Below are 59070 nucleotides of genomic sequence, written 5' to 3' on the forward strand. Positions count from 1 at the left end.
CTTGTTTGATCCCGTTCATATTTGGATGACAGATTTCTTTACATTTATATCCAATGATCTGTTAAAAATCACTATCACGGACACAAAATAAAACCATGATGTACTCTTGATTCTTCACCGCTATTTGAAATCCAACGAGGATTCTTGTTGGTATCTTATTTTGATTGCTTCTGATCTGCAACAGCTGGTGGGTCTGATGGTGTTATGATCCGTCCACTAGAGTCCTTGGCTTTCAGTATAGCGGGAAAAATGAAAAAGGGTTTCAGACCCTTTTCCCTGAGCGCTTTGAAGGATGACATCTGAGCTTTTCTTCGCTCCAAAACACGCTTTGACAGATCATCACTGATGAAGATCTTCCTCTCCCTTTCTTCTTTGCTCGACACGAAGCGGATCAACTCCCTTTTCACTCTTTCTTTATCCCTGTAGTGGTTGAATCCAACATGCACTGGCCTGGGTCTCTGATGTGCATCATGCCTGTTGCTACGATAGGTGGGCGTTCGGTGTACTCTTGAAGTGCATCTATCAATGTCGACATCAACTTTGGCGATCTGAAGAAACTGCTTCACTACTTGCGTGGTGTTATTCTCCTCCTTATCCCCTTCGGGTAGGTTGTAAATCACAATGTTATTTCTCCTAGATCTATTTTCTAGATCGTCAATTCGGTCCTCAGCCTTGGCTAAAGCCACCGACAGACTATCAACTTTGGCACTTACTTCGTCTATGTTGTGTTGCAGCACGCCATGAGTATCCGCGCACTGGGCAGTAAGTTGCTCAAAACGGGCGATTTGCCTAGCCTCGTACGCCTTAAACCACCGGGGAGCGTCATTGTCGATTTCCGTACCTTCGGCCACGCCGACCATATTTCCACTGTCAGTTTTCAACTTTTTCTTCACTGGGCTGTTGGAGACTGAACCAGAGTCCATGTTTGAACCAAGAGGATCCTAAATGATAGTCTGACTATATGATTATATGTTAATTACTTGAAATGGCGTAAATCAGGGCATGATATGAAATTTCCTCAGAGCACTGTCACAGCACGTGTCGCTCTACCCGCCGCCATATTGCTCCTCCAGAAATGTGCCTCTTTATCTTACTCTTTAATTTAGGTATCAACTAATGCCATGGATGTTCACCAATCACTAAGGTCTTTCAAATTTAGTAGATTTTATTTTTCATATTCACTGATTTTGCGAGATCTAAAACCATCATTTAAAATGTACATGTGGGACTGGGGTTGCTGAAATTCACTTAAATGCAAATTACAGTGGGTTGCTTTGAAATTTTTTCCTCAAATTTTTGCTAAAAGGTAAAAGATGAATACATTTAAATACTCCAGAAGTCATGTGACATTTTGTTGATTACAAAAGGGTGAAATGACCTGCGGAATTATCCGGACAAATGTAACGTTACTAACCATGCATTTGGGGTCTAGCTAATAAATCATCGGTCGAACTGCTAAAAATATTTGTGTGAACATTTGTCATGATGCAACAATTGAAATTAATGCAACACTTTGTTTTAAGTAACTTGAAATTTTGCACACTTTTTGTTTCAAGACATTGATTTTTTTGTCATGTCCTTTTTTCGTAACGTTACTAACCAGCCCTTTTAGTTGCCATAGCAATTCTAATATTTATTGGATTGTACTCATTCTTTTCTATATCATAGACCTAGGAAGGATGAACATGTTTTAAAATGATTTTGACTTGAAATGAATAAATGGTGATTTAGTAGTAAAAATAAATATCTAAATTTCTTTAAATGTAACGTTACTAACCGCGGAATTGCCCATATGAGTATGATGTGATAATCAAATTTTCATACTCACCACTGTGCCCTCAGTTATTCATTCTTTCTTCTTCAGTTCTCCATACATAATCTGATAGATATTGATTCAAACTAGTTACTGCCAAGTCAAGCATACCCAAGTACATTCCATGCAGTTTGCTCGGGTTTCTGGTTGCACCTTACAGGTTAGTTAGCCTTTAGCCAAGGCTTGGTGCTGTTTTACCCAAATGCACATAAAGCCATACACCAACACTGAACAGCACCACAATGAGTACCGAAATGTGTTGTCATAGCCATTTGTTGACATGGAAATTGATTCTAACCAACCTCACCTGGCCCAAATATCTGTGAACGCTATTGTTGCTAACCACGCTCACACCTGGTTCCAACCCAAGCTATAGCAAAAGATTGCGATATCATCACTTCAGTACTCTACTGTGTTCCTGGCATGGCTTGGTCCATGGATCACAGTTCAAAATGCATGGTGCAGTAGTTGATTTCAAGGCTTTGCAGAGGTAGTTAGTGAGCAGCCCAAGGCCTTGTCCAAAGACTACCTTCAGGTACTCATTATGTATAACATTCTTGGTATGATTGTAAGGAATAGAATTTTTTCCCAAAGCACTAATTCTTGAAGTCTGCTGCAGCCAAAACCTTAGAAAGGCTGCAAAAAAAAGGAAGTCTATACACCAGCGAGGGTCTAACGTGGATATTACTGGGAGAAAGGAATCATCTGTGTACAAGTGGCATGGTAACCCTGCACTCTGCTGAGATAATAGGGACATGCAATTCCAAGTGCTGATAAAAGTGCACTGAGCCATTATAATAAGACTGCTATTCTCAGCAATTATGCAGATATATTCTCCTTAGAACTTTGCAAAGCAAGGTGACTTTTTGTATTGTGGAAACTTTGAATAAACTTGAACTTGAAACTTATATTGGATTGAATAATTATGTTGATGGTACATCATGTATTATTTTGCAATAATTCATCATGTATTACAGTGTATTTTTATACCATCTCAGCAATTATGAAGATAATTTTTTCCCTATAACTTTGCAAAGCAAGGTGACTTATATTGGATTTGATATGTTGATGGTACATCATGTATTATTTTTGTCGTTTGTGGTAAGATATTTTGCATCTCTGAACCATGCACAAAGTACTGTATGCAAGAATCGCTGAAAAGATGCACAAAGTACTGTATGCAAGAATCTCTGAAAAGATTCAACTGGATAAACGTTCATTTTGTCACAATCTGTTGCAAAATACCAGTTCTTTATGAGACTTTTGCCTACTGGATCTGTAGGCTTCTTCAGATCGAACACCGTGAAAGGGTTGTTTTCCCACTAGCCGACGTAGCTGCTGCACACCCATTTGAGAGAGCTGGAGCAATACTCGCTTTCCTCAATATACGATCCCATTCTCTCAGATCAGCGTGCGCCAGCTACGTTGGCTAGTGGGAAGACAACTCTCTCACAGCGTTTGATCGAAAGAAGCCTATAGATCCAGTAGGCAAAAGACTCATCAAGAACAGGTATTGTGCAAGTGATTGTGACAAAATGAACATTTATCCAGTGTGCAAGTATGTATGAATTTACTATGTACAGCTCTGTGTCTTTAAAAATTTTCCTGTAGGCTTATAAATACATGATTAGTGTATACATACAATTGTATATGCAGGTTCCTTTTCAAAAGGTGCTAAATCCATTTTTCACTAGACATGGCTTTTCTTTTTACAGAAATGTGCTCTTTTTTGTAGTAGTCTTATATAATGTAAATGCAGAAATTTTCGGGGTGTATTAATTTTGTGCATATTTTGAGCTACCTCTTGCTAGCGCAAATTCTAAAACGGCGAAAATACTTCACAAATTTCTCTGCACAGTTTGAATGGCTTATTGCGCAGTGCGAATTCAAGAACCCACAAATATGTTTTTGAGCCACTCAGCTAAAAAATTTAATTGAGTGAAAATATTGATATTTACAGTAGTAAACTCTTGAAAGGATTGATATTCTTCTGAGAAAATTGAAAAAATTAGGCATTGATAAGTGACTTTTGCTCCAAAAGGTAATAAATCCAGCTGAATGCAATCAGAAATTTGCTTACATGCTTGACTGCACCTTGATCCCAGAGTAAGGCCAGAGGGACTAGTTGTTCTGCCTCTGTAGCTTTCCATATTACCTTGATTATACAGCTGTGAAATGTGTAATTTCTATTCATTAAATTCTTTGGAGAGATGAAGGAAACTGGAGAAGAATGTGTAAAAATAAATAATCCCAGAAAAATACACAAAGTCACAGAAACTACTCACTTTATGTTTTGTACCTGAACATGCTAAAAGTTTTGTTAAAAAAGATGCTAAATTAACCATATCAATCAATCAATGAATAAATGACTAAATAACTAAATAAATATATAAATAAGTGTATAAATGAATAGATCAATAGATTCTTTAAAAATCAGAGTAGACACACATATTTTGTGTGTTTATACATTTTTCCTTACCCTATTATGGAGTACTCCTATGGGATGTTAAAGACAGCCAATCCCTTTTGCATGCAAATTTTAGAAAAATTGGTGAGAACACTTGGGTATTGAAGAAAACGCTATTTGGAAACCTCCTATCAATTTTGAACCATAGAGGGTCTTTATTAAGTTAAATTGAATAATTTTTTTTGGTATTACGACAAAATTACAAATCTACTAGTCTAGTTTTACAGATGGAGTCAATGACTCTGTATGCCGTGTATTATTGTGGCAGAAATTATCATAACAATCATGTTTGATTATTAAGTAGACCCCCCCCCAAAAAAAAAAAAAAAGAAGCATTTGTAAGTACAGATACATGTAGCTGCCTGTCACTAAAATAATTCAGCAAAAAAAAAACATTAATTGAATTAAATTAAATATGTACTAGTATTGTCTCTATGTCAGCTGCCGACAGTCAGCATCAATACAGTGATGAATAATGACCCAGAAAAATCAAACAGAATTGATGTATGCAAAGAATTTCCCACGAAAACAAAAGCTGTTATCTAGCTAGTACTAGTAACTTTACCTCAAACTTGTTTAAACAATCAACTCTTGGCGACACAGGAAGATTCTTGCACTCTTTTTTGACTCATAGCTTTAGACTGCTGATAACAAAACCAACCTGTGTCGCTGCTTTGTTCATGCACACATATCGACACCATATATTCACGAGTACATTGTATCTGTTCTTGCCTATTCGGTCAGGTGTTGTATAATTCGGATGTTTAACTTGATATCTGTAGGCTCAATTCAAACTGATCTTATGATTACAGGGAATTTATTACACCTTCTAGAAAAGAAACTTCACTTCGAAATCAGCTGTGGATCGTATACTTTGCATGTTTAGTGAATATTATAATCTTGATAAAACTTGATGAACTTTGTTATTTGAAATCATTAGAATAGACTAAGATCACATATCAAACACAAAATGTTTGCCTATTTAGGGCATTGCCATTTTATCTCAGACAATTGTTAGATTAAAAAAAAAAGTGCTGTGAGATGTTGTTAAATGGTACAAGTCCAGAAGATGTTGCAAGAAGGACTTACGTTTGTCAATTGTTCAAATACCAATCTTACCTCAGATGATCACACTGGTCAGGACTTTTTGATGTCCCTGCTAATTCGTACTTGTGCATTGAAAGCGAGGAGTTGATCCAGGTTACCATGACACGTTTACCTGTCAACCATTAAACATGCGTGGTAAATAGTTTGAAATTCATTTGCACTCAAAAGTATGACATGTATTGTGAGAGGGCGTTGATAATGCTATACTCACTTGTATGCACAAATAAAGTACATGTATTATTTCCATGTATGGTTTCCTTAAATATCTGTATACACCGTGCATGAACACTTTTATTTCATTCTCATTTTTTAATCTCTTTTGATACTTTATATCATGTATATTAAGGTGGGGTTTTTTTCATAGTTTGTGTAAAAAGAAAAAAAAAGTGTACTATGCCGTACAGATGTTATACCTTGGATTTTGTGTTGTCTCTTTCTTCTTGTCTTGTGTAAGATTGATGCCAGGTGTCACAGAATTGCAGTTTACCAAAGTGTCTATCCGAAGCATAGCACATCGGGACAGAATTAGCCAGGCAATCAATGTTTCAACAGAATAATCACTCCTTTATTAATATAAAATTCAAAGAAAAAAAAAACACTTTGTGTAAATTCACAGATTACAAGAAAAAAAAAACTTATACAGTTAATTAATACACTTGTAGCAGCATCTTAGTTAAACGTTACAAATTATGTAGAAACCTTGGAGCTCCGATTTTATAGCGGATGTGTGTAGGCCTACATACTTGCATGCAGTCTACAACAACCTAATCCGGCTGACTAGTGGGCAAGCCCTGTCAACTAAACCTGTTCATGTGTTTTTAGCTGTTGTCCCGGGCGATGCTGCTAATAAACCATGAAAATATTTCAAATGATTATGAAAGATCTGTTGAGGTGTAAGTGATCCAAACATACATACATCAGTGAACGTTGCAGTGCATTATTTTTGTTACTGTTTCCAGGTTTGTGACAGCAAACTTTATGTAACCAAGTTACAAAATTATATCTGTGGGTAATTATAATTTGATTAGAAAGGTAGAATTAATAATAACTTATAATGTAGGAATGAAGTAGAATGTAATACCAGAAAATACTGTGATTGATAATAATTTCACAAAGACTCTTACCAGTACCACCAATGCTACGTGTGTAGTCAATGATGTTGCGTCTTTTCTTTATTTGAACACGCAGTCACTGTTCTTCAGGAATACGTGTTTGGTATACAACGTTAAAATTAAGAGTTTTGCGTGTATAGGTATATTGGTGTTGTGATAATCTCACAAGTCTGCCTCATCCACGTCAAGTTCTGCTTGTGATGACAGTCCCCTGTATTAATTTCTCTTTTGTTCATAATATGCAGATAATCTTGTTACATGTATGACATCAATACACAATAAGTGACTCTGAGTCAGAAATTATGCTGTTCCATCATTTTGGTTTTTAATTCATTTGATTTATTAAGCTTCTACACAAATTATATTGTGTTGTATTTGTAACATAAAGCATAAATAAAACATTTTATGAATACAGTATATCAACCCTATGGTAACGTTAAATGATCCAACATGAACATCTGTCTAAAGTATGTCACAATCATTGCGGAGCAATATTCATGGATTCCAAGCAGATGCTTATGGGGATAGGTTCAGAAAAAAAAAAAATGAATTGCACGGAAAAACAACAACAACAAGACTGCCATAGCAACAGCATCAAGTGGCTGCAGTTGCGAGAGAATAGAAAATGTTGAACTCAGATATCCCAACGTAAAGACATCTTTGAACGATAACTTGAAATATTACGTGATGTCACTGTACACTAATACGTCAATACGTTTTCTATAGTCGCACCATTTGACCATTCACCTTCAGCAAGCAACAACCATTGAGTTCTTGTTTTAATTTTACATTGCTCCATATACTTATAGTCTTTATGTGCTATTACCATAACGATATTGAGAAAAAATAGCGGAAGTCACAAATGCATCAAAAGAAGAGGAATGATATTAGCTTTCAAGATTTTAAATTCGTCCTACATTGGAAACCTCTACGGCTATAATGCAGTAATAAATCCCATGCATAGATATCTAAAGGCGTCTGAAAATTAGTTGAAACACAGGATGTACACCCTCCCTTGGATGTTTTTTAAGTAATTAATTAGCTTAAAAGGTTCTGTACTCTTCCTTTCTGCCTTTAATAAGCAACGGAGAAATTGTTGCTATGGTGATGTCACGAAATGGATCACGGGGGTGTTTCATAAAGCTTTTCGTAAAGTTACGAACGACTTACGAGCGACTGGTGATCAGTTCTTGCGTGCTGAATTATGGAAATTCTGATAAGTGATAGCACATCAGAACTGATCACCAGTCGCTCGTAATCATTACTCTAGCATTGCCAGGTACCCATTCATACACCTGGGTCCTGTTTCATCAAAAGATATAATTGATCATATACTTCCTTAACACACAGGCTGCCATAGACTCATGATAGAAATCAACTATATGATCAATTATAACTCTTCACAAAACAGGGCCCAGGGCTGAGAGGAAGTTAAATACATCTTGGGGGTGTTTCATAAAGCTGTTCGTAAAGTTACGAACGACTTATGAGCAACTGGTGATCAGTTCTAGTGCTGAATTATGGAAATTGTGATAGGTATAGCACATCAGAACTGATCACCAGTCGCTCGTAAGTTGTTCGTAACTTTACGAACAGCTTTATGAAACAGGGCCCTGGACTTCACACCGGTAATTGCATATCTGTAAAATACGATATATTCGCGGCATGAAAATTTCGCGAATTCGAGCCGAACAATGCGACGGCCTTTCTCGCGGTATGAAATTTCGCGAATTGCCACTGGCATCCAATGCTTATTGTGTAGGCAAAACTTCCCTCTGCAATCTAATTTCGCGAACGCTGGCACTCGCAGAATTCGCGAAATTAGAATGCACGCAAACATACCTCGTTTTACCGTGTAGTTTTGTTTTTTTTTTTTTTTTTTTTTTGTTTTTTTGTTTTTTTCCAAAGTGCATTAACTAAAAAGATATACAAACCTTAAAGAAACAAAATAGCAGCAATAACCTTACTTGCCCATATACCCAGAAATAGGGAAAAAAAAACGCATGTGGTAGGAAAGTAGGAAGGTATAAGCAACACAACAGGTTATTTTCAAATAGTAGTCAGGTATAAAGCAAAGAATATCCCACAAGGGCGGTTTGCATTACCTTGTTGTCTAATTCGATCATCTCCGTCACTGTTTTTGCATATTTTTTTTTTTTTGTTGTCTTGGTCGACACAGCTTTTATCGTCAAATTTATTTTCTGCCGTCGGATTATTCTTGAACATTTTTTACAAAGACTCCAAACCAGAGGAACATGGGCTTTATTCTCCTGGCAGCCATACTCCTGTCAGGTCAGTCTTGAGCGTTTAATGTCTGCATAATCATGTTGCGTGTCTGCGATCAAGTGGACTTTGATTATTATGTGACTGCACATCACAAAACCAACAAAAAGTCGCACGCTCTGATTTTGTGTGAGGACTGAAAATAGGCAAAATGGGTCAACCTAGCCAATCTTGAATTTTTCATAATCTTTTAAAAGGCAAGTTTTCTTTTACATTATGATAAAGTTGTAAAAGTTTTATAATGAACAGAAAATTGTGTTTTAGTCATTTTTGTAGAATAGTGGGATTTAAGGTGTGTTTTTTGGAGTCCCCTCTTTATTTCTTACAAACCTTGTACACACGCTTCACTTTCAACTCTAATAACTTTTGAAAGAATGATGAAAAGAGCACTTCACTTGCCGCTTCCAGAAAAAAACCCGTAAGGAATAATGACGCGTATGCCACTAAAAAGTCTAAAAATGCATGTTTTCTGGGGAAAAAATGGGTTGAATTTTTGTTAAATTTGTCTGCCCTGCATTCAAGCATAGGTCTACACCCTGTTCATATTCCCTATATACAAATGAGATATCACTAAAAACAAAAATAAAAAATGGTTTGTTTTGTTCTGTCTGATGATGGACTTACTTTAGATGGTTAAAACAAATGTATGTTTGTGTGTGCGTGTTGTGTGCAATAACTAAATAAACAAGCAAAGAAACGAAACAAAAGATCACTTTAATAATCACATGTATTATCAATTAATACTTGAATCCCCCATTCGTAAATTTAGGAGCCATTTGCGTAGACTCGTCGTCGTCTTGCCGCCAAACGCGATGCAGCATGACACACGGCTTGGAAAGAGGTTTCCTACGGTGGAAGAGGCCCAAACAGTGCCATCAACCATTGAGGTTGTGCGGGAATGAGAGTGTGCAGAATTTACCAAGTAGCGGTTAGTTCACTTTCCCCACATTGTTATTTCGTAACACCTACCAATTGATTATTCATTAAATTATATTCCTTTCGCATACATGTTACCGCGCATCACAAAACCAACAAGGAGTTTCTCGCCCTGATTTTACGGGAATACTGAAAAAAGTGAAAAAAAAAAATGAAATAATTTATGACTTTTCCCGGTAAATTATGGCAACTGATGACACTACATTTTGATCCTGCGGCAATTGCGTCGGTGTTATTTTCTCTAAGGACTTAGGTTTAGGGCGAGGATGTTGATAGCATTTGGGGTTTTATGATTGGTGCGAGGATTAGGATTAGGGTAATCATAAGGTTACATGTTTGGCTCACTATGTAGAAACATCATCGGAGAAATTGTCGCAGGAACAAATGTCAAAGCACGCTCATGCATTGATAAATGGACTCACTACTGGGAAAGGATAAATAGCGCCGCTGTTGAGTTGAGTTTTAAGAGTCATATAACTCTTTTTCTTTCCCTGACTTAGACTTTGAGTTATATGCGGGAGGGAAATAATTCTGTTGTAAAAGAAAGAAAAGGATTTTAATCATATTCATTCGGCAGCAGATTATTATAGTATACAATATATGTTGGCCTATAAGTAATTTGATGGTGTTGGTTTACTGTATGAATTTGCGTTTCAATATTAATTCCTCAATTTTCCATCATGGATATTGTTGGCACCTTTATGATTATAGTGTTGAGACGGTTAAACAGTAGATTTTTTTTCTTGTTGCTATACAACCATACCAAAGTATTTGATAAAATCATTCATAGAAAAGAATAATAAAAAAACGTCATTAATCTATGTAACAACACAGGCACATAACTCCACATCGACACGTTTGCATATACTTACACGAAAAAAAAACCCAAACAAACAAACATACAAATGGTAGAAAAAAACCACCCTTTACATTTTGTTCTCTTATGAAAACACTATGTGCACGGGAAGGGATGACGGATCGGAGCTTTCTCAAGGCCACGAGCACGGGTCGGAGTCTAACGGGTGAGTGGTACGCTGTGCTGCTGGCAGAGGATTCCTACATGGGAACTTCAGCAATTTCTACAAGACTCTCCAATAAACTCTTCAAGAGAACCCCTTAATGTTTATTTGAGATGTTTATGTGAGAACAGCACAAAGAGAGAGATAGAGAGAGATAAAAGTTCTTTTTGTTTCTCTTATATAGTTTGTATTTACCCCCAGAGGTAGACGACACCCTCTCAAAGATGGTAGTACCTCAGTGGTCAGGTGACTGGAGTTCAAAGTACAGAGTGTATAAATGTTTTTTTTAAGAAATGAAAAATGTATGCACGCAGTGATTTCGGTGTCGGAAGGTGAACAATCTCGAAACAAAGGAGAAACCGGGAGCATTTTTTGAGCGATTTTCTCCATAAGTTTTTACTATTTCCATTTTTCCCATTTTTTCATTTTCCATTCGATGGGAAATATCAAGGAGCTTCAAACACATTGTGTTTGAAGCTCCTTGGAAATATCTCTGATTATCAATGATACATCACCAGAAGGCTTAGGCAATGAAATATACAGTGACTTTTTTGTAAAGTGAAAATTCAGACTGTGGCTGCTTTGGACATGACGTGTCACATTAAACTTTAAGCTATAGATAATGTCACTTCAAAACACCTCTTTGTTTGTTGGTTGACAGATCAAAAATGTACAATGTCTTAATTAAGTCAATGCAAACTCTAAGCTCTATGGAATGATCTTCTGATTGGAAATAACGCGTTCACACAAAAACAAATTCACTCTCATAATTTGAGACATAGTTTTGCCAGAAGCAGAAGATAACATACATTTACGACGACTTGTTCACTATACCAACAGATTGCCTTCCTAATCCATGTATGAATGGCGGGACCTATTTTGAGACTGTAGGGGAAAACATCTGCAAGTGCCCGAGGTCATTCATCGGAGCCATGTGTGAAGTGGGTACGTTGACATTGATACATGCTAGTAGGGTGTATTTTTGTTTTATTCAACACGGTTATCAAATGTGTCTGTATTTAGCGATTATACACTCTTAAAACATCCGAGTCAGAACTGACCCGGAACTGGGTCCGTTGGGGTCACATACCGTTCCGGGTCAAAAATGACTTGGAATTTGGTCATGAAGACCCCGAATGGAGTCACCCTGACCCAATTCATGACTCTGAATGGGTCATATCTGACCTCATCCCTGGTCATTTCTGACCCGGAACGGTGTGTGACCCCAACGGACCCAGTTCCGGGTCAGTTCTGACTCAGATGTTTTAAGAGTGTATGTATCATATTATAAATGTATTTTTCTTTGTACTATATATATTCATAAGTTTGTGTTTATACAATCATGTATACAATATATATAGAACTAACTCCATTCCTTTTAAATTGAGATATTTGCGCTTAAAGCTGCTAAAAACAAAGAAAATGATAAAAAAATCAGGATATTTTTAATCCTGCCTTCTAGAATATTCCTTGTTATGTCACAAGTGAGGTTTTAGTGGAAAGGTTTGATTTTGCTCTATCTGATGATGGCCTTACTTTGAAATGTTTAAAGATGGCGCTTAGGTCATTTTGCGATAAAACTCTTTACAATCCTATACAGTTTATACAACATGTGTCTGTTTGTGTGTGTGTGTGTGTGTGTGTGTGTGTCTGTGTGTGTCTGTGTGTGTCTGTGCGTGTGTGCTGGTGGGCCTGTAAATACAATAAAGAGTGCATTACACTTTCATGTCAGTATTTTGAGAATGACCCTGTATGCCATAAAAGAAACGGAGTGCCTATAAGTAAAAGAGCTCCAAGTTATAAAAACGGTTTTATATGTTTTGCCATTTCAGCAATAAATGTACAGGGATCATTTAATCTTTTTGTGTGCCTGTTATTTTCTATTCTAATGCATTTTTGCTTGAATGTGGCGGCATTACCACGCGAAGTATGTATCTTGTTTTGCCATTTATATATTTATTTCCAGAACTCGTTTGCCCTGGAGATGACTCGTCCCCAGACTCCTGCTATCTCTACCGCCAGAACAGACAGACCTGGGATGTGGCACGGGATAGATGCGATGATCTGGGAGGATACTTGGTTGCCATAGAGACGCCAAGTGAGCTGTCCACTATCCGAGAGGAGGTTTTCATCTTGCACAACGTCACTACCGTCTACCCAACAACGTGGACAGGCCTGAATGACAGATTGATCGAAGGAGTGTACACATGGGAGCAAGTAGGTGGTAACTTACCCCTCTCGAGTAGAATGTGGATGCCAGGGCAGCCTTGGGCAGACTTTGCTGCCGATCAAGACTGTGTACTCTACAATGGAAATTTCCTGTTCGATTCTGCCTGCAATAAAAGAAGAAGCTACATTTGCGAATTCGGATATTGACTGAACAGTGTCAAGATCGACAGAATGAACTTTGTTTTTCCTATCAACAGTTTCTGCATTGAGACGAAAGTTTTAAGGTCATCACAATTTTGAAATATTATATTTTGATTGAAAGGTATTTATTAAATAACATCTCTTGCAGCCAGGATGCTGAATTGCGGATATTTTACAAAGATCATCATGAATACATTCAAATATACAAACATACATTAGAAATATTAACTATTGCACAATAAAATCAACCTTTACCATTAACCCCCCCCCCCAAAAAAAAAAAATACAATTATTCACATCTCTGTTCTTGTTTCCATAAATAATCTCTTTTGTTTAGTAAATAACCTTACTAAAAAATCAACTTTCTTTTCATCTACTCATCTTTTTTCTCCCTCCTTATAAACTTTACCATCATTATCATCACTTTCCCTCCTTCAACCTCTTCTTATTACCTGAAATTATCCTTATCATAATCATACATTATCATTTTTCATCACAAAAATTAAAATACTATTTACTCTCTATTACAAAAAATAAATCAATATACATTCATAAAAAATACTATTGCAATGAATTATACAAAACACTAGTTTCGTAGCAATAAAATTGTTCAAACTACCAAATTTCATATTTCACATGTCACAGAACAGAGAAACATAAAATATGGCAATTAAGCTGATCTAAAAAGTCTGCTCAAGACTAAACAATTCTGGCAAGTGAAAAAAAAAATGAGATGAAATCAGAAATAAATGAATGAATGGAGGGCCCATAATCAAACACATCATTAAAAAGAGAGAGAAAAAAAAACCCACCTTAACAATGGTGAATCAACATACGGTTTTTAACAAAGTTGGGTGTTTTATCGAAGAGAGAAAGTTTCGGCGTGCCTGCAACAGGCTGAACTTGAATGATAAAACACAGAGTGCATGGGCCTTATAACTTTCAGTAAAACATCAATCATATTCTTATTCGTGTGTGTGTGGATATGTATACACTGTACATGTACACGTACATTACACACGAGTGTGGCTGTATCCAGCAACTGTGGCCATGGCTACAATCACACTCGTGTGGTTGGATGGTAAAGACACACGCGTGTGGTTGTATACACTGCCATATAGATTATATATATATATATCATATATCAAGAGCCTTTGAGGACGAGTCCCGAGTATACTCGGGCAGGTGTCAATGGGAAATGCGTGTTGTAGCAAATCAAACCGTCCTCAGTGGGTTTATATAAAAGAAAACACTGGAAATGGATTCATTCGTTGCGACTTTTCACATCATTAATAAAATATCAAACGAAGCTCTCGTTATGCAGTGCGAGATTATGCAGAGTTACAAGACGATATTCTACTTTGATTGGATAGGACATGAAATGGAGGTCCCGTGTATGAAAGAGTAACAACTCATGCACGTAAAAGATCCCGCTTCATTCATTCATCGCAAAGAGCAGGGTGTTTAACCCGGTGAAGTGGTCCCACCTCATCACATCCAACTGGACCCCATGGAAGACCAGCTTAACGTAGCTGAATATGGGCTATCCAGCCATCTTCTCAGATGGAAAATGAACAAACAAATTTACGTCAGAAGAAAGGTTTTATTACTTGAACACAATTCTGTAGTATACATTATGTACTTCGTTTTTGTGTGTTTGTCATCTTTTCGGCAATCAAATACAACGCATGGATGTTAATAGGTATATCAAGTTTCAGGAATCTTGGATTTTATGTTGAACACTGACATGTCAATGACAAGACAGTTATAACAACAACCTTCTGATCTGTACGTGTAATTACGCAATATGCACAGTATCTGAAAGTTGTTATCGCACAAAGTTGCAGCCTCTGCTATCAGCTTATAAATTGCTTTATAGCCCCGTCCCTCTCCAATGGTCCTCCACTTAATATCTGATCGGCAGTCTCCATCGAATAGTTTGAAAAGAATGTGAAGTCTGTAGATTATGAAAAAAAAAAATCACACACACACACACACACACACACACACAAGAGCACAGCACTTGAACAAAATAAGCATGTACATGGTATAAGGATGTGCATTTAAAACACACACCTACCAATTCCCACATGATACCTGCCATGATTACGTTTATTTACTTCGTCATGTCACTACTTCTTTCACTGTAGGCCTACTTTATATTGCGTTCGTTATTCGTCTGTCAACCAGACAAGTATCAACTTAAAGTCAATCTATTTTTTCATATCTTGTAATGTTTTAGGTGATGTTTCATAATACAATATAATATGTTAAAATCGTTTCTCTTAACTGAAATAATGGAATTAGCATTTATTGAAAACGGTGTTGAAGCAGAACTCCTTGTACTTTAGTCATATACGGCACGGATTTAAAAGTTGTATTTGAGAAATCATATAGATATAGTAGGCTACAAGCTCTGTCCTACCATGAGAGAGAAAGAGAGAGAGAGAAAATGAGAAAAAACCCTGCATTTATATCACAAGTACTTTAAAATATGACCATTCTTCAAGCACAGTAAATATAGAGGTTCTTGCTTCAGTATATCTTATACCTCGCTTTTCGGGAGATTGTTAAAAAAATCAAATCTTTCTTGTGTTTGTCTGTGTGCTTCAGGTGTACTTAAAGTGCCAAATTGCCAGCGACTTACGGAAAGGGCTCTAGGCTTTATGATGAAATAACCTCCTTAAATGATTCTTTATTTCTCAATAAAATATATAATTCTTCTCTTGCACACGAAAACAACAGTGACTGTGGTTTGTTCATTTGACTTTGAATGTGTAAGCTTTTAATCAAAGGGACTGATATTGAGGCACTTGTGGCTTTATAAATATTTGATAGGAATCCTTTTAGATCAATGCATATTCGTTTTGACAGTATTTCATTAATAAAAGTCCATCTGGTATCAAGATCGCTCTCAAGGTGTCACTGTCAGGGAAAGCTGAAAAGCGGAATAATGTTACTCAATCGTCATGCCAATAAGGAATGTAATATACTTGCATAGATATAAATCGGTTGTAAGCTCTATCTTGTAAAGAGAGAGAAATAGGGAGGATGGAAAACTCTGGAGTTGTATTACAGGTACTTGAAGAAATGACCATTCTTCCAGAGATGGCAATTCTTCAAACACAGTACGTTGTATTATAAAATTGGAGCTTCTTGCTTCAGTATACTCTCTTGTAGGGAGGTGATGAATTAAAATAATGAACGAATTTCCTGAAGGTTACGCACGTAATAGGTGTGTGTGTGTGTGTGTGTGTGTGTGTGTGTGTGTGTGTGTGTGTGTAATACACGAAGGGGACCGTCACTGTGATGTATGTTCATTTGACATTGAATGCTTAAACCTTCAATCAAAAAGATGGGTGTCGAGGCACGATTTGGCTTGTAAATATTTATAAGCAATCATATTATCCTTTTTAAATGATTTATATTCATTTTGACTGTATTCCATTAAGCAAAGTCCATCTAGTATCAGGACCACTCTCAAAATTTCAATGTCAGGCAAGAGCATAGTAAAAATGAACGAATTTCCTGAAGGTTACGCACGTAATAGGTGTGTGTGTGTGTGTGTGTGTGTGTGTGTGTGTGTGTGTGTGTGTGTGTGTGTGTAATACACGAAGGGGACCGTCACTGTGATGTCTGTTCATTTGACATTGAATGCTTAAACCTTCAATCAAAAAGATGAGATCGAGGCACGATTTGGCTTGTAAATATTTATAAGCAATCATATTATCCTTTTTAAATGATTTATATTCATTTTGACAGTATTCCATTAAGCAAAGTCCATCTAGCATCAGGACCACTCTCAAAATTTCAATGTCAGGCAAGAGCATAGTACTACTACTACTAGAGCGTTTATACCCCAAGGACGAGGTTTATGTATTGATTATCAATTATAAATTATTATATTAATCATTCAGGAGATGGCGTGTTAGGGGCCTACACCTTTTGCATACAACAACTTTTGCAACTTCTTGTCTTTTTTCTCACGTTTCACGACGCTACAAATACGCACTCTTCACGGAATGGTTTGATTATGTTTATCAAGTTTAACAAGGCGGGTAAGAGAAATGTTAGAAATGAATGATTTGATTAATCTATCGTCTCTTGTTTATGCAGTTTGTCTTTACTATTAAGTAATGGACATGTGTGTGTTTGTGAAGGGGGGGGGGATGGAGGTTGGTTGATGGAGAAATGTCTCCCTCCTGAACGATGAAGAATTTACGTTTCGGGATTTGAAGTCTAACAATTATTAAGTATTAGGCCTATAATTATGTCATTCAATTTTCATTCAAAAAGTACGAATAAAATCAATATTCAAAGAAAGGAGAAAGACTAATTGTAAGAGACTAAGGCCTAATAACAAGCAATCCTAATCGCAGTGAGTTATTATACATGTGTATCACACACTTTTAATGCGATCGCTCACTATACCGGGTGTCCCAAAAAAAGCGGAACGGTGGATTTTCAGTACCTTGCGGTCTGAAAGTTATATATCTTTTGGCATCATTAGAAAGAGCATCTTCCGCAAAAGACTATGATACCCAAATCATTAAATTTGGTTTAGTACTTTTTATTCTACGCCAATTTCTGAAAATGCAATCATTGTCAAATTTCGCCGGATTTTTGCGACTTATGAGATAATAATTTGAGTGCGACACGCGATCCATACGGTGAATATTGTGTAAGCTCGGTGATCCATGTCAACAAAAGATACAGCTTTCACATTGGGCACGGGCCAGGAAAAAACAGTGTGTGTGTCTGTGTGTGTGTGCGCTCCAAATATGAAAGCGTTATCTTTTGTTGACATGGATCAACGAGCTTACACAATTCACCGTATGGAACGCGTGTCGCACCCAAATTATTATCTCATAAGTCGCAAAAAATTGAAAATGACTGCATTTACAGAAATTGGCGTAGAATAAAAAATACTGAACCAAATTTAATGATTTTGGTATCATAGTCTTCTGCGGAAGACGCTCTTTCTAATGATGTCAAAAAATATATCACTTTTAAAACGCAAGGTACTGAAAATCCACCGTTCCGCTTTTTTTGGGACACCCGGTATATCGTCGGAGCGGAGTAATATTTCAAAAGCCTGTTCAAGGTCGAAGCTGATTGGAAACTGTAATGCTAGCTGGCGTACCACACTTTTCATTAGCGTGGTAACGTTTGGCGTGTGCGGTACGATGAGATTGGCGTCTCCTTCTCTCTGTGTAACAACTGAACCAGGAGTTACAAAAGGTATAACATCCATTATTCGTCCCTCATGTTTTATCATTCTATTTTGTTTTGTAGCATTTTTTTTTCAAACACAGAATCTGATGTCCTTTTTCTTTCTTTCTTTGCCATGTCCTATATCCAAATCGAGAAATGATTGCCTCTTCGTTACACTTTCTATAATATGATCATTTCAGTTTGAGTTATTTATCTCTTTTACTATAGCTATATGTTGTGAACCCCCTAGCACATTAAGTCGTGTACCCCATAATACCCTTTTTTGATACAAACAAGATAAGATAAGTGTAAATTTGGTCTATTTGTCACGGCAGATCATCTTTTTTCCTCCGCAGATACTTCATTAATTCGAGATTCTGACTTATATCTTAGTAACTATGTTGTGTCGACACACAGATTCCCATGCAACGATAAAAATGGACGCAACATATCCAAAACATTCCTACTTGTAAAATTCAAAAACATAGAGTTAAATAACAGCGGTTTTTAGTTGTACTCAACTTTACAAGAAACGAGAGCGTGAAGATATCAAAAGGATTACTTCAGTCAAGGGAAAAGTACATATCTTTAGGAATCCCCATTTCGTGTATATAGGAAGTATATTGTATACATAGATCCTTAGAATATGACTGTGTGAACTAATACTTTAATCAAAGTCAGCCCCCCCCCCCCACGTTACGCCAGCTATACACAAGGTTGACCCTTCCCAAACCTAAAATTTTTTTACATGATTAGATATGGATAATATTTCCAACTTTTTTTATCATCTAGTTTCAAGTGATTACCGCTTCGATGCCCGCGATGCAGTTTTCAGAGGGTATTCATATCTTAACGGTGATATACATTCTGGCATTGAATGGAGGTGAGTTTTCGTTATTAAAATTTTGAAAAAAAGGGGGAAGTGATGCAGTACAAAAGGTCCAGGGATTTACTGTTGAGGCGGTGAAACCAAATTCGAATTACACTCGTACAGTCAACTCTTACAAGAAGCGAACTTGACATTTTTATAAAAAAATCCTTTATCCTTTTTCTTTCCTTAATTCCGTCTCCCTCTATAACCTCCCCTTCTCGTTCTCTATTGCTGTTTGTTACGTGTCTTTGTTTACCAGGAGCGTCTTTTGCCTGTGTTTGGCCTTTTGTTTCTTCATATTATTTTACCCCTATATTTCGAGTTCGATTTTTCGAGTAGCCCATCCACACTTCTACAAACTTGTCTTTTACGTGGGCCTCTCTTTACCAATAACACATTTGTTTTGGACATTAGTTTCATATGTATTACATTTTTTCTCTCCTTGAACTTGTATCAATAAAAGTGCTATTGAAAATAAAATATTACTTGAAATGAAATGTAGTGAATTATAAGATGACACAGGGCCTATACAGACACACATTATGAAAAGTTGACCTTTCCGAAAGGTGGTGAAAATTTGTTGACTGGAGATTTTTTGGCCCATATTGGTAGCCCATAATGGGCTAAAAAAAAAAAACGTCTTGGGGGAAAAAAATGTTAACGCTCATTTTGAGAATAACACTATGGATTTTGTGCTTTTGGCACCTTTTTAAAACGAAATATTTATCACGGGGTTTAATATATACACAGTTTCAATAGCAAGATTCTATGACTTTTTGTTCTCATCTGGGCTTATTATCTTTCTGTGGCTGCACCTTCAAATATAACAGAATTTGTGATATGCATATACAAATGAACAATTTTACAGCGCCTCGTACTGTGTTGGACATCCGGAAAAAAAAACAGGCAGAAAAGCTAGCGAGCTTGGTTTTTACGCTGGGGTCACAGGGTCGTAAATCATGAACATAGGTCTTTAATTGGATTTGATTATTTCAGTACGTTTTAAACATTACCGCATGAAGAATTTTATAGGTAAGTTATCGGTATGTCACAGAATATATGCTTACCATGAGCATTCCAGACAAAGGGGAAAAAATCATGAATGACAGCAGTGCTTTCAGCGACACTGTAAACGCCTTTTCCGGTTCAATAACAACGTTGGGAACTTGGCGACGTCTCGGAAGAATGATGCTTGTTAGAATGAGCGTTTAAAACCTGTTCAATCTTACAAATGTTTGAGATAATATATCACTACAAAGTTTTAAAAGACTGAGGACCTCCAGGGTGAGGCAATACCGGTGACAACATACGTACACACACACGCACACACACACACACACACACACACACACACACACTTTATTAACGGGCTTTGTAAATTTTGATTCAAATAACCCAAGCATACACTCAATCACACGCACACAAACATTACAACAACAAAAAACCAACTTCATCATCAACAAAACAAGATGTTGTCAATGTTAGGACCTACCTTACTTGCTACATTACAAGGAACATTTGTAATCTTATGAAAGTGTGCAATATTTTTTCATTACTCTATTTTGCTGTTGTAGTCAATGTAATCTCAAATATCCCATATTAAAATTTGACTGGACTTGAAATGATTTCATTGCGATCAAATTTATCATTGACATGACCATGCATCACAAAACCAACAAAAAGTTGCACGCAGTGATTTCGTGTGAGGATTCAAAATATGGGAAACAGGTCTACCTAGTGAATCTGAGTTTTTCATTTGTTTTACCTTAAAGAGCAGTGTTTCTTCTTCTACATAATTCTAAAGTTCGGGATCACAAAACGAGTGGAAAATTGTGTTTTTAGCAATATTCCTACAATACTCATATGTAGTGTGTTTAGATGTCTCTTGGAGTCCCATTTTCTTTTCTTTAAAACCTTCTACAAACTTTTCAATTTTGACTCTAAAAATTTTGAAGAGTTGATGCTACTGCTTGAAAAAAATGATATTACCCATGGATAGAACGTGATAATAGAGCATACTCAATTTCAGCATTATTTGATAATATCCTCATTGTTGCTGTTTGAGGAGTTTAACATCTTTTTTTTTTTTTTTGGTCCCATTCATTGCAAAGAGTGCGATTAGGTATGATTATGTGTTGCTAAATAGCTCGTATACTTCAGCGCCACTTTTCTCACTACACATTTTCAAGAGTTTGTGCTTCCTTTCCAGTATTTAGAAAAGTTAGGAGAGTCCATTTGAAACGAGTTATACACCATTTTAAAGCTCAAAGTCTGCTTTTTAAGAATCTGCGTTTACCTAAATACATGTATTTATGTCTGGTGACTCTTTGTCAAGTTGGAAATAATGAAAACATCATTGTTTCGTTAAAAAAGTTTAACGTATACAGTATGCGTATTATATCAAACAATGTTTTTAACCTGATACTATTTGTTACATTCTTTCAACAGTACAAGGAGAGATATGTCAGAATGTGCCATTGGTCCTTGAAGATGTTTGTTCCGAGATTTTCTCCGAGAAAGCCGGCACTTTTGTTCGGTCAACACCCAAATATTTCTCATCTGATCATCCCCACTATGACGTCATATTCCGCGAATTAGCTATAGGAATGACCAATTATTACTGCGCCCCTCCCGGTAAGTTATGATTTTGTTTACTCCTTCCCATATGCGCACTAAAGGTTGCTTTAATGAACAATGTACTGTTCTTACAGTTAAAAACGTACTGCCGCAGCCTATGTATACCCTCGTATACCTCTTACCCAGGGCTGCAGGTCAAGTAGCGCCAAAGGATATGGAACTAGTACGCACATCGTGGCATATGGAAGAAAAAACGAAGCCTGATTAATGTGTGAACATGAAATTCTATTTTCATTTCCTTGTAATGTAATCTACATATACCCCGCCACACCTATTCCCCAACACACACATGACATTATGCACATAGTACGTAGAAGGGATAACTGTTGTCATTCCAGATTAAAGTTGTGAACGTTTTCCTCAGTGTATCTTCCAAGTCTTACTCTGTAGATCTTACGGACTATCATTTTGCTGACTGACGCAATAAATGCATCTTGTCGCTTTCACTACAATCATGTGTGATACACGTGATAATCGTGTATAGTACCCTAACACAAATGAAAATGAAAAGTCTTGACAGATTAATGTTTTCTTTCGACCATCAAAGACCTCGATGTGTTTAACCAACCTAGTACCTCCTTGGTTTAACCATGTTTTCACTACACACAATAGATTGCGTGCCTAATCCATGTTTGAATGGAGGAATCTGCAGTGAAACTCTTGATCACTTTACCTGCAAGTGCCCGGAATCATTTGTTGGAAAACGCTGTGAAGAAGGTATGTAGACTGGAAGAAATGTTGAAGAAAATGAGAAGTGTTATATCAGGAGGTTGATGGACAACTATAATTGAGAAAATGTATGTATGCATGCATATAATCATACATGTAACTATTATGCGTGTATCTATGGGATTTGTGCATCAAAAAGATACGACTATTAAACAAAGATAATTATTATTCATCAATAACCTGGATAATATAGATGAAAGATACTTTATATACAAGGAAACAGTGTATCAATGGCAAAAACAACAACATCATAAAAATACCTCGTTGTATAGACCCCATTTTGTTATGAGAACAAACTTTAAATGTAAATCTTTTAAAATGAAAAAATACCTCGTTGTATAGACCCTGTTTTGTTATGTGAACAAACTTACAATGTGAATCCTTTAGAAATGAAAAGATCTTAATTTTTGTTCATTTATTTATGTACTTGTTGCTGTTGGTGGGTTTTTGTTTGTTTGTTTGTTGTTTGTTTGTTTTTTGGTCGTCTTTGGATATCCTCGTGTATTTACGTTTTCACGCGGGTGTGCGTTTTGTTTTGTTCTGTTTTGTTTGCTGTCCAGAGGTTGCCTGTCCTGGCGATCCGTCGTCACCAGACTCCTGCTATCTCTACCACCAGGACCAGCAGACCTGGGAGGTGGCCCGGGACAGATGCCGCGACCTCGGAGGATATCTGGTCGCCATAGAAACGCAAAGTGAGATGATCAGTCTTGTAAATGTTCTCATCTCGCACTACGGAATCACGCCCGTCCCTAGGACCTGGACGGGCCTGAATGACAGATCGACCGAAGGCGTCTACACTTGGGAGCACGCCGGTGGCACGTTACCTCTGTCGAGTACTATGTGGGAGCCCGGTCAGCCGTGGGGACAATCTGCAATGGGACAAGATTGTGTAGCCATGGAGGGAAATGAAATAAAAGACTTACATTGCAGTGATCAATATGGCTACATTTGCGAATTCAGGCTTTGATTTAACAATGTCAGAATGCACATGGCAGAAAGGCTGTAAACCGTGCCTTAAAAATGCTGGATCACGTAGGGCCTATATCCTCTTTCCCATCTTTCCTATTTATGTGTCTTTCTTTTTGTCGTTATAGCATTAATTTCATTTGAAATTTATGGAGAAAATATTTTTCTTCAGGAAATATTGAGATATTAAGATAGTAGTGAGCAATGGCAAAAAGAAAAGAGCATGATATTATTCTGTCCGAGTTCAAATTCCTCAGCATAGTGTTTACTCACAATAGCCATCTCTACATAGTGTATACTTTATCATGTACCTAGCAGTATAAATGAGGAAGGAAAATGATCCTCTTTGCGAGCAGAGAAGCATTAACGCGACGATGGTAATCCAAATTGTGAAAAGTGAAGTGGTTTGCAAAAATAAATTCCTCAATATTACAATGAACAAGTCCATAAAGTAAATCTTCACCTTAACAAACAAACAAACAAACAAACAAAAACAAACAAACAACTGTATCGCTGTCATAACGATGCAGTTTACCTTTGACGCGGGAAATGGGAAAAAAAAGAAGAAGATAGATACAGCATTCGTCCCGGGAGGACGCTGTCTCATCTTCGCTCACCAATGGAAACTCGGTCTCCCATGGCCCAGCATTCAAATATTTTGATAGTAAGTTGATTAAAATGATCCGAAGTGATGAGACCGTTTATTACAGGGGTGTCACCAGCTTTTTTCCAAGGAGGGTGCGTTTGGACACTTAAGAGACCTCTGAGATTTTTTTTAAATCAGATTTATTGGTTCCTGTGTCATCATGTACATTTACATAAATCTTACTCAACACTATACATTGTTCATAATGTGATTGTATACATACACGAATCTTCGCTATGAAGGACTATGCGGGGGTACATTATGTGACGGTGTGAGATCCTCGGCGAGGGAGGGACATTTTGACATTTTACAGTCCCAAAACTGCCGTTTGCAGGTGCTGGTATATTTTTTCGCTTTGGAAATTAGGGGGGGGGGGGGGGCACTGGGCCCAACTGCTGCCTGCTGCAATTACTGGCAGTAACATCAGGAGAATGGCATAACGATTAAATGCGAGCGAGCGAAGCGAGCGAGCTTGAACATTTTGACATATTTTAGTCCCCAACTGCCATTTGTAGCTATATTTTTCGCTTTGGAAATTAAGGGGGGCACTGGGTGCAACTGCTGGAAATTACTGGCAGCAACATCAGGAGAATAACATAACAATTACATGCGACAGAGCGGAGCGAGTGAGCTTGAACATTTGGACATTTTATAGTCCAAAAACTGCCGTTTGGTACCTATATTTTTTCGCTTTGGAAATTAAGAGGAGGGGCTCAATGGGGCGCAACTGCTGCCAATTATTGGCAATAACATAAGGAGAATGGCATAACGATTGAATGCGAGCGAGTGAAGCGAGCTAGCTTGAAAATTGTGACATTTTACAGTCAAAAAACTGCCGCTCGTAGCTATATTTTTTCGCTTTGGAAATTAAGGGGAGGGGGCGCACCGGACGCAACTGCCGGCAATTACTGGCAGTAACATCAGGAGAATGGCATAACGATTAAATGCGAGTGAGCGAAGCGAGCGAGATTGAAAATTTTGACATATGTTAGTCCCAAAACTGCCATTTGTAGCTATATTTTTCGCTTTGAAAATTAAGGGGGGCACTGGGCGCAACTGCTGGAAATTACTGGCAGCAACATCAGGATAATGACATAACAATTAAATGCGAGCGAGCGGAGCGAGCGAGCTTGAACATTTTGACATTTTACAGTCCAAAAACTGCCGTTTGGTACCTATATTTTTTCGCTTTGGAAATTAAGGGGGGGGCCGCAACGGGCGCAACTGCTGCCATTTATTGGCAATAACATAAGGAGAATGGCATAACGATTGAATGCGAACGAGTGAAGCGAGTGAGCTTGAAAATTGTGACATTTTACAGTCAAAAAGCTGCCGCTCGTAGCTATATTTTTTCGCTTTGGAAATTAAGGGGGGGGGGGCGCACCGGACGCAACTGCTGGCAATTACTGGCCGTACCAGGAGAATGGCATAGTTGTAATGCGAGCGAGCGAAGCGAGCGAGATTGAAAATTTTGACATATTTTAGTCCCCAAACTGCCATTTGTAGCTATATTTTTCGCTTTGGAAATTAAGGGGGGCACTGGGCGCAACTGCTGGAAATTACTGGTAGCAACATCAGGAGAATAACATAACAATTAAATGCGAGCGAGCTTGAAAATTTTGACATTTACAGTCCAAAAACTGCCGTTTGGTACCTATATTTTTTAGGTTTGAAAATTAAGGGGAGGGGTGCAACGGGAACAACTGCTGCCAATTATTGGCAATAGCATAAGGAGAATGGTATAACGATTTAATGCGAGCGAGTGAAGCGAGCGAGCTTGAAAATTGTGACATTTTACAGTCAAAAAACTGCCGCTCGTATTAGCTTTATTTTTTCGCTTTGGAAATTAAGGGGGGGGGGGGGCACCGGACGCAACTACTTTATAGCAATTACTGGCTGTAACATCATTACAATGGCATAACGATTAAATGCGAGCGAGCTTGAAAATTTTGACATTTCTACAATCTAAAAACTGCCGTTTGTAGCTATGTTTTTTCGCTTTGGAAATTAAGGGGGCGCACCGGGAGCAACTACTAGCAATTACTGGCAGTAACATCAGTAGAATGGCATAGTGACTAAATGCGAGCGAGCGGAGCGAGCGAGCTAGAAAATTTTATCATTTTACAGTCCCAAAACTGCCGTTTGTATAGCTATATTTTTTTCGCTTTGGAAATTAAGAGGGGGTGGGGACGCCCGGTGCGTCCCCTTCCCTGGATCCGCCACTGGTATATAGTCAATGATGTCGGTTTATGTTCATGATTGGGGGGGGGGGGGGGGGATGACCATCGAGGGGGGCGTCGAAGTGACCAAGCAGCTGAAAGATGTCCAAAATCTGCACCTTAGAGCATCCCCTAATTGTTTGTGTTTGTGTGTGTGTGTGTTGTATGTGTTTTATATACATGTACATGGGAAAGTTAGGAAACAACCTTTGTAAGAGGTCAAGTCTTATTATTGCCAATGCAAGGCATTTTAATATAGACTAGTATGTAAAACAACACTGCAAAATTAATGATCTAGCTTTGATACACTGCGCACATCCTGATTATATTCAGAATGCCAACCAGGAATCACGCTGAATCAGTATCTTTTGTCGGCTCCGGGCTTTTTGAACAATGTTTCACACTATACGCCTCTTAAATTATGGTTAAAAGAAATCTTAGAAAAATATCTTATTTCGTGATCACCTTTTCATGTCGATTTCAAAAGCAGTTTACTATCCCTTAAATTACGGTTTTGGTAAGTATTTTTTTTTTGTTTCGTTGTTGTTGTTGTTTTACCAGCGGATGGGGGGGGGGGGCACTTGCCCCCCATGCCGCCCCCCTCCCCCCCCCCCCCCCCCCCCCCCCCCCGTAGTTACGCCACTGAGTATCCCCCTCTCACGCGACGGAGCTTTTGCATTTTCAGAATTGAAATTCAATAATCCGTTGCACAATGAGTGAAATACCGTACGGATACAGTACGGTCGATAGATAGTAAACACTGTAAAGGAACATCAGTGCTGCCAGAGCCCGGGTGCGATTTGTGTGTGTGTGTGTGTGTTTGTTTTGTTTTGTTTTTGTCCCTGGTGAAAAATTTAAAAAAAATGATAAAAATAATAATAAAAAACAATTATATTTAGCGTCCGGCGTTGAGGTTGCTCGCAGACTGATTTTTTTTTTTTTTTTTTTTTTTTTTTTTTAGGGTCTGAAGGGGGGTGCGTTCGCACCCAGCGCACCCCCCCCCCCCCCCCCCCCTCGTGACGCCCATGTATTATGGGGTCATCCAGCTACCTCGACACCAAAATGCATGTCATACGGCAGACGAGCAAGACCTCAAAGCAAAAACAAAAACAACAACAACAAAAACATTATCATCGGTGTCGTAGATGGCGCTGTTCATCCTGTCGAGCTGAGCATTAATAATATAGTGCTAAGCTCTTGGACCTGATTTTGTTGAGGGTGTGGGTCGCGGGCTGCATGATTCGTGAGCTAAAACCTCATGGGCTTGCATGACTACTCAAATAATTAGAAACAAAAAGACAAAATGAAAAGAAAGAGACTATAGTGTGCTGATATCCCTGCATGGATGGTAATTCACTAGCATGCATGGGAACTGTATTAAAATGAAGAGCTTTAACTAATGACAACATGAAATTACGGATATTACGGATTCGATGCATATAGAATAAATGTAATTTCTACATACTGTTTGTTTTTAAGCGAACAATCATTATTCAAAACATGGAAAAAGTGTATGTCCTTCCGAAAGGGGAAACAACAGCCACTTATGGAATACCAAACTCACATGCATATTAGCCTCTCAGTATGATTCTACAAGTAAACGTATCATATTTATTTATTAATTCATTAATCTGTTTATTTATTCATTATTTTATTTATTTATCTATCTATATATTTATTCATTCATTTATCTATCTATTTATTTATTTATTTATGTAACACAGAAATATGATTTCGTATACAAACTAAGTGATTGTATTCATGATTGAGCGTCTTGAAATAACAGTTCTTAATATACAGTGGCGGATCCAGAGGGGGGCTCAACCGGCACACGCCCCCCCTTTATTTTTCGTAAAAAACAAAAGAAATAAAAAGAAAAACAATGAAATGAAACCCGGAAGTGGCACCAGAAATATCAGTCTGCCCCCCCCCCCCTTTTACAGAATTCCTGGATCCGCCCCTGATTGTGACCGGCAACGACGGTTTCAGGCAAATAAAAGTCGGGAATTCTGACAATTCATCTCTTTTTTCCCATTGAATCACGTTGTCCATTTCCTAAGCTTTGCATTGATATAAAGCACTAATTGTATTCTCCGGCACCATTACACAGTCTGCATTACCATAAAGCGAAAGATAATGCACTTTTTACATGTTCCCGACAACAAAGTCATCATCTGTTATAATACAGTAATGGGTTAGTCAAATCACACTTTCGTACACATTACAATAATCGGTCATCTGCTTTTTCATATTGTATGGAATAGGCAAATTCATCCTATCGATTGCGTGAAAAATATGATCGTTCAATCGTATGGTATCGTTTGTCATTTGTTACGTGAAAATGTTTTCCCATGGGAGAACATTACAAAAATGTTCCGTCCATGGGCGAACATAACCAATGTGCCTCCATCACGTGTCTGTGTTTAATCAATCACTAACCGGTATTTGACCAACCAATTTGATTTAAGATATCGAGCCCCTCCCCATACTAATGCCACTCCTCCAAAGGCCAATTAGTAAAAAGATTATTTATAATGAATAATATTGATTAAATGTGTATCACACAGTTGTTTATTAAGTAGGCTGCCAGAAATGGATGGGACTGCTAACATTTTGAGATTTTATTTTGCAGTGTCCCCCTCAGAAACAAAAGCAAACAAAAAATGCAAGCAACATTCTTGCTTATTATGAAAAAAAAAATAAGAACCAAAAGCACGTTCTTGTTGTGCCGCATTCAGAGAAAAGGAAATGTTTTAGCCGCAAGGATTACTACCAGCATCGCCTTCGGGTGGAAGGTCGGTCAATGTCGGTGGTCTGCTGGATAAGACGCCTGCCGATATATATGACTAAACTAGTAATTTGTAAGTCAGATGCAATGTGTTCATATCCTTTGATTTGATTTATTGGTTTCTGTATCATCATTGTACATACACATTCATGTACTATATAAACATAAATTGTTCACAGAATATTTTTTCTTCATTGCCTTTACACCATGTACAGAAAAACGTATAAGTAGTACAACAATGAATAATACAGTGGGGCTACAGCATAAGCGTGGCTTGATTTGCGTGCAGCCCCCGTACATAATACACATCAGAAAGAAAATAGGAGAAAAGGATGACTTGCGTAGAGATTCATTCTTTCATTCATTTATTTTTCATTTATGTTTTTTTTTTCCTTGGATTGGATAGTAGGAAAGAGAAATAGAAAGGAGAGGTATATCTGCTTTCACTAAAGGTTTACACAAAGTAAGTTAACCTGTATCACTGATTAGCAAGGCATGACAAAATATTTTCTTACCGAGGTATACAGATGAACAGTTGATACAGTTCATGGCCGGTTACATGATTACCCAATAGATTAAATGCATCGATATTTCTGCGAAAGAATTTCGTGTATAATACACTAACAATGACAATGAAATTACTGATATCCAGAAAGCAATATTGTTTTTACAGTTTTCCTAAAAGAGTAAATGGACTTTAAACTTCAAATTTCAGAAGGAAGAGAATTCCAAACATTGGGTCCGGTGTGTCTGGCAGATTTCAGAGCCATCACTGTTTTAGGATTATATGAATGAAACATCAGATTTTCTTGTGGGATAAGAATGTATGTCATTGTTTATTGAAATAGGGAGAAGCAAGAAGATGGCAACTGACCATTATGTAAGCGAAACATAAAAAGTGAGTTTTGCAAAAGATTAATGTCATTTACCTTAAGTGTTTTTAATTCTGCGAATAAAGGATCTGAATGGCCTCGATAATCTGAGTTGGTCCGTATACGTACAGCTTTCTTTTGTAGAAGTAATACACTACCAATGTGACTTTTTGAAGTTGCCCATACAATGTCGCGATATGAAATGTACGATAATATTAACGAATTATATAGCATAAATAAAATATTCTGAGGGACATAATACCTTAACTTATGAAGTATACCAACATTACGAGACACTGTGATCAGATATATTGCACACGAGTGTTCCATTTCATATTTTCATTCATATATTCCGAGAAATTTGACACTTTCTTTTTGTTCCAATGATATACCATCCACCATAATATTTAAATGTTGCATTTCATTTTTATGCTTCTTATAATGAAAATACATAAAATTTGTCTTTTTCGAATTGAGTGATAATCTAATACTCTTATAAACCATGAAGATAATTTCGGTAATTCAGTATTATGAGTTCTTAGGAGTGAATGAAAATCAGAATTGGAACAGAATACATTGGAGTCATCGGCAAACATTATATATTGCAGTGACTTAGATGAGTTTGAAATATCATTTATATACACTAGAAATAGTCGTAGTCCCAATATGGATCCTTGTGGGACGCCACATTGTATAGGTAATACTTCAGAGTTAACAGATTCATAGTGCACATATTGCTTTCTATTCGATAAGTAATCTTTGAACCATTCTAGTGGAATGATAACTCCATGGCACTGCAATTTACGTATGAGGGTGTGGCCAAGAGTGTCGAATGCCTTGCTTATAGGTCCATGAAAACACCGATGACATGTTTTTGCTCAGATGAGGCAGTCGAAACTCTATCGTATAATTGGGCTAGTGCCATATCTGTAGAATGAAATTTCCTAAAACCATACTGGTCTTGATTAAGTATAGCATATTGTGTCAAAAATCATACAGTCTGTTAAACAAACCTTTCTATTACCTTAGAAATATATAGGAAGAAGAGAGATAGGACGGTAATTTGATACAAGAGAGAAGTCATCTTTTTGTATATTGGAATAACTTTTGCAATTATACATGCGTTCGGAAATATGCCAGTTGAGAGTGACAAGTTATAAATATATAATATCTATATAAATATCTAAAGGTGTCATTTGTTATAAAAATACGTGCTCATTTCATCATGACCAATTGTATAACTTGATTTTAATGGATGCACAATGTCAAGGATCTCACTGTAATCTGTTGGTTTAAAAATAATGAATTATAATTTGACGCACCTAAATACTATGAGAAATCAGTTTGTGTGGATCTATTTTTTATTGTGTGTCGTCACAGATGAAAAATACAGGTAAATGATCAGATATATCACTATATAATAGTCAGTATCAATATTAGTAAAAATATCATCAATCAGTGTTGATGAGTTAACCGTAATTCTCGAAGGCTTATCAATTGTGATATTACAAAAATTTGCTTGCAAAATATTGCAAAGCTTATTCTTAACACTATATTCTTGATTCAAAAGATCAATCTAAAATCGCCCATCAAGTATACATCTTTGTTTTCTTGATTGATCAGCTCTAACAAAATATCCAAATTTTCCAAAAATAAATTACTATCTGAATGAGGGGGCCTGTATACAACACAAGGTAATATATTGCTTCTATTATACATGTAGGCCTACATATTAATTTCAACAAACGTGCAATCAAATTCATTTCCGTTGTATATCAATCAGGTCTTACTTTAAGCGATAACGAGCGTGATAGGAACAGGGTCCCTGTTACGGCACATTTTGGTAAATTGCACATTTTGGTAAATTTACCAAAATGTGCAGGACATTGACGGCACATTTTCTGCTCCTCCACAATCATCACAAAAACAAATTGTAAGTGCAGTTGGTTTTTGTCCCCACCGAATGAGTTCGGCAGCCTAAAGGCCGTGTCACACCTTTCCGGGAAAGCTACGCGGACTTGTTGCGAGTAAGGTTTTTCCAGCACACAGGAAAATTATCTCACCCGTAGTTGCCCGGAGCTGCGCAAGCAAGTCCGATTTACCCGCAGCCAAGTTTTGAGCAGCACCTCGCAGGTAACTCCCACGCAGGTACTTTGCAGTCCCCAGCGCGGCCAAGATAATGACATTCTGTCATTTCTGTTGGACTTTTGCCATTCCTTCAGATGAATTTCTGAGTTGTCAGCCCCCACGCGCCTGGCACGCAGGTCACACAGAATACCTGCAAGAAGAACATAAGTAGCACGCATCCAGCAAGTGAGACACATGCACAACTCGCCCAAATCCTTGTCCGTCTTCAGAAATTGTCCGGTATGCTGGAAAATCCTCACACGCAACAAGCCCGCGTAGCTTGCCCGGAAAGATGTGACAAGGCCTTAACATGGTTACGGGTAAAAAGGATTTGCGTGCGCACCTTCGGGCGACTACGGGTGAGATACGTGCTAGGTACTGTTACGTGCAGGTCATCTGCGGGGACCTCCGGGTAGTAAAAATTGTTCTTCACAAGTCGCACGCAAGGCTTGCCCGGAAAGATGTGACACGGCCTGTAAGGCCGTGTCACACTTTTCCGGGCAAGCTACGCGGGCTTGTTGGGTGTAGGGATTTTTCAGCAGGCAGGAGAATTTTTTTTTTTTGCGGGCGGACAAGAATGTTTACGAGTTTCGCACTTGTGTCTTATTTGATAGACCCGCGTTCTACTTACCTTCTACTTACGTGTATTCTGTTTGACCTGCGTGAGAACTTTGAAACCGATCCGTTTCTGTTACGAGCGACTTACGGGTACTGGGACGTACCTGCGTTGGAGTTGTCTGCAAGGTGCTGCCGGTAAGGGTCTCCTACTGGTGTTCGGCGTGTACCCCCGCAACTCACTCGGAACATATTTTGAACATGCTCAAGGCCTTGTCATACCGTATCTGAGGAAGTCTGGCTTGCGGGGAAGCAAACTAAATTTTGCTGCCCGGAGCTCTCCGCAGTTGGTCCGCACCTGACAGTACCTAGCGCGTATCTCGCCTGTATTTGCCCGGAGGTGCGCAAGTCGACAAGTCCGATTTACCTGCAGCTAAGTTTACAGCATGACCAAAACTTTTTCCGGGTGAGTCGTGGAAATTGCCCGCAGAGGTACACGCAGAACGCCAGTGGGAGGCCCTCAGCGGCAGCACCTCGCAGGCAACTCCCACGCATGCATTTCGCAGTCCCCGTATGCGGCAAAATTAATGACATTCTGTGGTACTTCTGCCATTCCTTCAGAGGAATTCCTTCACTGAGTTGTCAGCTACACGCACCTGGCACGCAGGTCACACAGCATACCCGCACGAAAAACAATCGCAATAGCTTACTCGAGCCTTCAGCTCGGGTGAGCTATAAAGAAGTGTCTTACCTGTCTTTACTGCAGGACCGTATTATAAATCTCAAGCCCATCCATAGGTTTTTAGTCCAGTTACCAAAATGTGCAGATTGTCCAAAATGTGCAGGCAAATCCATTTTTTGGTAACAGTTGATCCCGTCAGGTATAGGTGCACTATCGGCACATTTTGGTAAATTACCAAAATGTGCCGTAACAGTCCCTACGCCCCCTTGTCCGCATTTTCTATCAGAACGGACAACAGAATATCCATCAATTTTATATAAAGGGGGAGATTGGTTGTTAAGCCATATTTCTGTAACACCAATAACTGAAAACTTCATATTTATTAGGGGTTCAATAGGGGGCCAAGTGCTTTTATAAACGAGGTGTACAAGAGCATATTTAAATTGTCGAAGGTTAGGTACACTGTATTGAGTCGAGTAGAATTTACAGGTCTTGCCTTGAAGTGGATCATTTTTTTTTTCACTATCAAACTTATTTTTCTTCCAACTCTAATATAAAGTATACATTGCTGCTTCCATGATTTTATTCATTTTGTAGCTATGTTTGGTTGGCCACTATACTCTGGTCCATATTGCACTTATTTTCAGACTCATTTCCTACAAATTGTAAAAACAAATTATTACTAGGACTTGAGAGATGTTTTTGTCTTATTTTTCTTTTGACAGGGAAAGAATGAAAATTCAATTGAATGAATAATTGAGGAAATGCATGATAAAAATGGTAAAAGGAATCTTCATTATTTACTGAGAGATAGATTCCTTCCCTTCTTGCACTCTCTCTCTCTCTCTCCACACACACACACACACGCACACACACACACATATACAGTTAAAATCGCCTAAGTCGACGTCGCATAATAATGTCGAATAATTGCGCAAGTCGATGATTTCAAAAAGTCCCGATTTTTCCCCATTGACTTACGTGTATTAGTTCACTCACAAGTCGAATTTTTAAAGTCGAATACACGCCTAAGTCGATGAAATTCCATGAACACTTTCACGGAAAAGCCATTGAATTCACTGTGCCTCAGTTGAATAAGATTTTATTGTGTAATAAATCACTGTCAAAATCACGAGACGCCATTTTTTGATTACATACAGTATATACCAAAAGAAACTTTGCGTTACTAAACGTTAACGCAAGCGGTTTCACCTGAATCGTTAGTAACGCAAACTAACGATCGGGAAAATCAACGTTTGTAGTAACGATGAGTAACAATCCCTAGCGCAAATTAACTATAATAATATTAATTAAATATTAATTAACTATATATATATATATATATATATATATATATATATATATATACATGTATACATGTATATACACCACGGGTGTTAAATCTAACTCCGATCAAGTGTCAATAGAGGACCACACCCATAGGTGTAGATAGTAATGTTGTGATGGTGTTGAAAAGTGTTCACCTGGCACTTCATGGTGTTAATTTGACACTGCAGCTGGTGATATTTTTGACACTGCGCTGGTGTTAATTCAACAATGACACCGCATGGTGTTGATTTGATATTCTGGTGTTAATTTCAATGATATAACACCCGCCCAGCTTCAAGAGGAGACCAATCCAACAGGTGTTACTGTGGTGTAAATGTGTTCACACCTTTTTTTTTTTTTCCAAAAATCAAGTACGGCCTACTTTATCAGAAAATTCTTTATCGTCTTGTTGAAGTTCAAAATCAACAAGAAAAACAGTAACTCAAGAAACTATTCCAAAAACAATTTCATATTTTGAAGTGACACGTGACCTGGAGGTGCTGATATTCTAACACCACAAATGAGCACCGAAAATTTAACACCAGCTCGGTGTTTCATAATTTACCACCGGACTTTTTGCAGTGTAGAATTGAATTTCAACGTAGAATATTTTGAGCATTTTCTAGAAAATGTGAATTGATAGATCACAATATCTGCCACCTCCTGTTCGGCGCTAGTTCTTCACTGTGGTTGTTAGAGAGATCAGTGGGTTGCGCCCACAGAACTCTTAGAGTGCTGTGGTTGCGCCTCGCGCTGCAGCGCTCGGCGACTTGGCTCGCTTCACTCGCCCGTTACAGGGAGAGGGCCTTGAGAAAAGGCTAGATCACTGTGTGCTCGCCCACCGTTGTCCCAGGGGAGGTCTCTTCCCACTAGAGGTCAGTGAGCCTAACCCAATTTCTCTATATGATAATGAACGATATACATGTACATGTACTGTAAACACACCGAATTGATAGCCATGGCTGGTGCTGGCAGTGGCAGTTCCGTACCGGAGTCTTGCTTCGAAAACCTCCCTAAGCTTGTAGACGACTTAGACGTGTATTTGCGAGCATACCAAGCCTACGCCGAATTTTCTGGGTTGAAAGTAGACATCTACAGAAAATGGGCAAGGGGTATATTCGATGAACAGGTGGTCAAACCCTTGGCGGACGCGTTTCCCACGGACCAGACAACTTTACTGCGAGTTCTTGCAGTTGGCAGTGGAGACGGTAGGTTCGCGAGTTCGAGTACAAATTTGTGCATTCGGCTCAGTTTCTGTTTATTATTGTTAAATCGGCGACTTCATTCTGCAGTACACAGCCCAGTCGCTGTAAAAACGCTCGCGACACTTCTAGTGTCACACTTTCGTACAGCGACAGGGCTTTGCATAGAACTAGGTCTGGCTTAACAACCCAATGCAGACATGCAGCTATACAATGAACCCCCTTCTTTTAGGTAGTGGTAACATGGCACGTTGCGAAGTGCTGCTCTGACTCTGAGCAAGCCCGATCCGATCCTCGTCACGTTATTATAATTATGGCACCAAAGCTACCACAATCAAGGTTTTCCCGCCCAATTTTATCAGATTTGCAGTCTTTTTCGTTGTTGCTTTTATTCTTTGTAGTTACTTAGCTGTTTGAATATACCTTGAAATGTGATCTTTTTTTTTTTTTTAGATCTATAGCTGATCCAATTTCGGCAATTTATGATACGTCCCAAAATATCACAGGACAATTCGTGTGGTACTGTCTTGTGGTACTGTCCTGTGGTACTTTCATGTGGTAATGTCCTGTGGTACTGCTCTGTGGTACATCCCAGAGTACCACACGAGCGTGTGATACAGTACCACACAGTTTCTGTGTTAACACATATTTGTGTGGTACATTGTGTGGTACTGACCAGTGCCACAGGGAGTACCACATGAGCCTGTAAAACAGTACCACACAGTTCCTGTGGTAACATTTATTCATGTGGTACATTGTGTGGTACTGGCAAGTACTACAGGGAGTACCCTACAAGCCTGTGGTACAGTACCACACAGTTCCTGTGGTAACATTACAAGTGTGTGGTACATTGTGTGGTACCGACAAGTACCACAGGGAGTACCACAGGACTTTTTTGTTGGGGGGACACGAGGAACTAAGGAATGGAATCAAAATGGATCAGTAATGGATTTGGACGTATAGGAACTCTAAAATATTCTGGGATAAGACTATTTATTAAATGTTACATCCATACTGATAGGGATGAATTAAAAGTGACAGATAGGTCAACAGGAAAGAAATACATCCAATACAATCAAGATGATTAAATGAGACTTTGAAATGAAAATTATCATCCAATTGTATAATGATAGTGGAAAAAAGGTCTGTAGAAGTTGTAGCAGGGGCGTCACCAGCTTTTTTTCAAGGGGGGTGCGTTTTGACAGTAAATGTAAACTGTGAGATTTTTTTTTATTTGATTTATTGGCTCCTGTGTCATCATGTACATTTACACATATAATCTATTGTACATAATACATATTGTATACATACACGAATCTTTCGCTATGAAGGACTATACGGAGGTACATTATGTGACGGTGTGAGATCCTCGGTGATGATCTTTTCCGCTCCTTCAGTGCGGAGGGTGTGGGAGGGGGATACTCCCTCCCACGGTAGGAACTTTTTGTAAAAACAAGAGTGTAAAAGTCGCGCTTATAGAGCATAGTAAAAATAAATATACTATGAAGGACTATTACGGGGGTACATTTTATGTGACGGTGTGGTGCGAGATCCTCGGCGAGGGAGCGAAGCAACCGAGCGGGAGAGGGTGTAGGAGGGGGATACCCCTCCCGCGGAGGGACTTTTTGTGAAAAGGAAAAAAAAAGAGAATTGCATAACAATTAAATGCGAGCGAGCTTGCAAATTTTAATATCTTACAATCCCAAACTGCGGTTTGTAGCTATATTTTTTCGCTTTGGAAATGAAGGGGGGGCACCGGGTGCAACTGCTGGCAATTACTGGCAGCAACATGAGGATAATGGCATAACGATTAAATGCGAGCGAGCGTAGCGAGCGAGCTTGAAAATTTTGACATTTTACAGTCCCAGAACTGCCGTGTTTAGCTCTATCTTTTCACTTTGGAGATTAAAGGGGGGGGGGGGGGTGGCGCACCGGGCGCAACTGCTGGCAATTACTGGCAGCAACGTCAGGAGAATGGCACTACGATAAAATGCGAGCGAGCTCGAAAATTTTGGCATTTTACAGTTAACTAAAGATGTCGGTTTTAGCTACATCTTTCGCTTTGAAAATCAAGGGGGGGGGGGGCGCACCGGGCGCAACTACTGGCAATTACTGGCATTAAGATCAGGAGAATGGCAAAGCGACTAAATGCGAGCGAGCTTGAAAATTTTGACATTTTACAGGCAAAAAATTACCGTTTGTAGCTATATTTTTTCGCTTTGGAAATTAGGCAGGGCGCATCGGGAGCAACTGCTGGCAATTACTGGCAACAACATCAGGAGAATGGGATAACGAGTAAATGCGTGCGAGCGGAGCGAGCGACTTTGAAAAATTTGACATTTTACTGTCAAAAAAGCTTCCGTTTGTAGCTATATTTCTTCGCTTTGGAAATTAAGGGGGGAGGGGCGCACAGGGCGCAACTGCTGGCAATTACTGTCAGTAACATCAGGAGAATGGCATAACAATCAAATGCGAGCGAGCGGAACGAGTGAGCTTGAAAGTTTTGACACAGTCAAAAAATTGCTGTTTGTAGCTATATTTTTTCGTTTTCGAAATTAAGAGGGGGGGGGGGGGCGCACCGGGCGCAACTGCTGGCAATTACTGGCAGCAACATCAGGAGAATGGCATAACGATTATATCGTCTGTATCACGTCAGTCAATCAATTTTCCTTACAACGTTTTTGTTACCCCAAGGTTCCACAATTATGTTTTCTCAGTTTACTTTGTTTTGATTATGCAACCTTATTCTATGCTACCAAAGAAAGTGAAATGTTTATGTTCTTTTTGAAAAATGAAATAAAGTTTGAATTGAATTGAATTGATTAAAATGCGAGCGAGCGGAGCGAGCGAGCTTGAAAATTTTCACATTTTACAGTCTAAAAACTGCCGTTTGTAGCTATTCCTTTTCGCTTTGGAAATTAAGGAGGGGGGGGGGCGCACCGGGTGCAACTGCTGGCTATTCAATACTGGCAGCAACATCAGGAGAATGGCATAGCGATTAAATACGAGGGAGGGGAGCGAGCGAGCGTGAAAATTTTGACATTTTACGGTCCAAAAACTGCCGTTTGTAGCTTTGTTTTTTCGCTTTGGAAATTAAGGGGGGCGGTGCGCCACTGGTAGTCAAGGATGTCGGTTTATGTTCATGATTGGGGGAGGTATGACCATCGAGGGGGCGTCGAAGTGACCAAGCGGGGGAAGGATGTCCAAAATCTGCACTTTAGAGCATCCCCTAATTGTTTGTGTTTGTGTGTGTGTGTTTTATACATGGAAAAGTAGGGAAATAGCCCAGGTCAAGTCTTATTATTGGCAATGCAAGGCATTTTGATATAGACTATATAGTATGTAAAGCAACAGTCAGTGATCTAGCTTTGATATAACGAAGTGTAAGGTACAGAGGTGTAGATTCTATGGCATCACATTGCGCAACATTGCAGCGACTCTTTGCCGTTCGGATGTTTTGAGCACACTGCTCCATCCTCCTTATCATTCAGAATGCCAACCTGGAATCACGCTGAATCACAATCTTTTGTCGGCTCCGGGCTTTTTGAACAATGTTTCACACTATTGATGCCTCTTTAATTATGGTTAAAAGAAATCTCAGAGAAAAAATAATAATTTCTTGCTCACCCTTTCATGTCAATTTTAAAAGCAATTTACTAATCCTTGAATAACCATTTTGATTTTTTTTTTTTTGGGGGGGGGGGGGGGGTACCAGCGGATGGGGGGGGGGACGTGCCCCCCCCCCCCCCCCCCCCCCCCAGTTACGCCACTGATTGGAGACCTATAACGGGGGAGGAGTGTGTGGGCGGGGTATCTCCCTCCCATGCGACGGAGCTTTTGCATTTTCTGAATTGATAATCCGTTGCACAATGAATGAAATATACCTTACGTATACAGTACGGTCGATAGATATAATAAATAGTAAACACTGTACGTATAGCATCAGTGCTGCCAGAGCCGGGGTGCGATTGTTTTTGTTTTTTGTTTTTATTTTTGTTTTGTTTTTGTTTTGTTTTGTTTTTCCTCCTGGTGCAAAATAGAAAAAAAATAAGAAGAAAAATGAAAAAAGAACAATTATTTAGCGTCCGGCGTTGAGGTCGCTCGCAGGCTGAAGCGTTTTTTTTTTTTTTTTTTTTTTTTTTTTTAAGGTTCTGAAGGGGGGTGCGTTCGCACCCAGCGCACCACCCCCCCCCCCCCCCCCCCCCCTGGTGACGCCCATGTGTGTAATACATGTTGATTGAATTCGAACGTTCAAAGTGCGAAGTTGTGTTCCTATAAATGAAATTAAAACTGGTATTTGGCTCGATTTTGAACGTCTATCCAGCTGGCGCGAAATTGAGTACCAACTTTGAGTCGTTACAAATTGAATGAATTTCTCTCTAAATCAGTGAATGAATAAAATCCAAAAGGAATGACATGACATAAAACTGAATGCTCAAAGAATTAAGATAAACCGTCAAAGGAGAGCTTTGACCAATTCGCTTGAATTTGAACGCCTTTTCACTAATTCGAATGCAGATCAATCTGATGAAATTGGGCGGGAAAACCTATACTAGTTCAGATACTGGCCGATCGTCCGCATTCCCCACACTAATACAGTGTCCATGTGTACACTCCACACTCGGCTCAATGCGCCAAACCGCTGATCGCGACTCTCCACCAATTGGTACTCCCCGAAAAAAACAAAAAACAAAAAACAAAACAAAACAGGCAAAACAAAAAGTCCAGAGTATTCAGGATCGGTAATACTGTGTAATTCAGACACCATCAACGTCCATGGCAGGCACGCTGCATGCAGTCCAGGGTCCTGTTTTACGAAGAATTATACAATTGATTATACACATGTAGTCGATTTCTGTCATAAGTCTATGGCAGCCTGTGTGTCATGGCAATCTATAATCGATTTTATCTTTTGTTGGAAACGGGGCCTGAAATGTAGGCATACTACATGTATATATACTGAATCGGAGGATATTAAAAACCACGTGACAGTAGCATTGTCTAGAACGATTGTAGGTGTGGTTTATTTCTGTGAATCCCTTGCACAAATACATTAGTACACCTCGTTTGCATTTTGAGACTACAAACTGTACTTCCAGTATAGATTCAGAAAATCCGTAAAAATCGCTAAAATCGCAGTGGTTCGTTTTGTGCGACAGTCCCCCCCCCCCCCCCAAATTCCATAACTTCAAGGTCTATACGACTCGATTTTTTTTTTCGATATTTTTTTAAATTAAACACACGTGTGTCTACGAAAAAAAAGGTGCTAGTGCATGGGACAGGACGGTGAGACCTGTTTATGTTAACCCGTTGCATTCTGAATTCTGAAATGCCCATAGACTTAACATACAAGTCACCAGGTTCCCGTACGGAACGGGTTAACGTCATACATCGTTCTGCCTGCATGTGAGTGTGTGTGTGTTGCTTTTTTTCAGTCCTATATTTTATAAACATTTATTTTCTACATTGTGATATTAATATTTGCTGGGGGCTAGATTTGCAGCAGCAGACTCCGTAGGTTCAACAAGTGATTTAGAGAGATATTGAACTTCAACAAACCCGAGTTTGTCATTTTGCAGGTAAAATTGACAGCTGTATTCTGGAGCAACTGGTGGCTCGTTACTCTCGCATCGAATACACCGTCATCGAGCCGGCCGAAGAACCCATGCGGGAATTCCAGGCCCTGGTCCAGGAGAGAGAAGCTGATTTTGGTAAAGTAGACTTCGTATGGTGCAACGAGACATTCGATGATTACCGCAGGAGACAGACTGCGGACAGTCAGCCAGGATTCCACTTAGTTCACGCGATACATTCCCTTTATTACGTCGATGACCTCAGACAAGGTGTGGAATTCCTTCAAGAGAAGCTGGTTGGATCGGGCGTCCTCTGCGTTATCCTTCTCTCAGGCAAGTTAAATTATCATAATTTTTTTTCTTTAGTGTACGTGTAATCTTTCCTAGATGATGTACTAGTGGCGAATCCAGGGGGAGCGAACCGGGTGTCCCCCCCCCCTCAATTTCTGTTCAAACAAAAGAAAAGTAAGAACAAATGGAGGGGCGCATGAACCCCATTTAATTTTGTAAAGCTCAACCCCCCCCCCCCCCCCCTTACGGAGTTCCTGGATCCGAATTTATTTTCTACATTAATTCACTGAGAAGATATTGCATCTATCAGTTTTCATCATCATAGAGGTGTAGAGTTTTGTCAAGGGTTTGATGATTTATGGATAAAGTTTTCTAGTGAAACAATATGAAAGACGAAGTTGACTCTCAATTTGCGAGTGTAACTGTGACCCGTCATTGCCTTGTAAACTGTATTTCAAACCTTTTTCCCTTTTATCATCACTTTGTTATTTTGTTTTATGTCAATAAATTTGTTAAAATAAATAAATCTTATCTGTTTGCTTGTTTTTGGTCTCTTTTAGATTAGCTTGAATTGGTTGCAAATCACTGAGAGCAACTAAATTGGCTATAGATGAAAATTAATATAGATTATAAAATTCTGAATCAACCGCGGGCTGTTGAAGCTTTGATATCCTCTTTTGACTGATACATGTACAATCATACACGTTTAAAAACTGAATGTCTTCTGTAAACAAAAACTGCCAAGTTCAATTTGTTATATGATAATGACAGTGTTTGAGACTCGAATCGGTTATCTACATTTACAAAAACAAGTGATTGCTTCGTTAAAGTGTGTGTGTGTGTGGGGGGGGGGGGTCTGTCAATTTCGAATTTATAGATGTGAATAAGAACATCAAGAAAGTGATTCAGCAGAACGTGTGTCTGTGATAAAGATATGTTTGTATACTTTGCAGTTACGATGACAACCCTTCTTTCCGAATTATTGCATGTAAAATGAAACGATGGGTTTGACGTCACAAAGTCATTTACCGAAACAATGCTATGGAACACGCGAGACAGAAATTTACTTAGTGCATAAACCCCCTTGCGCCAATGACAACAGCTGTGCTTCTCTTTCTATGTAAACGATTCATTATTGTAATGTGTATAGTGTAGTATGAAAGGATTTATTGCTTTTTCTCAATTCAGAGGAGGCTGGAATCTATCGCGTCTGGGATCGCTATCCTAAACTCGTTGAAGGCAGTCCGGCCCATAACTTGTGCTCCTCCCACCTCATTACACTGTACAAGGAGAGCAACATCCCATACTCCTTCTACCGCCAATCATGGCCGTCCGACATCTCCCTGTGTTTCGACCCAACCTCAGCAAAGGGCAACGGGATGCTTGACTTCATAAGTCACGTGCCAAATTTCCGCCAATCAGCTCCACCGGCACTGAGGGACGATCTTCTGGCGTTCTTAAAGAACCTGAATCGCTCGGTGAAGGATGATGAAGGTAGTTCGGGTGGATACCCAAGAGACTGGGATTCAATCGTCATGATAAAATCAAAGTAATCGTAAAACGAGTCATTTCTGATTCGTTGATCAACTGAGATATTGTTTTACTTGCATATTCTACTTCTGTTTGCGCTGTTGTATTATCTCATTGTATTTTGTTTTGCGTCGATGTGTTTACGTTCTTCATCCCTCTTGTTACATTTGCATCAATCTCCAAGTGTGAAAGAAAATGTTAAGCGCGTCATATTCCTCATTCAAATAGAGAACATGCACACATTTTATATGTATTTTGTATTATCCACACTAGTTTCTTCGTCGTCATTATGACGCAAACAGATATTATTATGACATAAACATGAAAATTAAAAAGGTAATACATGTATATAAGGTTATGATCAGACCTTTATACTGTGTACTCTATTTTGAGTCTCATGTATACTTGTGCTGCATTTTTATGTTGTTCACATACTTTTTTTTTTAATGGTTTAGTATACACACATGCATCATGCTTATCATGAAGAAAGTTAAGCCAAGTCATGAGACAAAGGTAAAATACACATGTAATTCTGTTTTGAGGCTACTTTTGATATTGACTGAGAATTGATTATCATCTATGATGATGGAGAAAGATTTGTTGTGACACCATGTGTATGTAGTCCTTAACCGGATCGTTGCTTGGCAGAAGAAGAGCCTAGAAAGAGGAGAATTGAAGAGGGAAGCGACCTTCAAACAACACGTAGATCAGTGTTGTTAATTACTGAACTTGATAACTGAGTTTTTAATATGTAATCTTCATATTCAGTGTAAACTATATACGGTGCTTCAGCAGAATCTTGTAACTTGTATACTTTTCACTATTTCCCTTACCTTGCTTCTTTAACTCCCCGGAAACACTCCAGCAGTGGTTTATTTGGGAAGTGGACAATCCCCGCTGACCACACTTGACACTTGACCACTGCATTCCATTGTGTTGTCAAACCCTTTAAGTGATAATGCCGTGATTATTCACATAATGTCACGATCATAATTATACTGTTTTAGAATTTATTCCTTCCCAAATTTAGAATATCCCCCAGACAAATATCTTTTTCATGTATAGCTAGAATCAGTCTGCTTTCATTTTATGTGAAGTAACCGAGATAATACATGTATACTTCATTTGTTTAGTGTTATTAATGCCCATGTCAATATGGGCTCTTGGTTCTTGTTCGGGCAGTCCTCGTGCCATCCGGCAAATATACGCTATACACTCCAGTCCCAATTGACAGCATATACCAGGGAATGCCGAGTGTTTTCTATGCATATTATTGTCGTCTTATACTGCGATTTAGTCTGTGATTGTGACTTGATGATATTAAATACTGCTCAAACTGGACGTGAGTATTTGTTAGACTTTGCATTACTTTGTTCAATGTGCTGTAAGTCCTACTCATATCTTTTCTCTTTGTAACGCTCACCCTGCCACACTCCCAAAGCATCTAATCGCCAAGATTAATTCATATCAACTTTTTACCAAAAGAACACCCAAGCAATTCAAAAAGAATGTTACACTTGGCAATACCAAAAGAACCAAAAGAACACCCAAGCAATTCAAACAGAATGTTACACTTGGTACAGTGGCGGATCCAGAGGGGGCGCAACCGGCGCACGCCCCCCCCCCCCCTTCATTTTTCGTTAAAAACAAAAGAAATAAAAAGAAAAAATGAAATGCAACCCGGAAGTGGCATCAGAAATATTAGTCACGCCCCCACCCCACCCCCCCCCCCTTTACAGAATTCCTGGATCCTCCCCTGTGGTGGCAGTCGATTGAACTTCATTTGATGATTCTTATTCAAAAATTTGTTATACAGCACTGTACAGACAGACAGACGAACTCTCAAACACTAATACAGTGGACACTCGATATAAAGAGATCTGATATAACAAACCGATTTCTCTGGTCCCAATGAATTCATTTCCTTTCGTTTTAATTGTTTATTGACTACTGATAAAACAAAATATCTGATATAAAGAACAAATTGTCTTGGTCCCAATGATCTCTTTATACCGAGTATCCACTGTACAAGAAGTAACACAAAAACAACGCAAGGAAAACAACACACAAAAGAATTTTATGCCTATTCTCTCAACATGTATTTCTTTCACAAAAACAAGATTTGAATTGATTTGTAATCTCTCTCGTTCTCATTATTTCACTTTGCACGAACATGAGAAGCCGTTACCTTTCAGTGACCACACAAGCTATTCTGATGTAATTGTACTACAATTTATCATAATTTGACTCTGTATGATGACAATGTAATACCAGTACAAAGAATAGGGCAAATTCATTGTTTGTATAACGTCTCCATCCTTCATGTCGTTGTAATTCAATCTAGAGATATTTCACGTTAACTCTGATCGGGATATAGACTAATGTTGGACAGAAATGTTACGTGTAAGGATTATAGTGATAAAAACATTACAGAGATGGACAATAGGGCCGTTAAGAGGGGAAAATAGAAGAAAATCCTGCATAAAATTCGTAAATCATGGTGCTTCAGTTACACAGACATGAAAAAAAAAGATGACAATTCTCACAGTTAATCCTATACCTTTCGTAAAGAAAAGACACAATATACATACTGCATTATGGATACATTTATTATGGTGGAGAAAACTCTTTGATAGAATAACGATACCTTTTACTTCTGGTGAATTAGACAAAGGCTGGAGAAGCAAGACAAAGTACTGTACAATCATAATGTCATTGGAGGTTTACTCGTAGCGCAAAATATGTGTAGCAAGGACACTACAAATTTCAGAGAGAATGAATACATAAGTTGGGAGATGAGTCCGAACAATTATAACTTTTATCAGTCTGGTCAGCGCGATAGGATTTTTAATTTAGTGTCTGCACCTTAAATGATACAGTGTATTAAAGATACTTGTTGTAAAATAACATTCGATCAGTGTCAGGTGAAATAAATGTCAATGTTTTGATGTCATCAAATTTGAGTCGCGACCTACCTGTATCTACACATGGCTGTATGCTACACCGCTGACTGCATCATTGGAACGTCTGAACATCACAACATAGTGCACAGTATTACATGGAGTTTTACTTCTAGGTTTACTTCTTTGGGATTTTACTTCTTTTGTGTGTGCGTGTGTGAGTCTGTGTGTGTGATAGATACATAAAACATTTCTTTAAGCTGCACGTGATTCCTCACTGCTGCTTCGGTATCTGTAGCAACAAGTTTGGGGCGCCATTCGGATCCTGTACTTTGTCTCTGGCGGCAGTGTTCAGGATGATATCACGCAAGTCTGTTGGAGTGCGGGACGGATCCATTCCAAGATGGACGGCAGCCACTCCTAGGAGTTTGAAAGAAGAAGATATCACAACGTATATGAGCATGTGTGTGTGTGTGTGTGTGTGTGCGCGCGCGTGTGTGTGCGTGTGTAAAGATAACGGTGAAGCTAATTGTAAAGTACTAGTGAAATAGAAATGTCGCGTAATATGCACTTTATCTCTGTTTGAAAGTGAATTTGTAGAGGATGAATATCCTTCGCGTCGCGCCATTCAAAAGTGGCACTGATGTTGATACAGTATCAATGACCTAAACAAAAGGGATGTTGCTTACTCATGGACAATATTGTGCAATGGGTTGAAAACTCAAACCAAGGGGGATATGGTTGGAAGATGATGACAGCATCGCCTCGTTAGTAAATGACAAAAATTCCATCGATATCACCGATCTCGTCAAAATCTGATCGACTTCAGGATTCCACCAATTTCATATCCGGGATCGTTCCCACAATTATTTGGTCTTACTTATGTCATCAAAGTGGACTTGAACTTAATTTGCAGGCTGTCTTTGCGTGATATGCACGAACCTGTCCAATCGATCTTACCGGCGACGTGAGGTGTAGCCATGCTAGTGCCGCTGATCGTTCGGTAGAGGTCATCACCAAGCCACGACGCTGCCGTGATGTACCGCCCGGGGGCAAAGATGTCGACACAGCCACCCCAGTTTGAGAAATAGGCTCGTCCGTCGTCAATCTCCGACGCACCGACAGTCAAAGCCTTGGGAAATGAAAGACGCGCAGTGTTTGATTATTCCCAGACCAGCAACATATTTACGTGCAATAAAGTAATCCATCAGTACTTGTGATATGCGCTCTGGCTCTTACCATGTTTACGTCAGCAATGAAACTCTAGAACCGCAGCACTAGTATTACTGGATTATGGTATCTTACACGTATGTCTTTTTCTTTTGAGACTCCCTTTGAATTCAGATGATAATTACCTCTCGTGATCGAGCAGGTGATCGACGACACGACTCATAGTCGCTATTTCCAGCAGCTACGACAACAAGAACACCCATCTGGTCCATGAGGGTGAGAACTTCGTCTTCGGCATACGACCCGCTGCCCCCAAGCGACATGGACGCAATGGCTGGACGTTGGCCGCTGATCGCAACCCACTCCATACCTTCAAACAGAAAATGATAATTTGTGGTCTTACGTATTGTGGGTAGCTTATCAAGTCTTGGCGCTGCTCGTCACGTCCATAGAAAGTTGTCATTGTTTTTACTTCTTCAGTATTGCCAGATACCCGGTTTATATCATACACATGAAACAAGAAGAACGTCGATCCCGGGTAAAACAACCTGTCAATCGGGCGGATGACTTACACGCACATGCGTACTTACATGCCCAGTATTGTACACAAGCGCTTTTCAAAACAAAGTAAAAATAACAAAAGAAAATAGAAAACGACAAACAAGCGAGTTTTTTTTTTTTTTCAGGTAAGTTTTATAGCGTGTACTGATTAATAAGTCCCACGTCGATGGAAAATTCGTCACGAAATTGGCATTTATGATCGTGTGATTTCTCTACAATGCCAAGGACATGTCCCATCAGCATTACGTTAAAATTGATTAAGCAACTATCAGAGGTCATCATTCAGGAAATCAATGTGTTTTCAACTGACATGACAGCTTCCTTGTAAAAATTAAGTGATTTTGCAAAGAATACCTAACTTCCTTTGCAAAGAATACCCGCCCGACTGACATATTATAATATATTGGTCATCATTAATGCTCTAATTTTGAGTGAAAATGTTCATTTTCACTAATTTTGGAGTGACCTCAGGGATCACTCCAAAATCTTCAAGCGATCCCTGAGATCACTCCAAAATTAGTGAAAATGAACACTGATTTTTCACTCAAAATTCACTCCAATTTCACTCGAAACTCACTCTTTTCTGTTATTCATTCCTTCAAGAGTGAAGATTTTCACTCTTCTTTTTTTTTTAGAGAGTACATGTCAGAACTTCAGAAAAGTCAAGAGGATTGACATTCTTTAGATAACTCGTGTGCAATATAAACACGAGGCACAAATGGAGAGAGAACTTAATCCAAAGTTCCCTTGAGGGATACTTAGATTCCTCTATAAATATTTGACAAAGTATATCAGTCGATCGACATACATGGCAATAAACTCCTCCACAACTGCTAAGATTAATTATCGGTGAGTTAAATCACAACGATAATGATTTGAGCTAAATGTTCCACATAAAGTGCACCTTATTCTGAAGATCGTAGGAGATTACTTTGTGTCTTGACGAGTGAAACAAATCAGTGTTAATTACAAGACAACGTGGTATTATATGCGCAATTGAAAAAAAAAAAGCAGTGTGCCATCTTGCAAGGTAGATCGCAGATGAAGAGAATCAGATGCGAAGAAATATCAGCAGGAAAGGCGCAATAACATTATATGAATGGCAACACATAAGCAAGGAATCAAAATGAATAGGGCAGGGGGTTGCGAAGAGAATTGATTGTCTTTATTCTATAGGAATTAAAGAAAATGAATAAACTAATATAATACATTACTATAACAATAAAATCCGGCTACGTCATAGAGATGACAGATGTCGGTCGACAGTATGGCCTGGGAGTTCAACGATTCTCGTGGTTCGTCGCATAAAGCCAAAGGGAAAGTCGTTTTATGTATTTGTTCGTTTGTTTGTTTGTTTGTTTTATTGAGGCACTCATGTAATAATAGCAGATCCGTCTTAAACCATTGTACTGCATTGGAAAGATGGTAAGAAGAAGACCAAAAAACCACCTGACGTCGGACTGTGGAAGAGGAGATAGATCTTTGACTTGATCCTTTAATCTAGGCAAGCGTTGAAAAAAAACAACAACAAACAAACATGCATACCTATCGTGAATTGAGTTGCTACTTTCCTTGCCAGCAGGTATTATGAATTTTCAATTTGTTTTGTTTAAATAGAAGCCGACTTCTATTTCATGCTTTATGTGCGTATGATTCACACAGAACAGTGCAGGAGCAGTAGTTATTGGTTTTATGATCTATAGTGATGTATCAACAGCAGAGCAAGGGCACCATGGCTTATACATGTACATGCATAACATTGCGACGGTCCCTCTGAGCCGAGACCAGGTTCGAATCGCACCTTCCATGACGCCACCTTTGGAGCCAGAGCCAGAGCAGCCTAGAACTCGCACAGAATGAACATGGGCCTTGGGCGCCACCCCGTACACCTTCCCGGCAACGGTGCTGGCGCAGTGGGTCCCGTGTCCCTGACAGTCTCCATCGGCACCCTGGGCGTGCAATATTGCCACAGATTACACCAAACGGGGGAAATTCACACAGAAGGGCGAACAGATTAGAAGGTTGAAATGAGTTACTTAACAAGAACTTAAGACCCATCAAATGCAGCCAACAGCATTTAGCAGCATCTGACCAGTATTGTGACTACGAGCGATGTCACAAGACCGCTTCAAGAGAATTTCGCATCAGAGCATTTAAGCTAATGAAAATTATTCGTCGTAGGAGCAGTCAATGATAACGAAAGACATACAACTTGCATCCCGACTATGCAGTCCTGAGAAATTCGAATGATATAGCAACATCACAAACTTGGCTCTCATAGATGCTGTGGAACTACTGGATGCATTTGAGATTCTTCGTAGGTACACTAATGTGAGTCTAACCTTCCATGACTCCTCCCTTAGACCCGGATCCCTCGCATCCTAGCACGCGGACAGAGTAAAGGGTGACATTGGGCGCAACGCCGTATGCTTTTCCGCCGATGGTACTGGCGCAGTGTGTGCCGTGACCCCGGCAATCTCCGTCAGCTCCCTGGGCAACAATGGTCGGTCAATGGACTTGACTGACATCATGTCATTATGGTCAAAATGTAGGACAAGTTTACCATTATCCCATACAGTATGAACTTTTTTTAGCATATTTTGAAGCTTTCCGAGCAACACCCTCTATAGTTTTTTTTTTCTAATTTCTGAAAGAATCATAATCATAAACACGAATTAAATCTATCTGATACATGTTTATCATTTTTTTCAGCCATTAAAAAAAAAGATTGTATGGCTCCATATCAACCTCTGATAATGACCAGTATATGACAGCCTTCAGTAACCGAATGAAACGTACTGAGAAGTTCTGCTACGAGAATATCCCCCTTCCATGCCTTCAGTAAAATACACATATAAGGTATAATATACTTACGATGGCGTATTCCATCGCATCGTATGCGATGAATGCACGGTCCTCAAACTCCTCATGTGTAGTTCGGATACCCGTATCTAACACGTACACATTTACGCCAGCTCCACCATCTCCTGGTCAACAGAATGAGTAAAAAAAAAGAAAAGAAAACCAAACAAACAAAAGTAAGCAAATGAACATAATATAATGCAGACTGTTAGTTCTACATTTACTATTTCAAGTTCACGTCTCTTAACACTGATGTATTCATGCACTTTTAGTTAGTTTATTCACTTGACACTTTTTGTAGGGACCTCCCAAACTTCATGTTCGCGTAGACATACGTGTTCATTTGTTCATTGTTTTTTTTTTCTTTTCATTATTCTCAAACAACACATTCAACAGTATACGTAATCCTGTATCTCAAATGCAGGTGTGCGCTACTAACTGTTCTCGTCAAGTTCCTGGTATATACCGACCTGGCGATGTTGACCTGAGTTTTCCTGGCTACGAACCTAATTACAACTGCTAAACCTGCTGATCGGTTAACTCCCTTTTACTCGCAATGTGATTATTCTTTATACCTGACGTGTATTTTATTCCAAACTAATCATAAGTACATTGTACTATGGACACACTTGTGAAAGTGTACCAAAAAAAAAAACTGAACTAAAAATGAAATAATAGAGTATTACCGATTGGAGTGTAGGAATCATCGAGTGGTAGATCGGCTTGATCGATGCGATCGAGACCCCAGGTGGTCTCAGTGGCGTACACCATTCCGTCTTCCTCTACGTATCGCACTGCATCATGGGACCGCACCTGTCACACACAAACACACACACACGCACATACACAGAATTTAAAGTAAGAATTTGCCATTTATACGAAGTGTAGTTGAAGTTAGTTGCTAACTGGTAAAGCAGCATGACGTCGTGCACTGAATAATAGAACTGATGGACTTCATCTTTTTTCCCTCATCTTTGTACGTTTTTACATTGGTTGACGCGATTCACTGCACTGCATATAAGTGTACACATAAAGGATCCATCGTCGCAGAAGAAATAAAAGTACTTGTTTCAGCCTTACTGGTTTCTTTTTTTTTTCTTTCTTTCTTTGTGAGAAGTTTAGTCAAAGAGTTACCCCCCCCCTCCAAAAAAAAAAGAAAAAAAAAGAAAAAAGATTCTTGATGTTACGGAGATAGGATGAACTGAAATTGAATTATATATGTATACATATATATAAATATATATATATATATATGCTTTTTTTTTACCGAGACCATTAGTACAGTTTTAATAAAGGAAGGTAAAATGGATGATACAGTGTATTTCGACTTCCATTTTGGCAACCCGTAACTTATCAAACGGGTTTAATGAATGAATAATATGTAAGTCACCAAATTATATCATGTTCTCATAGACTAACATGAGTACAACGACAACGAATCAAACAGTATCGTAAAACTTGCCAGTTGAAGTGCCTTCGAAGGAAACTCGGCAACGAAAGCGTTGATGAGATGACGAAGTCGTTTCTTGATGATCATTTTGATGCCGTCGGCATTTGCACGCTGGACCAGGGAATTGGACACGACGTCATTGTCGACTTCTTTCTGTGAACATGATTAAAAAAAAAAATCCAGTACCGAAAACTATCAAGAACACGTCATATTTTAATCAAGACCTGGGCCCCATTTCATAAAAGATGTTGGGATAGCAACTCTTGCCAGAATGGTAACTTTCCATAGCAACAGCCAATCAGGAAGCTGGCTTCTTGTCGTTACCATGACAATTGCCATTCCAGCAAGAATTGCTATCATATCAACTTTTTATGAAATGGGGCCCTGATCAGTACAGAATTTCAGCAAGTATAGAGTTATTCATAGACATCATTCAGTGTAAAGTATAGGCAGGACCAAAACTGTAGCTAAACATGCCGTCCCACTTCGGGTTTTTAGGTAGATGCCTTAAAATTGAAAGCTGGAAGGAAATTATATGATACCATTTACATTCCAATTCTTACCTGTTGTAGTTTTTATAGATATCTCATCAGCATGAATATACTTTTTGCTTGATATCCATGACAAATGGAAACAGACAGGGAAATATAAAGGAAGTCAACAACATGCTTGAAAACTAGAGAAGTATGTATTGGGGTGGGGAAGGGGGGGGGGCTGCAGACCCAGCCCCTCGGTCCCGCAGCCTCTGATATAATTATGGCTATCAGAGAAATTATATAGTGTCAAATAAAAACACCATAGGAGCCCAAAATTTGGACTGACGTTTCAGTCAAAGATCTTTGCAGGCCCATACATTAACTAATGTGATGGTGAATGCACGGATTTAAATGAGAATTAGACCTCTATCACACACAAATTATACACGACGATATCTTTGCATAATATGTTGCAATATATATCTACTTACCTAGTATGGCTTAACAATTAAGTCCTAATATATCCTACGTAGTGAAGAAACTAGGAGAATGCCATTAATCAGCAATCATTATGCAAGATAGCAATTGCTGTCTAGCTGAAACAGGATGTAGACATGTCTTGGGGAAAAGAGGATTATTTTGATGATCTTGTTACACGTATTTCAGATTTTTACACAACCGACAGCGTGATTTACCTACTCTTGTCATGGTGACTGAATATTCATTTCACTGTCATTCCATATTTCGCAGACTTCATCTGTTTTATACATATAAACATGACACAGAATGACATGACAGCGAACTCGGGGGATGGCCGAAAGACTGGTTTAAAAGTGTGGCAACTGATCTGTTCCTACCTTGAGAACCACGATGTATGATCCTTCAATGGCGTCATCCGAGCGGTAAAATGGCGCCAGAGCTTGGCGGCTGGCCACCAACTGGAGCGACACGCCTACCAACGCGAGGAATAATAACTGCCGCATGGTATCTTGATAGGATGACGGCGACAGATAAATCGTGACACCCCGAATAAAAATCAAATCACAATAATTATTAAAGGCATCATTCCGATCAACAATAGCGTTTCTTCTATTATTTTCAGATATGTAGGCCTACGCACTCCTCATTTCCTTCGATGCATCAGTGCTTTTCTCTCATCATTCATTTAATGTATTCTCTAGTTCATTTATTTTTGAATTTTGACATTTTCTGTTCCCCGTGACTTATATATTTATATTTTGTGCGATCGCTCATATCTCTCGGAAAACAAACGTGCAATAGATATCTACACCCTGCACGGAATTTCAGTATCGGAACGTCATCATTATTTTGTATCCAATAGTGTGCACGATTACGTGGCGAGTGATGTGGTGAAGTTACATAGTACATTGCACCCTCGAGTATTGTACCGCAATCATGACCGTCCCTATTATGGGCTGAGGCAGCGGCGGTCAAATTTCCCTCAATATTGCCAAGTCTCTTGCTCTCCAGAGTTTTTCAGTGATATTATCTATCACGTAATGGCCATCTATGCTATCTCATAACTCTTTGGCAAATCATTGATAGAAAGTCAACGACGAGCTGAAGAAAAATATACACTATTATATAGCAGCTGCCCTGTCTAATTTTCGAACTTATCTTATATACAAACGTAATCAGTATCTGGAACTTTATCCTCAGATAATTACGTTTATTCTGTTATCGCTATGCAGAGAGAAAATGCAGATTATATAGTACACGTACTGACATTTCACGTAAATCTAAATTGAAATGTCGTATATAATAATACAATGTAGTATTAGATATCAATGTTATAATGGCGATGCACAGATGTTTCAAAATGGACCGTGTTACTATAAAAGTTACATGGTGGTGGTCACTCGCAAAGGCAAATATACAACCAATACAGGTGACATAAATGCAGTGTCATATAGCCACTGGTGCCAGAGGAAAATATTACACAAGTATTTATGCATGCCGAATGAAGTAGAAATTCACTGTCATCTTATAATAAAAGAAGAAATTCAGTTAACTAAATATAGGACAGTCATCATAAGTAGGCGGAAAGTTATAATCTCTTAGTAATAATGATAACAAATACTTCCTCTTCTTCTGTAGAAATGCATCCTTCATAGTTGAACACTGAAACAAACACTGGTAATGGTAAGCACAAACGATTTTCTCGTTGTGAGTGATGCTCGTGACTTGTATCCGGGACGTGGCATTATTTAAAGAAGTGCCAATGAGCTGCAGGGCTAGTTAAGATAAAATCCTAGAAATTAGAGGCCGCACTTATTGCACTTTAGCTGTCTTCACCATGGCATTTTTTTTTTTTGCTTTTGTTATTTTTTTTGTACAACTTTCGACAAAAAGGGGGTCTAAAATAGACATTAAGACTTCGTCATTTAATGAGTTAGAAGGAAAGGAGCATATAAGCTCAATACATTTACAAAACACATTGAATTACCATTCGTTTTCTGCATAGCTGCCGAATATCATCATATTAAAACGTTTTGAAACTGACAAAGAATACTCCTAGCTTGTTTTGGGAGATTTACATTGTTAGATATTTGGACATTATTAGCTGTCATAAACGTTCTCTCACAACGTTTTCCTGTGGGTTGCATTGACTAAGTGTATTAGACATCATAGTAACACGAGTATATATTAAAATTAGCAATTCATGCAGAAATTCAAAGAAAGCAGCAGTAATTCAAAATCAGTGAGCTTGCGAGACAAGGCTTTTGTTAACTGTGATTATAAAAGACTGCATTTCACACTGGCATTCGCATTATTTCGTGGGCATACCCCGGCACAAACACAGCTCTCAGTTTACATAGTGGAGCCACGGTTTTTGCCATATTGTTCGATCTCTAGTTAACAGAAAAGAGATTGTAATATCAAATCATGCAGAAATTAAAAAGCTTTTTTTGACAGCAAAGCTTTAAAAAATGTACTAATCACACACAAATCTTAGTTTCCTCATGATATACAGGAAGTAAAGTCTGGTAAAAACAAAACAAAAAAAAAACTTAGAAAACTTAGAAAACTATAAACTCACCGATTACGAAATATTCTGATTCTGACCCTCTGATTATAAGACCGATGGAAGATTGGTCAACTGATGTCGTGGGTAAGCAATGGAGAATTGAGTTCCTTATCGGAGGAACACAAGGGCGTAAACCAGTTGAACTAACTTTGGGCGACTGGGTAAACTGCGTTCCAGCACCAGTGGCAGAGTTGGTAAGAATGCGACCGTCTTGACAAGGGGAGGGGAAAGAGGGGGTCTTTTTCTTTTTCCCCTTTTTCGGGAGGGGGGGGGGTTCATTGCTAGTGTGTTGTGCATTGGCTGTTGAGCGTTATTTGATTTTTATGAAATATCGGCTTAATATACATTGTATTTACATGTAGTTTTTTTTTCTTTTTTCTTTTTTTTTTGGCAAATGAAACATTCCACTGAAAAAGAAATGATGTCTCCTGTCCAGCAGTACGCGGTAAGGAAGTTTCTCGACTGTTTTGTTGCCATACCTGAAAGTTTCAAATTACTAATATTACAGTGTATTTTGGATGAATCATGCAGTGATGTGAGATAAATCTATACTACGAGATTAAGCTTTACCTTGGGCACGGTCCTACGAATTATTTTCGAACCTGTCATGTTCAAAATGCTTTACTTTTTCTGCATCATATGATGCGCTGAAAAAAAAAGAAGAAATGTCCAACGAAATGCACATTGAAAACAAAAGCTGCGAGGGTACTTGATGAAAGGTCGGCTCATAACAGAAACCAGGGTGGTCAGGCCGTGTAGCGGAATACGAAAATGAGTTACATGTATGTCAGTAAAGTTATGAAATCGAAGCCCCTTCCCCTCCCTTCTTCCTGCGTGTCACTCGGTTCGGCCAGTACCTGAACCTGATGTGCGCTAACTGATGATCTTTGAACACCAAACGACAGAATTTAGATAACAAAATGGGGATTAATTAACTGTCGTAATCATTCGGTGTACACCTTGTTATCGTGACGAACTCTAAATGATTAACACGGCCGAGAAAGACAGAGCCGACGGGAGAGAGAGAAAGAGAGGCTGGAGGTCATAATTATGCTGCTAAAAATGTCGCCATAATCAGTGTGGCCAGATCGCGAATATTTCATAGTAATATGAGCCCGATGTTACGATCTCAATTGGTTGGCACCCAGATATTCAGTTTACAAGACTTTTGGATTTTATATCTTATTGTGCTCTAAACTTCACTATAACTCGCCCGTGTAATATCATGTCATCATGGGATTGGATGTAATATTCGCAAAAATATTTGTTCACGACTGTCACTGAGATTAGTGGTGAAAAATCATCCGTAATAAACACCGAAAAATTTATCTAATGGTTATATCTCCCATTAGCCTAAGTGTCGCTGCGTTGCAATTATAGCAATCATCAAACAAACTAGACTAATAAAGGTGAAATACGCAAACACATTGATAATCCTTTGAGTTCTATAATCAATATTGGTGACAGGGAATGTCTACTGAGGACAGAAACTCGTCTCTGAAGTCATGCATACAATTTTAGAAATATAGTAATGCTGGATCTCAGGCAATTACGAAGTAATGTCGACTTTAAAAAAAAAAGTAACATCCTCCACGTATATTTTGATTTATACAAGTTATTCATGCGTCCTTCGTGTTTCCATGGACAGTAATGCATGAAATAATATGGTTCTTTGGCTTTTTTGGGGGTAATATCATGAATATATTGCTTTTATCATGTTTCTAAGATGATGAGCAGATTATGTTGCTAATATAATTCACCTATAGGCCTACAAAGGAACTGTAGATGAGAAACTGAGAGGGAGTTAAATTTGTCAATTGAAAATCGTTAAAGTGTAAATAATTAAGATTTCGTCATAACCACGCCACGGCCACCATCAAAATCATCACCTTTCAATTACTATCACTCGGCATAAACATGATCATCATTAATATGACCACAATTAAAAATCCTCTATGCCATCATCATAGTTACCACCCCTACCATCACTGCAACCAATCCTGCCGTGACCATCTTAACTATCCCAACCATAACAATTATACACTGTACTGTCATCATCCACTTTGTACAATCATACTCACCCTTGCCATCATTTTCAAAACCACCATAACCATACATGACATGTAATCAACACTGTCGTCATCACCTTTACCATCATCACAACCACAATAATCAGAATCAGAATCAGAATCACCGTCAATGTGATCAACACAGTCACCATCACCACTGTCAGTTATCACCATCATGCTCGTCATTATCAGCAATATGAATTCCTTTCACAGTCGTCCCACCTGAAACAAATAAACCAAAACACACTCTTTCAAACATCTCAAATTTCTCTTCTTGAAACAGATCGCTGGGTCGAATGGTCGGCTGGTATTAAATCTGTTTTATTCATTTCTCAATATAATTGACCATGTGTGAACAGTTGTAATCTTCTTTCGGAACAGCATGTGGAAGGTGCTCACGCCTCAATCATAGGTAACAGAACGGTACGACAGAGCTCTGCCACAAACAGATCGGTAGAGACATTTTAACACGTATGAATGGGAAAGATTCAAAGGATATCTGAATCACAAAAGCCAAGCAAAAAGAGAACCAAAGTCCCCCATTGAAGTCATGATAGCCATATGTACAATGACCCATATTATGTCAGACTAATGCTCTCTCTAGTCCAGTTGGAGCGCTTGACTTAGAGGAAGTATCTAGGGATATAGATAACCATGGTACAGTAGGAAAACAAACGGATGTAAAGCAGGCAGATGTTTCCTTACAGAAACCACAAACTCCAACAAACTGGGCAGATGGAGCCGTGTTTGAGGAAATCGTACCCTACCCTATCCCGTCACTGCAGGTTGTGATTTAGTATGCTTATTGAAGTTGAACGTCAGATATTTTGCTATTCAACTTACCAACGAGCATACCACCTGATATGGAGCTTGATAAAGAGCAAATAAATGCAGCGCAATCAATATATTCATTAGTTTTTGTTTGTATGTTTGTTTGTTTTTCAAACAGAACACCCAATGCGCTACCTTTGGCATTGCTACAGCACACTCACTAATTCACCAAAGCGATGGAATGGCTACTTGCCACCAATAACCGTTTTTCTAGACAATATCGTTTGTGAACAGATCATGAAAGTAAAGAAAAGCATGAAAAGCATGTTGGCAACTTACAATCCATCACATACCAGAGCATCTCCACGATTATCGTTTGTTATTCAGGTAAGAAAAGTAATAAGTCACCAGAGTAACTTTCTCT

The 59070-nt window shown here is 38.7% G+C and overlaps 3 protein-coding genes across 3 annotated transcripts; 2 read left to right on the top strand and 1 right to left on the bottom strand.

Annotated features, from left to right (window-relative positions):
* The first annotated feature begins 10688 nt into the window (after positions 1 to 10688).
* On the top strand, positions 10689 to 23525 carry LOC139709758 (lithostathine-1-alpha-like). The gene is made up of 3 exons (XM_071621719.1): positions 10689 to 10740; positions 12704 to 12954; positions 23121 to 23525. Exons 1-3 carry the CDS (start codon positions 10689 to 10691, stop codon positions 23523 to 23525), a joined length of 708 nt encoding a protein of 235 aa, XP_071477820.1.
* A 12175-nt stretch (positions 23526 to 35700) lies between these two features.
* LOC139709759 (histamine N-methyltransferase-like) lies at positions 35701 to 44427 on the top strand. The gene is made up of 3 exons (XM_071621720.1): positions 35701 to 35950; positions 41524 to 41850; positions 42997 to 44427. Exons 1-3 carry the CDS (start codon positions 35701 to 35703, stop codon positions 43359 to 43361), a joined length of 942 nt encoding a protein of 313 aa, XP_071477821.1. The 3' UTR covers positions 43362 to 44427.
* A 2085-nt stretch (positions 44428 to 46512) lies between these two features.
* Positions 46513 to 53740, bottom strand: LOC139709760 (aqualysin-1-like). The gene is made up of 8 exons (XM_071621721.1): positions 53615 to 53740; positions 52294 to 52434; positions 51518 to 51644; positions 50844 to 50956; positions 49771 to 49918; positions 47594 to 47778; positions 47199 to 47370; positions 46513 to 46658 (listed from the first exon to the last, which is right to left on the bottom strand). Exons 1-8 carry the CDS (start codon positions 53738 to 53740, stop codon positions 46513 to 46515), a joined length of 1158 nt encoding a protein of 385 aa, XP_071477822.1.
* Between the last annotated feature and the right edge of the window lie 5330 nt (positions 53741 to 59070).

This window comes from Diadema antillarum, unplaced genomic scaffold (assembly GCF_040938485.1).
Source record: "Diadema antillarum isolate AM-2024a unplaced genomic scaffold, OU_Dant_1.0 seq00001469_RagTag, whole genome shotgun sequence".
Lineage (NCBI taxonomy): Eukaryota > Metazoa > Echinodermata > Echinoidea > Diadematoida > Diadematidae > Diadema > Diadema antillarum.

Coding starts and splice junctions, on each gene's coding strand:
- LOC139709758 (XM_071621719.1), top strand. CDS start 10,689: ATGACGGATCGGAGCTTTCTCAAGGCCACGAGCACGGGTCGGAGTCTA. Junction 10,741..12,703: donor CACGGGTCGGAGTCTAACGG/GTGAGTGGTACG, acceptor ATTTATTTCCAG/AACTCGTTTGCCCTGGAGAT. Junction 12,955..23,120: donor GAGTGTACACATGGGAGCAA/GTAGGTGGTAAC, acceptor TGCTGTCCAGAG/GTTGCCTGTCCTGGCGATCC.
- LOC139709759 (XM_071621720.1), top strand. CDS start 35,701: ATGGCTGGTGCTGGCAGTGGCAGTTCCGTACCGGAGTCTTGCTTCGAA. Junction 35,951..41,523: donor TGCAGTTGGCAGTGGAGACG/GTAGGTTCGCGA, acceptor GTCATTTTGCAG/GTAAAATTGACAGCTGTATT. Junction 41,851..42,996: donor CTGCGTTATCCTTCTCTCAG/GCAAGTTAAATT, acceptor TTCTCAATTCAG/AGGAGGCTGGAATCTATCGC.
- LOC139709760 (XM_071621721.1), bottom strand. CDS start 53,740: ATGCGGCAGTTATTATTCCTCGCGTTGGTAGGCGTGTCGCTCCAGTTG. Junction 52,435..53,614: donor CATACATCGTGGTTCTCAAG/GTAGGAACAGAT, acceptor TCATGTTCACAG/AAAGAAGTCGACAATGACGT. Junction 46,659..47,198: donor GGCTACACCTCACGTCGCCG/GTAAGATCGATT, acceptor TCAAACTCCTAG/GAGTGGCTGCCGTCCATCTT.